Source organism: Podarcis gaigeae (genome assembly GCF_964106915.1).
Source record: "Podarcis gaigeae genome assembly, chromosome: 15".
Lineage (NCBI taxonomy): Eukaryota > Metazoa > Chordata > Lepidosauria > Squamata > Lacertidae > Podarcis > Podarcis gaigeae.
In genome coordinates, this window is record NC_139692.1 from 22,181,186 (window position 1) to 22,242,133 (window position 60,948).

At 44.4% G+C, this 60,948-nt stretch overlaps 1 protein-coding gene across 3 annotated transcripts; it reads right to left on the bottom strand.

Annotated features, from left to right (window-relative positions):
* Positions 1-12,232: 12,232 nt before the first annotated feature.
* On the bottom strand, positions 12,233-60,480 carry TRIM29 (tripartite motif containing 29). Of its 3 annotated transcripts, XM_083714041.1 has the most exons (9): positions 59,411-60,480; positions 40,117-40,212; positions 37,187-37,420; positions 35,633-35,831; positions 27,559-27,645; positions 25,356-25,448; positions 21,450-21,551; positions 21,137-21,213; positions 12,233-16,672 (listed from the first exon to the last, which is right to left on the bottom strand). In XM_083714041.1, exons 1-9 carry the CDS (start codon positions 60,251-60,253, stop codon positions 16,610-16,612), a joined length of 1,794 nt encoding a protein of 597 aa, XP_083570167.1. In that variant the 5' UTR covers positions 60,254-60,480; the 3' UTR covers positions 12,233-16,609. The 3 variants fall into 3 exon arrangements, with proteins under 3 accessions (XP_083570167.1, XP_083570168.1, XP_083570169.1); XM_083714042.1 differs by lacking the exon at positions 21,450-21,551; XM_083714043.1 differs by lacking the exons at positions 21,137-21,213; positions 21,450-21,551.
* Positions 60,481-60,948: the final 468 nt, after the last annotated feature.

Here is a 60,948-nt window from a genome sequence, read left to right on the forward strand (position 1 = left end):
GCCTGCTGGTGGGCCAACAGATGTTATGAACAGAGAATTGGCCATAGGGGTTGGCGGAATGGGATGGCCTGTATCTGGTTCTGAGAGTGCATCTGCAGAGCACATGAGATTGGGGCTGCTGTGTTCCAGTCGTTGGCCATTGCAGGTGAGCAAGGCATTGTTGTGTTCATTTCCACCTTGCAGGCTTCCCACAAGCTTCTGGTCAACCACTGTGAGAACAGGATGTTGGACTTGATGGGCATTTGGTCTGGTCCACCAGACTCATCTCATGTCCTTATGGATTGGGCCTGTACTGGACATTGTGCTGGGGCACATTTTTTAGAGAAGGCGTCGGAAAACTTTGGTCCTCCAGATGTTGCCTAGCTTCAACTCTCATCATCCCTGGCCATTGGGCAAGCTTGCTGGGGCTGATGGCAGGTGTAGCTCAGCAACATTTGGGGGGGCACAAAGGTTCCCCACTCTTGCTTTGGAGAATGGGTAGTCAACATAGTGCCCTCCAGATATTTTGGATTACAATTCCTATCAGCCCAAGCAAGCATGGCCAACAGTCAGGGATGGTGAGACTCATAGTCCACAACATCTAGAATGCTACCTCTGGAGTATAGGACTGTAGTCTTATTGCACATATATTTTAAATTTAATTTTTTCATATTTCATCAAACAAAATGTTTCATTCCTTTGCTAAGAACCAGTAGTGGTATGGTGATAGAGTGTCTGACTAGGACCTGGGAGTCCAGAGTTCAAAACTCTACTCAGCCCTGAAGCTTACTGGGTGACCTTGGGTCTGCCACTGTCTCTCTGCTTAAATGGGGAGAGGGAGTAATATCTACCTTATCCTTGAGCTCCTTGGAGGAAAGGTGGAATAGAAACACGATCAGTTGCATATTTTGAAAAGTGATTTGTCCATTCGTTTTCTATAGGTTCAGCCAGCTCTCAAGATATTGTCACTAAACTCTGAACAAGGGTTCCTGAGATGAGGGCCTATGTTGGTGTTTGGGTGCCATTTTGAAGCAAGATGGTGGACCAAAACATGACTTGGATGTGACTCCATTCATTTTTTAGCATAGGTTTGACCATCTATGGGGATATTGTTGCCATACTTGGCATGAGGGTTCCAGAGGTGAGGGTGGCAGTCTTCATCAATGTTTGGATACCAGGCATGACTTTAGCATGTCTTTGACTCTCTCTTTTTTTGCTAGAGCTTCTCAAGATATCTCCCCAAAACTCAGCATGAGGGTTTCCAAGGACAAGATGGAAGTCATAGAATCATAGAGCTGGAAGGGACCCATGGGTCATCTAGGATGCCAGGAACCATTTTGAATCAAGGTGGTAGACTAAATTGTGACTTTGCCATGACTCCACCCAATTTCAGGAGTGATGGGTCCAAACTCACAATGTACATCTTCCATTTAGAATTCACAATATTGTTTGATTTCTAGAAATTCCAGGACAGCACCAGGCATTCCCAATCGGGAATCAATTAACTGGAAACTGCTTTGTGTGTGTTTCACAGGAAAGCAACATATTGAAGAAATAATCTATAGAGCTGGAGGATCAGCTGTACTGGCCCATTGCACAAGACCTTAGGGTCATGGTGGATAGCTCCATCCAGATGTCGACCCAGCATGCAGCAGCTGTGAAAAAGGCCAAATTCCATGCTAGGGATCATTTGGAAAGGAATTGAAAATGAAACTGCTGATAACATAATGTCATTATACAAATCTATGGTGCGATTGCATTTGAAATATTGTGTACAGTTCTGGTCGTTTCACCCCAAAATAGAGATTTTAAAGTACTAGAACAATGAAGCTGAATGTTGGATGATTTAGGACAGATGACAGAAAAACAAAGGAGCTTCCTTTTTTTAAAGCAATTTTATTGGTTTTTAAACAAATACAATAACCATTAAACACTTTCCCATCAGTATGTAGTGATGTATGGAAGTGAGAGCTGAAGAATTGATGCTTTTCTTCACTGAAGAATTGATGCTTTTCTTCACTGAAGAATTGATGCTTTTCTTCACCAAAGAATTGATGCTTTTCTTCACCGAAGAATTGATGCTTTTGAATTATGGTGCTGGAGGAGACTCTTGAGAGTCCCATGGACTGCAAGAAGATCAAACCTCTCCATTCTTAAGGAAATCAGCCCTGAGTGCTCACTGGAAGGACAGATCGTGAAGCTGAGGCTCCAATACTTTGGCCACCTCATGAGAAGAGAAGACTCCCTGAAAAAGACCCTGATGTTGGGAAAGATGAAGGGCACAAGGAGAAGGGGACGACAGAGGACGAGATGGTTGGATAGTGTTCTCAAAGCTATCAGCATGAGTTTGACCAAACTGCGGGAGGCAGTGGAAGACAGGAGTGCCTGGTGTGCCCTGGTCCATGGGGTCACGAAGAGTTGAACACAACTAAACGACTAAACAACAACAACATCTAATGCTGTTTGTTTTATCCATTGTCTCTGGACACACACTTACACATTCAACCTTCAAACATATTACTTATTGGAATCCCACCCCTGAGAATATTGAGTGGTCAGTATAGGAAGGCCTTGATTTTGGTCATTAACATAGGATTTGGAAAATGGAGTTGGCCTGTAATTGTATATATAATACAGAATACTCTATTCCAAAAGTTTTTAAGTGCTTCCTAACACAGGGCATAGTTAAATGATGGAATTTGCTCCCACAAGACATAGTAATGGCCATTAGCTTGGGTGGCTTTAAAAAAGGAGTAGACAAATTCATGGAGATTAAGGCTACTAGACATGATCACTATGTTCTGCCTCTGCTGTTGGTTATAGACCTTTAGGCGCCAGGCAAATATGTTCCTCTTTAACCAGGCCTTTAGTTGATTTGATTGACATCCTATGCCCTTTTAAAATGTGGAAGTTTTTTGGAGGGGGTATTGGTTTTTTAAAAAAAGTCTTTTGTGGTTTTCTATTTTGATTTTATTCTGTGAACCGCCCTGAGACCTCCGGGTATAGGGCGGTATAATAATAATTAATCATCATCATCATTGGGGAGAGTGTTATTGCATCTGGTTAGACACTGTGAGAATATGATGCTCAACTAGATGGGCCTTTGGTCTGATCCACATGGACCTTCTGAAGTTCTTATGACCCACTTTCTTATGTCCATCTTCCAACACACTTATGCACCCCACATAAATATCTCTATTGTCACAGTTTGCCATGGTCAGGCTGACAGCCAGTTCCACTCATGCACAGCGATGCCTTCAAGCACCCATAATATCAGCCGACCGAGTGCTTCAGCAGGGGCAGCTGATGGACATAGTTTAATTAGCAGGAGAGTAAATTACACTGGGCTCCAAGAGCCCCCGACTTTTTTCTCGACAGCCTGGGAAAATGGAGAGACTCACATTTTCAATTTAAGGTTTAGTTAGATAATGCCTATTGGTGCCAATAGATTACAGAGTGGATATTAAATGCTACAGGATTTGCAAGAGGAGATGGCAGGCAGAATCCGTAAGCAGTCTGGAGAGGCCAAAGGCAGGCTAAGGAGCTAAACATCCCCTGGTATTTGTGTTTTACAGTTGAGACGGAGAGAGAGAACGGGTGATGCCCGTACATCATCGCTGCAGAGGTGACTCTGTATCAGAGGTGTTAAATCTGTTCACCTTGCGATACTTTCTGATTCTTGCAAAAATGTGGGTTGGGGAGGAAAGAGTATTTAACTAACAGGAAATCCTAATCAACACTTTGTCTTTCTTCAAGTACCACTTGTCCATCCTGCTACAAGATCAAGAAGATAGGAACATAAGGAGAGCCTGCTGGAGCAAATCAATGACCCATCTAGTCTATAGTTTAATTTGGTGCTCCATTAAGTACTTTTTCGTGGTATGTCCTGAATTTTCCAAGACAGCTTCAGGACTGCAATACCTCAAAGACTGCCTCTTCCCATATGAACCTACCCAGACCCTGAGATCAACTTCTGAGGCCCTCCTTCATGTGCCTCCTCCTCAAGAAGTCCAGAGGGTGGGAACACCAGAACGGGCCTTCTCTGCAGTGGCTCCCCATCTATGGAATGCTCTTTCCAGCAAAGTTCACCTGGCGCCTTCATTATACACCTTTAGGCACCAGGCAGAAATGTTCCTTTTTAACCAGGCCTTTGCTTGATCTGATGGGCATCCTATACCCTTTTAAAATGTGGCTCTTTTTGGGGGGGGGTTGTTACTGGGTTATTGCTCTTGTTTTGATTTTATATACTGTGATCTTTTCTGTCAACTGAGACCTCTGGGTATAGGTTGGTATATAAATCCAATAAATAAAATAAAAAACTGCACTTTAACATTCCTGCAGATAAAATGTTCTGCAGAACATGCTGAAGGTGTTGTTGTATTTTCTTTTCTTTTTCTTAATGAAAGAGGAGACTCCTTTGCACATGACCTGCATGATGGGGAGACATGTGAGTGACATGGGCAGTCGTCTATTGATCATTCAGGGTTCCTGGATCCAGGAATGCCCACTATATAAAGTATACATGATAGGCTTCTCCATCTCACACATCCATGCAATGTGACCTCGGAGAGCTGCACTAGAGCAAAGCCAGGGGACTCTTGTGACTCTTACATTATGGCAGATTTGCTAATATATTATGCTTCAGAAGCCAATGCAATGAACCAGCTATTGTACAGCAGTCAGGAAGGAGAAATGTCCCTATTTTTATCTATAACATGTTGGCTGGAATCTGTGTGTGGTTTCCTCACCACATTACTAAGTAACTAGAGGCAAAACCCACACAGCTGAAATTACTGGTGTGGTGGGAGAGTTGTATTTCCCCAGGGACTGATTTGCTCTCTGAACAGCGTTAAGCCTATGACGCTAGGAGGCAGGGGGACACTGAGGGCAGCTGTACCAACCTAGAAAAGAAGGGAAATCCCTGCTAGTGCAAGGGATATGTAAATGAGGAAGGGTTGTGTAGGGTGCTTGCTTGCTCTGGGATGGGGAGGGGAATAGCAGCTTTGAATTTTGCTTCCTAGTAGGATCCCATTGGGTGGGAGGGGCATCCTGGGTGCTTAGCAAGTAGGAATGAGCAAATCTCTCCATTCTCAGTTGGCTCAGTTTCTTATTTTTCCATTCTTCAGTTCTCCACATTTCTCAGTTTGTGATTTTTAAAAAAACAACACACAAACACCCTTGAAAATTCATCAATGATTCCATGCAAATTTCTCATCATAAACACAGTTTTGTAAGCTAGTTTTGCCAGATCTAATGCATTTTTATATGCCATTTTCCCACCATTATATACATTTTTCTACACACCTCCCCTAATCACCTATTTGCAGACATTATTTGTTGGGAAACAAAATTCAGATAAGTGTGAATTTTGAAGGATAGCCTAGCTTTGGGTCACATATTGATTTGGAAAGGGAGAATTCAATGGATTCACACCAACATCTGAAATAAACTGAATTTCTCTTACCCCTCTTACTGGCAATGAAAAACAGTTGTGTTTTGTTTTTTTGTTTTTTTAAAAGGGTACAAAAATAAAATATGGGTTCTTTTTGAATAAGGAGAGTTCAACAAGTCTTCTATTCTATTCTATTCTATTCTATTATTATTATTTTTATTAAAGTTTTTGTCTTAAAAAACAAACAGATAAACAGGGAGAGGCACATCTACTTTAATGCAAATCTGATGCTACACCAAATTAAGATACAGCAAACATTCCTGAACCATAAGCCATTTTTTAAAAAAAGCGGGGGAGAAATGCTTGCTGTATCAGTTTTCTGTTTGCTAGCGCTTCATCCCTTTCATGAACACCCGGTCCATTCCCCTCCCCCTCCAAACAAGAACGTTTCTGATATCTCTCAGTCTGTTGGTTTTTTTGGAATTAATGGGGAAAGACAGCCATCTCCCCCTTTCTCCAGCAGAAACGATGTTTGCTTGCCTCCCTGGGGTGTCAGCGCTTGCAAATTAATATTTGCGAATCATTTTGAGACACTCTGCTAGCATCTGTTTGGCGAGGGGCAGAAGAATATCAATTATTGTCCAAAAACGTATGTTGAATAATGGGCTGGCCTGTTTGTCTATGCCTAAGGACCATCTGGGGGGCAGCAGAGATGACGGATGAGGAGCTGCAAGATTACTAGTTTAATTTATAAGCGGGGGAGGGGGAATCCCATATAAATTAATTACCGCCAGTATCTGGGCATGTATTATATTTTTCAACCTCTTTTCTGAAAGGTTAGAATAAATATTAACCTCCTGCACCCTGTGCTAGAACTGTTCCTTCTGTTTATAGATATTAAGGTTAATGGAGAGCTCTTTAGAATGAATCCTGCTAGCAGATGGAGATGGAACGTAAATGAGTTTGTTCTCAGAAATGCTTCATATTCCTCGATCTTTTGCATTCAGGGGTGACGATGCCTGAAATTTTGGGGATGGATCTTACGTTTGAGCTGAATGTTGAATCCCTCACCAATTAAGAGCTCTAAGTTCAATGGAATGTGATTGATTTTATTTTCAGGATGCTAGGGAAATTCATAACGGGGAGCTGGAATAAAATACTTAGGCCACATCCGAACCATACGTTTAAAGTGCTATGATAGCGCGTTAAACAGTCGTGGCTTCTCCTCAAAAAATTCTGTGACAAAAGCATAGCAAAGGTGAGGGGAGAGAGAGTCTGTGATGGCCAGCAGGTAATGGCTTTTCCCAGCTGCCTTGTTCCAGCTCTAGGAGCCTTCATAAGGGAGCTACAGTGGTACCTCTGGTTAATAACTTAATTCGTTCTGGAGGTCCATTCTTAACCTGAAACTGTTCTTAACCTGAGGTACCACTTTAGCTAATGGGGCTTCCCACTGCCGCCACACGATTTCTGTTCTTATCCTGAAGCAAAGTTCTTAACCCAAGGTACTATTTCTGGGTTAGCAGAGTCTGTAACCTGAAGCGTCTGTAACCTGAAGTGTCTGTAACCCAAGGTACCACTGTATTTCCAAAGGGTGTTTAGTTGTTTTTTTAGTTGTTGCTTTTTTAACAGAGTTTTATAGATTGTTTCCAAGATGATTTGTTAATCATTCTATATGATTTATGCTGCATTTGTGATGTTCTATTATGTTCTATCGTGTTATTGTTCTTCATTGTTTGTCAGCCACTTTGGGATCCATTTGAATGAAAAGCAGAAGGGAAATATAATCAATCAATCCAATCCATCCTGTGAGCCAGAGGTAAATGCCTGGAGTTGTAATGCATCGAATTCCTGTACTCCCGAAACCTGAATTCTACCTTGCCATAAGCAAGGAGCTGATTCTGGATCGGTGTATCCTCTTCCACCTCCACCTTCCCCTAAGCCAGGGCAACTAAATTCTCACCACACTTCCCTGACTATCCAAGCAGATGTGTTGGCAGGTGGGGCCGTCAAACCCCCCCCCTTCCCCATAGCAAAGACAGACAAACAGCAGCACAGACCAAATGGCACAGATGAATTGCAGTGGAACAATGACCCCTGCTGGGCACATCTGTGTGTGCACCCTAGTTCCTGCTGCTTTTATGGATTAGGCTGGGTAACGAAGGCTGGTGTTGGAGGTCGGCATTGCTGGGCACCTGCTCAGGCCCACATTTCTGCAGGGCTCTGCTGCTGCACCTTGCTGTGCTGCCACTGCCTGTTCACCTGCCCTCCCTGAGCTCTCAAGCAATAACAAGTTATGAGGAGAGGTGGCAGCATCCTTCGCATGCGTCCTCTGCTCAGTTGGACGGAGGGAAGGGGTAAGTGGGGACTTCATTGAGGGGCCCCTCAGGGCACCACACCCAAGACCCACTGAAACTTGACACCAGCAATGGTTGCATGAACTGACTCCCCTGGGATATCAAGTACAGTGGTACCTTGGAAGTCAAATTGAATCCGTTCGACTTCCAAAATGTTCGGAAACCAAGCGCATCTTCTGATTGGCTGCAGGAAGCTCCTGCAGCCAATCAGAAACCACGGAAGCCCCATCGGATGTTCGGGTTCCAAAGAACGTTCTCAAACTGGAACACTTACTTCCGGGTTTGAGGCATTCGGGAGCCAAGGTACGACTGTATTCAGCGACTGACTTGACACAGTTAGGAACTGAGCTTGGATAATGTGAGTTCCTTCCTCCTTCCATTCCCTCCTTTGGAAAATACTTTCCTTTCCCAACCAATTTCAATGGAATTTTGGAATTAGGAAATGTTGCCTTATTCTCAATGATCCAATTACAGCCCCCCTACCCCACCCCCACCCTCCCATTCATAAACCCTTGAGCCTTGCCCTCTGCTCTTGACTCAAAATTTACTTGGTAGTGGTGGGGCAACAGCTAGAGTGATCAGGAGACATCTCTGTGGGATGCCCAGTCCTCCCAGGTATATGTAATACTGAAATGACAGGGTGCCAGAGACTAGAGACCTGAGACTAGTTTTCCAAGACAACCAAGTACTCAGTAGGGATTTCACTTACCCTGGGAAATAAATGTCCCAGGGCTCCTTGTGCCTGTGCTGAACTTGCTGATGGAGTCCCAGGTGTACGAGGCATTGAGATATGCAATTCCCAGGGTGGCTGTTATCCCTACAGAACTCTCTGGTGACCTAGAAAATGTTGATTCCCAGGGCATCTTCCTGACCTGCATGCACTCGTGTGTTTAATTTCATATTCTGAGTTTCAGAAACGATTTCCAGACTAATGGTGCTTGGTTTTTCTTGCAGCTGAGAATTTCCAGGCAGAAACATTCCCATTCCAACCCCAGTCAATCCAAACTTTGGCAAAACTGTTACAAATATATGCTCAGCAATCTTTTGAGCCTTCAGAGAATATCTTGGGGTTATCTGGCATTAGAAGTCTCATGGGACAATTGTTTTTGAAGCAAACCCTTTTGAAGGAAATACGTTTCCCAGTTCACCCCACCCCTCCAGGCTCAGAATGCTGAATTCTGAACATGGCAACAGACACACACAACTGTCTTGCCAGGAGCTGAAGTGTGCTAGGAGCCCACTAGGGTCCAGATTTTCCTAAGGCAGCCATCACAAGGGAAGAGCTACGGCCAGTGGCAGACTTTGGGCTTTCAAATTTCAGTGGTGCCCTGAACATAAGAAGAACCTGGCTGCTGGATCAGGCCAATGGCCCATTGAGTCCAGCATCCTGTTCTTACAGTGGCCAACTTGATACCTGTGGAAAACCGGAAAGCGGAACCTGAGCCCAAGAGCACCTTTGCCTCTTGTGGCTTCCAGCAACTGGCATTCAAAAGCATAGCTGCCTCTGACTGTGCAAGCAGACTATATCCATCATGGCCAGCAGCCATTTACAGCCTTCTCCTCAGGAGTAGGGCTTGTGTGCCAGACCAGGCAAAACTCTGCATTTCCTTTGTTACTTCCTCCCTGGAAACTGAAACACATCAGCTGCTGCCTGAAACACCCTTTGCTTGCATCTCTGAGAGCTGGAAGGAAAGCATTGGCAGCCATTTTAGAAATAGGAGAAGATTTCCTTTGATTGCCTTTTAATCACAGTAATAACGGTAATGGATGCAGCAAGCGGAGTGGATGGGGAAGAGCCAATAAGCCGACATGTGTAGGATAAATGAGGAGAATTTATAGCCATCTTCTCTCAAGCCCCTCTCTGTGAAACAGCTCTGACCCGTCAGTTCATTATAGGCAAAGTTTCAAAACAATATTTTTTTTTTAAAAAAAACAAACAAGGAACACATAAAGAAGCAGACAGGAATCAACCCCTATCTTCCTCTTATGAGATGATATTCAAGGAGGTTGTAATATTGATCATTCACAAAGTCTCCGCCCCCCCTTTCTAGTGTTTCCTTGCCTTTGATAAAGCCACTCCTCCTCACGGAGGGGAGGTTTTGTGGGCGGGACGCGATTTCTGCGTCATGCAGGGGGCATTATGCCCCCTGCCCCACTCACCTGGCTGGCGCACCACACCCACAGGTAAGCTCCCAACCGGGCGGCTTGTAGGGGGCGTGGTTTGTGGTTTAAGATACCGCTGCGCCAGCCATTCTGCCTCACTTTTCACCTTCTCCGGTGGTCGTGGATCCTGTCCGATGCCTGTGTGGCGGGGGGCCATGGCACGACCCTCGGTGACATCAGGGGAGAGCTTATAGTTGTATTAGCATCAACAGGCTCCACCTACTGGTGAATAAACCCCCTTTAGGCTCACCCCTCTCCGAGTGGGTGGAGTCAATCTGTCGTGGTCCAATGCCTAAGCCAATACTTTCTCACTTGCTGTAATCAATAAAGTTGTGGCCTTTTCTTGCCCATTAGCCTTATACACTGTGTCTGTGTGTCTTTATTCCACAAAGTGGGGATCGGGTCCTCGAACCACAATAAAATACAATATTTGAAACCTTTTATTTTTAGGATGAGCCCTGAACTTTACAAAACAAGCAAATCATTTCCAAGGGCTACAGGTGGTTCTTATTTTTAATGTTTGGCGCCATTAAGTACATAAGGAGATCAGGGCAAACACCTATGAAGCCCAGCATTCAGTTCTCATGGTGATTAAGCATATGCTTTTTCTGGGATGCCCTTAAGCAGGAAAGGAGCACAATAGCCCTCTCCTGCTCATGATCCAGTGACTAGTGACCAGAATTGATCCTGGAGGTGATGCAGCCATTGTGACCAGTCGCCATTTACAGTTATATATCTTCCAAGAATTTGTTAAATTATCTATCAGCTCCTGTGTCCTTCAGGCAGCTTGATCTGAAGAAATCAACAAAGCAAAACACCACTTTCTATACAGCATGGGAATAGATGTGGCCTCCTGCCCGTAATGTAATATTATATTATATTTAGGGAAGAGTTTGGTAGTAGACCAGCTGCTTTGCCTGCAAAAGGTTCCAGGGCCAATTGCTGGCATCTCCATGCAGAGCTAGGAGAAGAGACTGCAGTCTGAAACCCTTCAGAGCTGCTGGCAGTCAGTGGCGGGAACATTGAGCCAGATAGAGTACTGGTCTGACTCACTATGACAGCTTCCTGTGTTCCTCTGTGTAATACACCTGCAGATGAAGATGCTGTCAAAAGGGTCAACTCCAGGAACTGGTGGAAGTTGGCAACTTTTGTTCCAAAATAATGACAATTGGTGGCATGCAACTAGTATGAACTCAGAGTAGATGGATTGAAATCAACAGCGGTGTGGGTGGGTGCATGTATACTGTTGGAAGTAATCCTGAGGATCATCTAGTTCAAACCCCTGCAATGCAGCTGTCCCATACAGGGATCAAACCTGCGACCTTGGTGTTCTCAGCACCACACTCTAACCAACTGAGCTATTCGAACTTCTCATGCTCATTCATTTCAGTTGTTCTAATCTGAGTAGGCCTAGTGTCAAATTATACCCATTATTATTTTCTTGACTGGGTCTAACATTTAGATGCAGAGAAGATTAGCAACAAGATTGCACTGGAGAGGGAAGCCACAGAATGGGACTCTACAGCCCATGAATTTTCTGCTTGTACTTCTTGTGATGTTAACATATGAGAGTGTTGGAGGAGAAATAGTTAAACAGGTTACCCAATCAGGACCCAGGGGGGTGGAGTCAGTGGGACTATAAAACCAGCTCTGGGAGAGGAGTTTGTTAGGAGTTGGGTGGTTGGTTGGAGTGGGAGTGAATTGGGATAGAGTTGTGGGTAGGTTGAGTTAGTGTAGCGAAATAAGCTGAGTCAGGAACAGTTAGGGGCTAGGAAGACAAGTAAATACCTGAGAGGTGGTTTAGTGAGTGAGAGCAGCTAGTGGAAGTTATAGGGCTGGATAGGCAACCCATGATTGTAATTGACCGATACCGTTTATTAAACCACACGCTTGTTAAACTGCAATAAATAAACAGAAGTTTATGCTCCAATTTAACCCTGACTGGACTCAGTATTGTACCAGGTAGGGCCTAGGTGGTGGCAGTGATAAATAAAATGGTGGCACAGGGATCAATAGACGGTGAAACGTCCGGGGACCCTGTGTGATTTCCACACTTCTGCTCTCCCCCTTTGTTCACCAACAGGGTACGGCCTCACTGCCCCCTCCCCACAAAGAAAGCACCTCCGCCCCTTTGGCCAAGAAAGAAAAAAAGATATATTAAAACATTATAACACAACGTCACCTGTAAGAGAATTCCTGCCAAGTCCTCACTGCATACGAAGGAAAACTAAATTGTATGCACATGGGATGCCATGTGCAACATCCAAGCACAGGTTTATGCGGAAGCAGAAGTGAATTTTTGTACAAATGAAACATCTGGCAAAGGAAAATAAATCATTCCAAATGGAGAAAAACAATATTTTTTTTATTTTTTTTAAGTTCTACTGTTCCATTTTCAGGGACATTTACAAAGCAAAGTCGTCTACATAAACCTCCTTTTTGAAGTCAATTAACATTAACTTGTCACTATTAGTGTTTTAAACCAGCACCTCCGCCTCAAAAAGCCTCTAAATTGCCATATCATCCAGAACAGGGAATGTTGTAAAACAAAAGGCAGAACAGTGTGACAACACACACACACACACACACACACACACACACACACACACACCTCAAATTCAAAGGACAGAAATCTGTAAAAATAAAAAAATAAAAAAATTACAAGCCCTTCCAAGCTAGCTCCCTTGAGACGCTTGCCTCCCTCTGATAATTTGCATCTCATTTTGCAACCAGGGATGGATCCCTAAAGGGGTCCTGTTTGTTGTGGATCAGGCCTGCCTTACAGCCAGCCCTCTTCAGCCAGGACTTTATTATTACTAATTCATAATTTGTTAATTTTATTGTTATGAATTCCTTAAGTCATTTATGTACCCTTTTGGGGGGCCCTGGATGTGTGGAGTTGCCTGTCTGGTTAGCAAGACATACTTCATACAAGGCATTGTTGACTTCATCACTACTACGTCCAGTCTGAAGTTCAGCCCCAGAATCATTTTCTGGAGGGGAACAAGCGCAAATTAAGAGCTCTTTATGGAAGAGGACCATTTTGGCAGCAGTGGGTTGTTGGGTTAGTTGTTGCTTTGGATTCTTCCAATACGCAGATGACTAAGAGGGAGTTTAAAAGGAGGATCTGCAAAGCACACTCTCTTTTGGTGATCCGCTGGTTTTGATTTCCTTTCACACCACATTCATAGAATCAAATAATTGTAAGGGATCCTGGGGAACGTCAACCCCTTGCAATGCAGGAATATGCAGCTGTCCCTTATGGGAATCAAACCTGCAACCTTGCCATTATCAGCACCATACTCTAACCAATTGAGCTATCCATTCAGGTCATGTCTGCCACTTATGCTTTGCTTATTTGCTCTAGCTTCACCTGGAGTGTTGCATTTCTTTCTCTCAGTGACACCTTTAAAAAAAAAAGGCGTTTGGGAATAAGCAAAATAAGCTTTGCCAGCTGAAGGAACACTGGTCTTGCAAAAGCTCCCTCTTTCCTGCAAGCTAATCCACCATGCTTAATCGAGATCATCAACACCACGAGGAACAAATTGCAAATGCATGAGGACTTTCAGGCAGCGATTACAAGGGGAACAAGACTTCAGGTAGTCTATTTTGCCATCTTAAACTGTGCTGATGCAAATGCGTTTTGCTTGCATTATGCCTCATCCCGCAGGTTAGCAATAGATCCGTATCCCCAATTACGTGGCTTTATTTCAGTGGCGATAGCTAAGGAGGGGCAGCCTCAATTGACTTCTTTGGGACACGGAAATGTGGATAGGAATGCAAATGATAAAATTCTGCATTGTCTCTATGGAATGGGAGGGGGGATATAAGGCATGTCCCTCTTGCTCACTGGAAACCTGGACGTGATGCTCTCAGCAGCCTGTTCTCAACTGGCCTCTCTCCAGCTGTCTTCATGGATAACTTACAGGCATTCTTTCCAACATAAAAAATGATTATGTTCAATTGAGTGGGGTGGGGAGGCTTCATAGTGCACTAATAGAACAAGGCAAATCAGTCACCATCATGAGATCTAGCAACCTGCTCTGAGCTCTCTCTTTCTCTGCCTTGTTTGTTTATTTTTTAAAACACTACTGCATAATTTTTATTACCTTAAAGAACTTTCACCCTGAAATGAAAGCAACAACAAAGCAAGAACAGTCCAAAACAGTGACAAACAAAATTCAGGGTGGTTGTCAGGGAAGAACAGGTTGGGCTACAGAGAAAATTGCTTCAGCAGGTTACGAAATCTTTTTCTACAGATGGTATCAATAGGACCTTGGATGAGAGGTGCTTCCCCCTCTAAGGAACTGTTTAGAAATGAGACAAGATGGTCCTTAGGGGCTTTGTTGAACTATATACTTTAAATTCCCTTTCAGTGAAATACATCTCTATCTATACATTCCCCCACATTTCTCAGACTTCTCAAAACCTGCCTCATTTTCTGCATTTTGGAACATTTCTTCTTCAAAAAATAAGAACTCCCCAGAATATAAGGGGTCCTAGTGTCAAGATCTTTCACACCATAAACTTTTAAAAGTTTAAAGCACTGGTTTAAGAGCAGAGTGTAGTTTAAGTGGGGAGGGTCTTGCTTCTTTCTGCAGAGGGCTTAGCTACAAGGTAATTTCCAGCATGCAAAAGGTGTGACCTCTGCTAGTCAGATGCTCTGTGTGTTTGTTTGTTTGTTTGTTTGTTTGTTTGTTTGTTTGTTTGTTTGTGTGAGTGAGCGTGTATATTTCCAGGTATCAGGTGGGGGGAAAGCAAGCTGGTATAAAGAACAGGTGTGAACAATAAGTCCACTCACCTTTTTTGGTGGGCGGTGTTGTGTCCAGCCATCCAGGCCCCTGCAGTGATCCAGCGTGGGGACGGGGAGTTGATGCCGCCCTGGTGCTGTCCCAGCCACGTCACTGGCACTGGGTAGGGTCATGCCCAGTGTGGCCCAGCTGGCCAATCAGCACCAGTGGGGGCATGGCCACAGGAAATTTAACCACAGAGTGGTTGGGGACCTCTCCTCTCTCAACCTTTTGCCGGATCTCCCAAGCCACCCACCCTCTTTTCATGCTTTGCTCTGACATGACCTTGCTATGGACAAATGTCAACCGCCATATTGTTGGGGCCGGGTAGGAATTTTTTCCACTTGGCAAACTGGCACCAGCCATTGGTTTTTTGCCTGCCTTGTAGCAATTGTCACAACTTTGTGAGATTAGGCATTGAGTAAGCCTTTGTTTGGATGGAGGGGAGGTTGTAGCCTCCACCTGCCCCTCCTCGATAAGGGTATCTTGTTAAAGGGATCCAGGGGTGTGGATCCTGTCCAATGCCTGGACATGGGCTAGGGCCATGCCATGACCCCAATGGGGACCTTTCAGCGTATCCCTACTTGATGTAAGTCATAGGGCTCCCCTTATTGGTCGTTTACCCTTAGATGGACTTCCTCCAGACAGGTGAGAGTCGAGATATAGCCTGGCTTCACCCAATGCCTAAGCCAAACTGCTCACATCTGTAACCAATAAAGTTGTGGCCTATTTGAACCCATAAAGGAAGAGCCCAAGTGCTTTAAAATGTGTCCAGTTTCCACTGAAGATTGAGGCTCTTAGGACTTCGTAGGAGATGGCCAGTGACCTTCAAGCTTGGGTACCAATTCTAGGGACTGGGTGAAATGGTTCCCATGATGACTGTAGCTCTTTGGTTAGGACGGTACAAGCCACAGCAACACCCTTGCCCTGGTTGTCACCTCACACTGATTCAGTTTGCAACAGAAGGTGCACATGCACACACACACACACACACACAGAGAGAGAGAGAGAGAGAGAGAGAGAGAGAGAGAGAGTCCCGTTGTAGCATTGTAAGAATAAATCTCAGAACTTCCAGTAATAACTCTTCTTCTAGATAATAAAACAAAACAAGTGAACCAGAGCATATCAGCCAATATCATCAGAGGGTTGAGGGGAAGGGAATAGCTGAGACATCTAATCAATCTTCCATTAGCAGGATAGATTTCGCCCACTTTCTTCTATAATTTGAGAAGCTGGATGGCTGGAGGGAGGGAGTATGTATCAATGGGCCACCACGCATCCTTTCCCTATCAATTCACACCCCATGCCCGGTTAAGTAGCAACAAGGAATTGTTAGAAGTTTGTGGGTTTTTTCTTTTATTGCTGTTGTTATTAGCAAACAGGTTTTGGGGTTGCATCTACACAGCAAGAGCCTCCATTAAAAGTCAACAGGGCGTATCTGATGGGAGTGGGTGCAGTTATAACAAACAGAAAGCTGGATGAAAGCAATAGTGGTTATGCTGAGAATTCCAGCGGCGTGGCACAGACCTTCTGGTGGGAAGAAAAGTGATGCCCAGCTCAGATTTCATCTTCCCTACTAGACACCTAGCATGAGCTGAGCAGATAGGTAGGGGGAAAGGGATGCATTATAGAACTAGGTTTGCATTTGGGGTTATTTTCTCAGGGGCTGAAAAGCTGTTACCAAGAATAACATGACGGTGCCCTAATACAGCTAGGGAGATGGTCTTCATTCCCTCCTAGAATGGGGCATGCACTACTGCATCTTCTTCCTAGAGCACCATTCTCCACCTCCCATCAGTTACAAAAAAATAAGAAAGAAAAAAGATTAAAACAGCATGGTTAATACAGCAGCAGCAGTAGAGACATCCATGAAAATTTTCATATGTTCTTCCTCTCCTAGCACAACAGACTCCTCTTGTAATCGTCTACGATCAAGGTGCTTCATTAGAAGTGACTCCATTGCCCTTGTTGACATAGAAGGGCCGGTAGTGGGACTGCAAATGGAGAAAAAGAAAAAGCACAGGGTGTTTTTAGATTAAGAAGCAGATGGATAGACTTGTTGCCTTCTGCATATCTGATACCCATTGCCCTCCTCCTTGCCAAATGGAACTGCAGCTCATCAAACTCTATAAGGTCCTGTGTATGCAAATTATTATCATAGACTCATAGATTTGTAGAGTTGAAAGGTACCCCAAGGGTCATCTAGTTCAACCCCTCCAGTGCAGAAATCACAGTTGAAGCTTCCCTGACTGAGGGCCACCCAACCTTTCTTTAAAACCCTCCAGTGAAGGAGAGTCCACCACCTTCTGAAGGAGTCCATTTCATGGTCAAAGCAGAAACTTTTATAACATTCAGTCAGGATCTCTTTCCTTGTCATTTGAATCCAACGGTTCAGGTTCTACCCTCTGGAGCAGCAGAAAACAAGCTTGCTCCATTGTCCATCTGTCCCTTCAGATATTTGAGGAAGACTATCAGAGCACCTCTCAATCTTCTCTTCTCCAAGCTAAACAGACCCAGCTCCTTCAACCATTCCTCACAAGGCTTGGTTCCGAGATGCATTGTTGTAACTGTGACAGTTGTTGACAAAGATCTGTCACAGTCAGTCTTGAGCCAGATTGCGTAATGTGAAATAACTGGATCAAAATGGTAACAAGGAACGGCTCGTGAAATTTGATTCAGTCCAGGTTTAAAAGTGAATACTTTCGAAAACAATATGGAAGCAAAACACATACATCCTTTGAAAATTGCGTTTCTCTAAAAATTGCAGTGCAGTTCTCCAGCCAAGTAATGTGTACAAAAATGCATATAAATGTACATTTCTTGAAAATGACATGGAAAAATGCAGTATATGGGGAGAAAATGCTTTGCAAAAGTGCATAGATTAAGAGACATTGCATACAAATGTGTGTCTATTGGGAGATTATGTGTATGAGTCATGAGATTTTTTTGCGAATAAAGATATACATATTCACAAACTGTTGTGGCTATGTGGAGAACTAAACTTAGAACTGGAAGAATGAGAAATCAAGAGAAACTGAAAATGACGGATAAACCCATTCCTGCTCGTAACAGCAGTCTTTCATTTTTGGAATTTTTTGATCCAGTGAATTTCCTATCTTAAAGAGAGGTGGTTAGATGCAAACCCCACTGTATTAGCAGCATTCCTAATAACCCAGCTGGTTAAAAAAAGATTTATGCTGATTGTGAAGTGTTTGCAATGGGTGGTGGACAGGAACCACCTGCCCTTTCACTCGGCATCACTCTCCCTCCAAGTTCCTGCTGTTCAGCACTGCCTGGAGTATTAAAGCCATTTGCTTTATGGTGCCAATTTTGTACCTAATTAAAGAGGGGAATCAGCTACCCTTTAAATAACCCTCAATGGGCTGGTAGGACAGGCCTCCTCAAGCCGTGCCACTGGCTGCTAGGACTCATGTTTACAGGCCTTTTTCTAAGGACTGGATTACTCAAATACATATTTAAAGCAGCTTTAAAAGCAGGATTATTGGCCCAGTAGACCATAAAAGCTCCTGCCGAGTCTCAGCAGTCCAGTGGAAGTACATCTATTCTGGGACATTTAATGCTCTTTATTTATCAGCCTGATTGTTTGCTTTTGGGTATAACTGCAATTCAAGGACCAAATGGCTCTAGCTGCTGAATATACATAGAAGGCCAACTTAGCATCGTTAGTGTAGGAAGATGGTAGAGCTGGGCAGTTACTAGGGCTGTAACCTGTTTCAGCATCTCCAGATAGGACTGGGAACATCCCCAGGTGAGCTTCTGCCATTCAGCGTAGGTAAGACTGTGCTAGCTGTACAAAGGTCCTGATTCAGCATACAACAGCTTTGTATATTCTTAAAACTTGGAAGCCCGTCAGTTGAAGATGCCAGCTACTCTAGCAACAGGGGCAGCTCCAAGATCAAGCAGGATCCATCTCAGGTGGGAAACACATCCTTTGCAAGCCGATATGATTCCCAACATCACCAGGCAGAGCTGAAAGTGCTCCCCATCTGAAGCCCAGGAGAGCCATTTTCAGTCAGAAAAGAGTGAGCTAAAGGAACCAAAGGTCTGATTCAGTATAACACACTTCCAGGGCCTTTCAACTTTCAGCCACTGGGAATTGAGTCCACAACCTTCTGCATACTAGGCAGAATCTCTGCCACTGAGCTGCGGTCCTTCCTGGACTCCAGGCCCAATTGAGAACAAGCTGTAGTTCCCTCTGGAGGTGCAGGAGACTCTAGAGCATATTCCCAGTTTGGGTGGCCAAGTGAGATGAAAATGGCCCAGATAATCTAGCAAATTACACTAAGGATTGCATTCAACCCTGGCCAATCCCCAGGAAGCCAGTGGCAGGCATTGCCCAAAATATATGTGATTACTCCACATTCTTTCTTGCACACACACAGGACATACCCATGCAGATTTGTGGAGGAGGAGATTAATGCCCCCCCCACTCCAGTCATAAAATGATTGCTCTGCTAAGCAAGGATGGGCTGGTTGCCATCCCCAACAGGGTGCTTCTGCCCCACTACACAGTTCTGTGTCTAATTTATTCCCCAACACACTCCACCCAAAATCAGTGGGGTCTTGTGGTGGGTCAGAAAAAGTTACTTGGGTGATTGGATCAGGCATCTGAACCAGGGGGAAACACCTCCATCCCCTGGGAGCCATCACAAGAAGCTGCCTTATACTAAGTAAGATCAATGATCCATCTAGCTCGGTGTTTCCCAAACTTGGGTCTCCATCTGTTTTTGGACTACAACCCCCATCAACCCGAGCTGGCAAGACCAGTGGTCAGGGATGATGGGAACTGTAGTTTGAAAACGGCTGGAGACCCAAGTTTGGGAAACAGCGAGCTAGCTCAATACTGTCTTCAGTAGCTGGCAGTGGCTCTCCATGGCTTCAGGCAAGGTCTTGTCTGGCCCTGTTTGGAGATGCCAGGGGCTGAACCTGGGACTTTCTGCATGAAAATGAGATGCTCCACCACTGAGCAATGTCCCTTCCATCCCTTCTATCCATATGAACAATTAGGCATGCAAGAGGGCCAAAGGTTCCACGTCATACAGGCTGCGGATGTCAGTGTTCTCAAGTAGCTTAAGAATATATATTTTTTCTTCATAATTTTGAAAGGCATAGGCCCAACTGTCATGTTCCAAGAATGGTGAAATTTGCAAGCCTCCTGCCTTCTCTCTTGATGCCATGCAGTTAATTATTTTTATTAAAAACAACAGCTGACAATCAAGATTCTCTTCATCAACACAGCTTAGCCACTATCTCTTTCTTTGATCCTCCTTAATCACTTTCTCTAAATCCTGAGTTGTCTATGGAATCGTGCTGTCCTTTTCTCCTCTGTAGATGTGAAGCACGTGAGGAAGAGCAGGGGGGAGGTAGGATATTGTACCAGAGCTGGTGTTTTATCACTTTATAGCCCTATTTGATAACTAGTATTCTTGTGGAACCGCTTTGGGAAATCCATGACTTGAGGGCTTTGCAGCTCACAGCTGAGGACTCAGATGAAGGTCAGGCTACCTTCTTGGTGGGTAAGCACCAGTAGCTTATTCAGAGCTCTCCTGACCAGAGGACACAGACTTGTCACTCCCTTGTGGAAGCCAACATCTACAAAATAAAATGAGGGCCATTTAACCAGCCAGTCAGCTCCTCCAAAGAGGTGGAGCGTCCCATATTTCATGCTGTCAACCAATGTAAGGCTACAGTTAGCTCCAGAATTTTGAGATGCCCTCCCACCAGAGACCCGCATGACTCCATCCCTGTCATCCTCTCAGATGTAGGTGAATAATTGCTTGCTCCTTTCAAAAGCTAGAACAACTAGCACATTTGTCTCTGTTCTTGACCATTTATCTGTGTATTGTTTTGGGAACAGTTGCATTTTTTAGAGCTATAGCAACAACACTTTCTGATGGTTGATGATTGTGGTTGTCATACTGTGTGTTTCTTAGGAGATTTCATGTTGGAAAAAGGTGGCATGGAAATTCTGTAAATAATAGTAAATGGACGGGGGGAGTTCTTCCCCTGTCCTCGATTTACAGTGCAACGTATGCATGTATTTTGTCTCCATTGTTGAAGGCAGTGTGACTTTGAATACCAGTTGGTGGGAATCACAAGTGAGAAGAGTGTGGTTGTGCTCATGGGCTTCCCATTAGAGCATTTGGTTGGCCACTATATGAACGGGATGCCCAACTGCAGATAAGCCTTTGGCTTCATCCAGCAGGACTCTTCTTATGGAAACATAGCATTGTAGAGTTGGAAGGGACCGCAGAGGTCATGTCTGCTGCAATCTGCTGCAATTCAGGAATTATGATTAAAGACTCCCTAACAGATGTTCTTATGCTCTTAATCCCCCTCAGTTAAACAGAGCTTACTTTTAGGTAAGTAGGGTTAGGGTTGCAGCCCAGAAGGACTTTTGGGTGGAAGGTGTGAAAAGCGCAGGTCTAATGACTTACCAGCATGCTCTGCTTGGAGGACTTCCATGTCTGAGGTTGCACCTTAGTGGCTTGGTGCCTCACAATGGAAGGGTAAGCTGGAGGAGACACAAGGCATCTGTGGTTATTATTCCCGGAAGAACCTCCCTTGCATGCCGCTGGGTGCATTCCAGAGTTAGAGGGACACCTTGTTTAAACATAAGACTGAAAAGCACAGCAATTCCAATGCAGCCAGGTCAGACTGGGGCATTTGGAATGAATATCTCCCCAGAGAAAAGACAGAAAGAGAGGATGAAGGTAGAGGGGGAAGAACTCATAGAAGCCCTGAAAGTACCATTCTTGGTATAGAGGCTCCCGTCGGACTGCTTGCTGAAATCTCCCGGTGAACTCTGGCCAATTGGGGGGAACTGATAAGGCATCTTGGTCCCATTGCCCACTGGAAAATAGAAGAAGCAACATTACATTGAGGTGGAGTAGAAAATGCTTCTCTCCACAAATCTCTGCACATTTTGGCCAGATCCTGTGAGCCTCTGCGCCAGGACTGCAGATCGTGGAATCAGCAATAGTCCCTACCGTAGGCACAAAGACAGGATGAATCTGCTCCAATCAATGCAGGAGTAACTAAGTAGGAGGCACACACTTCTTTGAGTTAAGAAGTGGTGGGGGAGCAGAGAGCCCACAATTTGGGTGTCGCTTCTTCAGTAAAAGCAGGATTGAGAGCAAGAAGAACTCCACTGGAATCAAGAAACAATGGATAAGAAACAAATTTCTGTGGCTTTCACTGGCATGAACCTTGATGCCAAGTTCTCCTCAAATTTTCCAGTGATGCAGAATAAATGGGTCCTGGACTTCATCCTGCAAAGATTTCTGCCACTAAAAGTGCAATATTTAACTGATTAATCAGTTAGGTTAATTGCTTTTCAAAAACCGTTTTAACAACTAAAGAGGTGTCTCTGATAAATTGTCCAACAGATGACGGTTGTGATAACAGTTGTTTTAAAAACTGAAGACAAGCACTGTTTTAAAAGAAGCACCTCCCATCTTCTCTCTTTCAAAGGAAAGAAAACTTCAGAGATGATCCCTGTACTGACATACCGACATATCCGTGATTCATTTAAAAAGTGGGTAAGGATGCTTCTTCCTCAGAACTATTCTTTTTATCCATATGCAAATATATCCACTTGTTGTCAATTATTTATCAATTAATTGAGTAAAACACATGTGTGTACTTGGCTAAGATTTCTTTAATTGAGTGCTAGCTTTAATTTCTGGCATTACCATAATTAGCTTGCACATTCCTGTAAAAAATCCTTCTCAATTTGAATTTGTACCCTGTGCAGAGCTGTGCATAAGGCTTTGCTGGAACAGGGCCTCTCCATCTTGCACTCTCTGCGTATCCTGCTCTGGGCCACACTGACTTGTATTTATGGATGCGTTCACACAGTAAGGTCTGGTTTACAGTGCCCTGGAAGGATCCTTTGTGGTAATTTGTCTTTGCCACCTCCTGGTGTTGTTTCATGTAATGTTTGCTAAATGGTGATGCAGGGATTCGGTGTAGCTGCTTGCACAGAGCCGTAACAAACTGCAGTGTGCACTCACCAAGAGATGCTCCCACCAGTATTTACAGGTTCATCTGAATGCGCCTGAAGCAAGGAGCAAGTTTGCTGTAGTGAATGGCACAGGGGCATTGCATTGCTTGCCTGACCGTCCTCCCACTGAGTCACTGCTGCATACTGGGAGGGAGGGAGAGAAGGGGTCAGCATGATACAAATTCACTAGCAAGAGCACCAGATTGGCTTGACTGGCTTGTTTCCAGCCCACCAACCTCACTGCCACCTCGCCCTTCTCTATTTCCATTCCAGTATGCAGTGGCAACTCAACCGCAGGGAGGTCAGGTCAGCTGCTTCCCACTGGGGGCCACTCCAACATATAACTGACATGATAAATAACAATGATTTTATTATTTAAACCCTGTTCATCTGGCTGCGTTGCCCCAGCCACTCTGGGTGGCTTCCAGCACATATAAAAACATAATAAAATGTCAAACATTAAAAGCTTCCTGATACAGGGCTGCCTTCAGATGTCTTCTCAAAGTTCTGTAGCTCTTTGTCTCCTTGACATCTGATCGGAGGGTGTTCCACAGGGAGGGGGCCACTACCGAGAAGGCCCTCTGATAACTGATAGAGTACAACATGTACAAATTGTACATGGGCAGGCTCCATCTACAAGACTGTGGGACATGTGAATAGATCCCCAGTTGTGCAGACAGAACATATATGCTTTTATGCACTTAAATATGGCCCTGGAGGTGTGTATGGAGTAAATGAGCAGAATTCTGCTCCCTTCTCCATGCATGTTCAATTTCTGAACCATGCTACACTGACATGGGGAAACAAGAGAAATGGGGAGAGTATGCATGTTGTCTTCATAAACTGCCTTGTTCCCAATAAATAATGAATATACAGTATATATACCAGAACACGTAACAGACAGAGATTGGTTGTGTAAAAGAAATAAGAGTTGGTCCCCAAATTAAGTCGCAACTTTGGGATGGGAGGAGAGGTAGGGGTGCCAATGGGAGACCAACACAGAGAAGTGAATGGATCCTTTCATCTCACATCCATGCAAGAAACTTTTCCATAGCTCATATTCTGAGGGTTAATGATGCAGCTTTATACTGTGTCAGATCATTGCTTCCTCTTAGAACATAAGTAGAATCTTGCTGGATCAGTCCAAAAGGCCCAACTAGTCCAGCATCTCCTTATCACAGTGCCCAACCCGATGCCCATGAGAAGCCTTCAAGAAAGACCTTAGTACAGCAGCACTCTCCCCACTTGTGAGTATCAGGAACTGGTATTCAGAGGCATATTGCATCTGATAGCGGATGTAGAACATAGTTGGTGTAGCTAGTAGCCATTGATAGCCTACTCTTCCATGAATTTGTCTAAACTGCCATTACAGCCATCATTACTACACCATGTGGGAGTGAACCTCATAGTTTAACTATGTGCTGTGTGAAGAAATACTTAGTACTTCATTTTTTGTCATGAATCTTCCAATAGACATCTTTGTAGGATGATGGAGATAGTACAGTCAGTAGAGCATGAGATTCTTAACCTCAGGGTCACGGTTTGAGCCCGACGTTGGGCAGAAGATTCCTGCATTGCAGGGGATTGGACTAGATGACACTCATGGTCCCTTCCAACTCTACAATTCTATGATTCTATGACCCCAAGTTCTGGTATTATAAGAGAATGTATCCATTCTTTTCCAGTGGATAGCTGAAGAAAGAGCATGACCAAGACTGTTTTCTCCAGCCTCCCCCAACTATGGGAACTTCAGATAACTGAACTACAACTCCCATCATACCTGACCATTGGCAATGCTGCCTGCAGCTGATGGGAGTTGGTGTCTAAAAGAACTTTGGGTCACTAGGCTGGGGAAGGCTGGTCTACTCTAATGATCCAAAGTCCAGCTCTGACCTAACACAGGTACAAATTGTGAAAACCTAAAGGCACTGACTGAGGAGACATTGAGCCTTAGCTCAGCAGCCAGAGATCCTCCCCACAAGCCCAAGACCTCTAAATCTAGACCTGTAGAGAATATCAGCACCAAGCCTGATTCATTCTAGGGATGTGCATTTTCATCCCTAAAGTCCTTGCATTCCGATGGGTCTGCTTGCTAACACATGCAAAGTGTCTAGCTCAAGGTCATGGGCAGGTGAGGGTGTGCTGTGCTCCAGGCCCTTTAAGGATTTGCATTCTTCAGCAGGAGGGTGGAGCCTGAGATGAGCTGTCATGCCTAGGGAGCATCAAAGGGCTCAGTTGAGTCAGTGCTCTTGTTGGAACAACTCCTCTGCTCGTTGGGTTCTGCCTGAGGTCCTCAAAGGTCTACTACCCCTGACTGTCCTAATTTTCAGGATTCTAACTAAAGAACCCATGCTGACTTTCTACTCCACACTGCCTGCCAGACCTTCTCAGCCCTCTCAGGGGCTCTAAATCACCAGCATTGGGCAGCAGTGGTTTTTGGGAGGTCCTGCTAGCTCATGCTTTTTCTTTTTAAATGAAAGCACTGAGGGTTTGGACCCGGGACCATCAGCTTGCAAAGCAGATGCTCTCCTGCTAAGCTGCTATGGCCCCAGAGGTGAATGAAAAGATAGCAACTCTGTAAAAGGGAATTGACAGGGTAAGGTGGAGTGGTGCACCACCAGCGGCAGCATTGAAGGTGTGAAGAGTAGTACCTTTCAGGGAGTAAGCAGAGTTCCCTGCTGTAATGGACTCCTCTGCAGTCTGCAAGGCAGAAAATTCCCAGGCTCTGGTGTTGTAGTTTCCTCCTAGATGAGAGAATTCAGTTAAGGAATTAGTTGGTGTGAAAACAAATTAGGTGACTGAGGATTTGCTAGGGTGGACTTATCTGTCTATTTCAGTTTCAGTCTTCAGTTCAGTTTGGCACAATCTCTGCATCACTGCACTTATTTCTTTTTTTTGGGGGGGGGGGGAGTCCTCAATTTTCACCATCATTTTAGTTCACACACAATCTCCCCTAATGTGCACCTACATTTTTTTGTATGCTATTTTCACTAATATAGGCGCCTTATGCAAACCTCCCTCTAACATTTTCAAACTTTTGCTTATTGGTTTGGTTATTGGTTGGAGAAGACATTGCCAGACAAGAGGACATAGCCCAGGTAAAACCAGGGATGTTCCTAGGGGACCAGATTTATCGGACCATGCCAGCCCCCTACCTTGCAGAAATCCACTATGTGGAATACCGCAGACTTCTTACAGCAGCTAGATTAAATGTCCTTGACTCTGCGATATTGTGGGGAAGGTACAGGGGAGTACCATACGCCCAGAGAACCTGTCATTGTGCCATGGGTGTGGTTGAGTCCACTGAACACATTCTCTTGACTTGCCCTTCTTATGCAGAGCTTAGACAAAATTTTATAGACCCACTCCTTTGTCAATTTAGCTTCCTACCCGGAGAAAACCAGGTTTTATACTTGCTGAATAATGTCACTAGAGCTATACCTTCCTTGGTGGCCAAATTTCTTTTTTTAGCTTTTAAGCGTCGCAAGACTTTAATTGACTGTATTGATATGGGGCTATCTGTTTAGCCCATTTTAGTGTTGGCTAAGTTTTAAAATCTTCCTGGATGTTTTTAACTGTGTATTGACAAATGTCCTTTTCCTGACTGACGGTCGAATAAAAGGTTGATGATGATGATGGAGAAGAGGGAATGCAGCAGGTTCACAACATTTCCCCCCCACCAGTAGGATCTGTCCAGTGTTGCCATCTTAAAAACAATCCAATCAGCAGATTTAGAATCAGAAACAATGTACCCAGTCTTAGCAGGGGAAAGAGCCTGTGAATGAAACTGTCCATCCTTCTCCTTAGTGCACCAAAGGAGCTTTTGAGCCAAATGACCCAAAGCTCTCCCTGAGTAGCCATTAGTTACATTCATTTACTCACTCATGCTCCATCTCTCAGACTGATTGTCTTGGGGATGTCGGGACTCTGGCTTTGGAAGAGAGAGATGGAGCAGGTTAAGCTGCTCTTTGCTTGAGAGCCATCAGAAGTTCGAAATAGCCTCAAAAGAAATGATTTTCTTTATTTATCATCTCTATACACCATCTAGGCCTCCAAACGGGTTAGGAAGAGGACATTTAAGTCTCACTTGGTTCTCTACTACTGTGAAATGTTCAAAGTAAAATACACAGGGGTGAATCAAAAGAATGAATTTATACTACCTGCTCAGAATTATTCACTAATTCCAGTGGCTTGTTCTCCACTGTTACATAGAGCAGGATTGAATGTAATGGGATTAAGTTACAGGAGGGTAGGTTTTGGTTGAACAATACTAGAACCCTTCTGCTGTTAAGAGCAATTTAACAATAGAGGCAATGACCTGGCTCTCCCTCACTGGAGGTTTTTTGAGCGGAGGGTGGTCTGCTACCTGTTGCTGAGGATAGTCCTGATCTCTGGATTTCCTGCACCGCACAGTGAAATTAGACTAGATGGCCTCCCAAGGACCCCAAAGACTCTAGCATTCCATGAAAAATCATTAGATGCCAGTCAACAAATCAGATGAAATGGCACTAAGGGCAAATGAAGCCAGGGGGGGCACAGGAGAAGAAAGAAAATGGCCTTGAGGAAAAGTACATGGCAAGGGGGACAAAAGGGTGCTGAACGTTGAGACAACATAGATCCTTCCATGAGTATAAAACAGCCTTCTCCCAGCTTGTATTTCCTGGGTGTTGGAGGACTCCAACTTCCATCATTCTCCTGACCATTGACTATGCTGGTTGGGGCTGATGAGGGTTGTGGTCCATCAAGATCTGGAGATTTGGGACGGTTGATATATAAAGCTGTATCAGTTCACAACACTCACACCAACAAAACTGGTAACCAGGCAGGTAGTTTTGGCTAGCCTCTGCTTCATACCTTTTGGATTCAGGAACATGGAGAACCTCTTCATGCTGTCTGGCTGGTTCCACTCAGAGTAGTTGTTCATCATGAAACGGTGATCGCCTGAAAGTTCATAGCAGAAATGGGGGGGGGGGATAAAAACCATAAGACAAGAAGGGAAAAGCAAAGAAACAAGGAGTAGCTCCCTGGGTCTAGACTGAGAAGCTGAACCCCAGAAGACTTATCAGGTACACAAAGATATTTTTGAGATTGTGATACACATTTAGATGTTTGCTACTTGATGACAGCAGGATCAAGGGCTGAGTTGCATGTACCCGGCACATGGAGCAAAGGTTGTGGGTGGTTATTGGCTCTTGAGAGAGCTGAGGATCCTTAAGTCAGGAGCCAGGACCCTCAACCTCCTTGAGTTATTTTGCCTGGCTAAAATGTGCCTTTGAAATTGTCATAATTCCTCTTGCTTGTCTGGACGGAGGATCAAGAGGTGTAAGTTTGTGTGTGTCAGGGTAGAAGGATATGTCAGTTTTGGTTCTTTCACTTTCTTATTTTTTCAGCCTTAAATTCAGTCCTCCACATTCCTGCAGAAATTTGTGGTTATTCTGCAGCAAAATCCTCGTGAAAATTCACCAGCCTCTTAGTATGACTTTATAAAAAGTGCATTTATATATGCCAATCTGACTCATGTGCCCATTTCCCCCAAGCATTTTCCCCTACTCAAATGCATCTTTGTTAGTTATTTTCACTAATAAGTTTGTTTTGATGCCGCTGCTTAATCTAGTGCATTGTGAAGTTGGAGAACTGAACTGCAAAATCCCTACATTTCAAAGCTTCATTTTGACAAACAGGTTGATTTAGAAACTGAAAATTAGGCAGGCTCAGGTTAAAACACCAACAAACTCAAATATCACCTGCCATACAAGGGTAAGGGTCTGCAGTCCTTGAGAAGGTTGCCCACCAAGGAATGTGGCATTCAGACTCAAAAAAGAAAAGCCATTCTCTTGGCTTAGCCAAAACTATGCAGAAATGGCTAAAGAGGATGTGCAAAGCTGAGTCTGAAGGGAAACTCAGGTCTTTCTTCTAGGCTGTCATTGGGGCATCTGTCACTGGGAAGCATCAATGGTTCAAACTCAGAAGTGCATCTGATTGTGCCCTGTGTGATCTAATGAGTGTCCCCATGCAGAAATCCCACTGATCTGGAGGAAACCGTATTTCACGGAAGCTGGCATTTTGTGACCTAACCTGTACTTTACAACCACCTACTAACATCTATTATCAATCCCAGCAGAGTTCCCTTCCTTCTGCCTTCTCTCTGCTATTCCAACCCTTGATGGAGGAGGCATCCACTTATCTTCACTCTTTGCAACTCCCCACAGACTTGGCCAGCTGTGAAAATTGCATTGTAGCATCTCTGAATGAGACACCACTTACAGAACCAGGTGCTAAAGTTCCCCTTTCTTTTGTAGAACAGAAGTAGGTGGAGCAAACAGAGTTTTGTCTTGGGTGTGTGTAGGTGGATGGCAGTGGATGATGCAACCCTTCTCTCCAAAACTGGACACATGACTTCTTAAAAAGAAACCCTTCTACTTTAGTACCTTTCGGATTTGGTTTTATTATGTGAAGGGTCAATTAGGGATGAGTGATTCTGTCCATTTTGAATTCTCTTTTCCAACCCTAAGTTAAATTCTCCAGAGTTTGCCATTAGGAAAAAAAGGCCCTCGTGAACATTCACCAGCATTTTAGTGTGAATTTATCTCAATATACATATTTTTGTATGCCTTTCCCCTTTATATAGGCAATTTTGCAAAGCAATTTTCCTTAATATGATGGTGGGAGCGTTGGATGACATTTCCACAAATATACACTTTCCTATGCACATTTTACTCCAGTATACAGTAGTACCTCATGTTGCGTAACCTCCAGGTTACAGAATCTTCGGGTTATGGCCACGGCAAACCTGGAAGTGTATACTTCCGGGTTTTGCCACTCGCACATGTGCAGAAGTGCTCTGCATGACGTGCGCATGCATAGAAGTGCTCTATCACACTGCGCACATGTGCAGAAGTGGTGCCTCTAGCTACAGATTTTTTGGGGTGCACACGGCACCCCGAAACAAATTAAATCTGTAACCAGAGGTACCACTGTATGTATTTTTGTACATATTGCTTGAGTGGAGAATTACGTTGCAAAATTCAGAGAAGTGTGAATTTCAAAGGATGGGTGTGTTTTGGTTCATGCATTGCTTCAGAAAGTGTGTTCACCTTTAAATGCAAACTGAATCCCTTTTCTCCCTCATCCTGAGGCACAGTTAAAAGGGGATTGTTTTTGTTGTGGTTTTAGGGATGTGGCCCAAGTCTCTGAATACTTTGCCATCAGGGAAATAAAAAATAATCCTGGTAATTTATTTGGAAAGTATAAATTCTCTTGATGCAGAAGGCTCTACATCCATCCAAAAAGAACAGCAATTTCCATAACCTTCACTAAGAAGCAACATGGGGAGATATGTTTGGTCTAATAAAGTCTAAGCTTAATGTGATGTCGGAGATCCCTGAATACAGCTTCCAAATTCTTTTCCTTTTTTATAAAAGCCACTCATCATGCCTTGATCCAAACTGGGTTCATTTTCCTGACATAAATTTCTCACTTTCCAAAGCTACTATTAATTGCAGAGGGGGAATCATCAGTATGCTTTCCTCTTCTACAGTCAGTGGAAATGGAAATGTTTTGTGATGGGGGAACACACTGGGGCACCTCAATACTGCTTTGAGTAAAACAACAACAACCAAAAACAAACCATAGGGTTATAGACAGTCCTAGGCCTACTCAGAGTAGACCCACTGAAGTTAATAGAAATGATTTATTTTATTTATTTCTTTATTAGATTTATATATTGCTATTCATCATAATATCTCAGGGTGGTTCACAGAATAAAATACAGTACATGATTAGCATAAGTTTGCATTTCCATGGGTCAACTAAAAGTGCAACTACTATGTGTTGCGAAGATCCATGCACATGAATAGCACTATAGATATACTTATCCACAGTGGCAATGGAAAATTCATAAATGGAACTTATGTCTCATATATTAGTTTGTCCCTGGTACTAATAATATACTTATGGGGTGGGATTCCAGTGCTTTGAACACATTATCTCATCAATTGCTGCAGCAGCCTTATTAGGCAGGCCAGTAATCTTGTCACCATTTTACAGACAGGAAAGGTGAGGCTGTGTGAATATTGGCTCCTGTGGATTTGGGATGAGGTTATTGTGGGTGGTATAACTGCAAGCTCCATTAAGCCATAGGATGCTCTTTCCTCTTGACAGAGCATAAAATAAACCCATTAGGGTTGTCTACCAGGGTGGTGAACCTGTGGCCCTCCAGATGCTGTTGGACTGTTGGCCCCAGTCAGGGATCATGGAGTTGTAGTTCAGCAACATCTGTAGGGCCCCTACTTAAAAGTCCTAAACATTTGGGGGCTGGCTTAACTCAAGGACCACCTTCACTCAGATGAGCTGCACCCCATATTTTAAAATCAGCTGCAGAGGCCCACAAGTACAGTCTACTAAGTTCACAAGCACAGGACCTTGTCAGTGGTGGCCCCGCAGTTATGAAATTCCCTTCCTACACAACTGCAAAAGGTCCCTTCAGTGCAGGCCTTTGGACATGCCTTGGAGAATTTAAATGTATTTAACCATGTTTCTTGTGCTACTGATTCCAGAGGCTTAATACTTCCTTACGGTTCAAGATCCCCTTCGGCCTTTTGCTGATTTGTGTGGGATCTGTCCTGAAAACTAATGCATGGCCCTGCAGCAGTTTCTTGTTGGACTACAGCTCCCATCATCTCTGATCATTGACCTTGATGGAAGCTGGAGACCCTCGGTATCCAGAAAGCCACAGGTTTGTTGTTCCTGATACACATGTTGCCCAAATATGCCTCCTTCCCTTTCTAGCACCCTTCTTGATCTTCAGTTTTAAATTGGGGGTATTTTAAAATGCTGGCTCCGAAAGCTAGATGAGATTGTACCCATGACTGCACTCAGCCCAGTTCTATGTTTGATCTGCTTCCTCGTATCTTATTATTGCACCAGAGTGTTCCAGCATGTCTCTGGCACGTTAGATGTGTTTGAAGCCTAGAGAGATTTGTAAGACCCTTTGCCAAGGAACAAACAGAGGCACGTTTGATACAGATCTTAATGAAATGATAAAGATCTGGGGTTTCCATAGCAACCTTCATCAAGAGCCACATCAAAGACCTTTCCCTGCGATAGAAGCCTTTCTCTGATTCCTCATCTTCCCAACGCAAACGGAAAGGTGGTGAGAGTCATTACTCACACATAAATGCCAGCCCCTCTGCCCTGGGCAAAGTAGATTGTGTCTGGAGGCCCAGTGATGATCTATCTAGGCATCTATCTGGTTCTCAGGACTGGGAGCTGCCAAGAGTTAATTCATATTTTTTGGTTTCTCAACTCCTCGTGATGTGGAGAAATATTCTCTCCATTTTACAGATAAGCATCTGAGACATGAAACAGATTAAGGCCTTATATTCCCTACATTATTGGGTTGGTGTTTTTTTTTAAAAAAGTGGGTAATACATCTCGCAACTGTCAACAGTTTTCATGGGGCCAGAAATTACATGAATTATAAGCAATGATTAAAAACTACTGTGTTGCACAGCACAGTTTCACAGCATCAGCAGGGAAAGAATGTAACTGCAGCCAAAACAAAATGCCATGGATGTTTTAACACTGACATCTGAATGGACGATTTCCCTTTTGTGCTGTAAAGGATAATTTTGGATGAAATGAATTGGCAGTCAGTTCGGTTTTGAGAAAGGGAAGCAAGTCATTTACAGAGCAAAACAACTTTGTGCTTCATGAGCCCCTTATCAGCCCGTGTGTTGGATAGGAGAATTATACTTTGAGGATATATCCCCACCCTCTATGGTCTGAGGATCTCACAGACCTGGCTACTTGCAAACATATTTCATACAGGTGTCAATTTCATGTGGTTACCTATTTGGAAATCTTGGGTGCTTATATTAATTTATATGTTAGATTGAAGATCTTTGTACTGATGGTCACTGCATTGTCCATTTATTTATTTATTTATTTAATTTATATCCCACCTTCTGCTCTAAGAACCTCAAGGGGGTGTACACTGTTCTCCCACTTCTTGCTTAATTTCTCCCACATGTGAGAAGTGCCATTTTAGTAGGTTAAACTTAATTGGGGGGGGGGAATCAGTGAGGGGTCTTAACAATATGTTTTGGGGCAATGTTTTGAGGAATTCAAATCTCCTATTGTTTTTGTGACTGGACAACATTTAGCTTGGCAAGTCTCACTTTGATGAAGAAGCACATAAATTAGTTTTTGAAAACCAAATAATTTTAATTTTACCTTTTTAAAATTTTTGTCAGGTAATGCTAAATAAAAATAATTAATAAAGCTACAAGTACTTGGCAATCATTTTTAATGATTTCTATGCAATTCTCCACACTTTTTACTTAGCAAGCAAAATTAAATAATATTAATTTAAGCAAAATATATTCCAAATTCCCAAGTCATGTCACAACTTTTTAGCACACCTCAGTTTTGGAATTTGAAAGTTGAAAAATTCAACATGTCCTACATAGCCATGTGAGGTAGGTCAAGCTCAGAAACAATGACTGGTCCAAGGTCACACAGTAAGCTTCATGGTTGAGTGGGGATTTGAACTCAGTTCTCTCAGGTTTTAGTCCAACACTCTAACCACTCAGGGGTGTAGTGTTGGGGGTGTGTGTGTGCCAGGCAAACTGAGTGTTGGGGTGGGGAAAAGATTTGTATCAGTTTACACTTTAATGCTGATCCGCATGATCCTGAACCAACACAAAAACCTAAGCACAGCTGTCCTTCAAAATTGCACTTCTCTGAATTATGCGATATACTTCGTCAACCCAGAGCTGCATGTGTTAGTGGAAAGTGTGCACAACAATATATATAATAATGGAAGTAATGCACTGAAATGTGTTATGTTAGAGGGATAACTTGCAGAAATGTATACACTAGGCAAAAGGAATGTGCAGGACTATGTGTGTTGGGATATGTGTGCACAAAATATATAATTAATGTTCATGTAGATTTTTTTTAAAAAATGCAAACTGATGTAGAAGTGGGGCAAATCGAACATAAGACAGGTGAAAACAAGAAAACGAGAGAAACTGAAATTGGTAGATTCTTTCATTCCTACATGCGGCCAACCAGATGTTTTTGGACTTCAATTTCCATCATCCCTGATTATTGGCCGTGCTGACTGGGACTGATGGGAGTCGGGGTCCATCAACACCTGGAAGGCCCCAGGTACCCCACTCTTGGCTTAGACAAACTCATGAAGGTGAAATTTATTGGTGGCTATTAGCCATAATAGCCAAGTGAAATCACTACATTCCATTTATTGGATGTGATTATTCTGCTGTATTTGTTGCATTTTTATTGCTCCACCGTTACTGATTAGCTAAATTGATGCATGATTTATTAAGTATTGCACTTTGAAGTCTCAGCTGTTCACTTAAGGCATCCTGTGTCTTAAGATGTAGGGGTAAAGATAAGCAATGCTGTTTTTACAGGGAGGCTGTAAATATTTTTACACCGGCCAGGCATTTGTATAATGAGGCAAACTATTTTCTGGTGAAGCTTTTACTGATGTTATTTGCTGTTGAATTGCTGCTGCTGCAACTTTGTGGTTTACATGATGTCTTATTTCACATAATTGCTTCTCTATTGGTTGCTTGCCACCCTGAGCTCCAGATTGGAGGAAGGGTGAGATATAAGAATGAAAGAATGACTGGATAGATGATAGATAGATAGATAGATAGATAGATAGATAGATAGATAGATAGATAGATGATAGATAGATAGATAGATAGATAGATAGATAGATAGATAGATAGATAGATAGATGATAGATAGATAAATTCCATTTGTCACTAGGTGAGATAACTTAAAAAATAAAATAAAATCCCAGGCCTCTTAGAACTGTGGTTTAAGCTCTGCTTTTATGCAGCCTCACCTACATTTCATCTGCAGAACTTTTATCATTAGTTATTGTTTGGATAATATTATTGCTGGTTTTTAAAAAAAATGTATTTTGAGCTGGTTGAGGAATCTTTGTATTGAAGGGTGAAATAATAAAGACCTTTTGAAAAATAAAAAAGTGTACAGGAAGGATGCCTTTGCTCTGGGCAAATAAAGAGGAAAAGTTCTACAATTGTTTCTGCAAGTTTGAGTTCCAAGTATACTTCAAGTGATAAAAGACCAAAGATAGTGCATCACTTCTCAGTGCAATCTTGTGCATGTCTACTCAGAAGTAAGCCCAGTGAATACAAAGAGATGTTCTCAGTAAAGATGGGTATAGGAGATGGCACTGTAATCTCAGAAAGACTCTCCTCCCTGGAAGAGAGGGGAGTGGTTGTGGGCGGGAGCCCGAGCACCGCCCCTAGCAGGGGGCATTAGCCCCCTGCCTCCACCTGTCCTGGCTGGTGCCCACGCCCCTCGGCAGGCACCCAACCAGGTCCCTCCGAGGGGGCGTGCTCAGCAGCCTTTTGCTGCAGCGCCAGCCTCTCCCCAGCCTCATTCTTCACCGTCGCCTCATCACGAGTCATTAGGCATTGGAATAATGTGTTGTGGTGTGTCGAAGGGCTAGGTGTGGCCATCGCCTATGCCTTCAATTTTTGGGTATTCCGTTAAAGGAATCTGGCGGTCGTGTATTCTGTCCGATGCCTGCTTGGCGGGAGGCCATGGCACGACCCTCGGTGACATCAGGGGTGAGCCTATAGTTGGATTAGCATCAACATGCTCCACCTACTGGTGAATAAACCCACTTGTTTTAAGATCCAAAGCCTAAGCCAATACCTTTTCACTGCTGTAATCAATAAAGTTGTGGCCTTTCCTTGCCCATTAACCTTATATCACGTGTCCTTGTGTATTCATTTCACATTGCGGGGGTCGGGTCCTCGAACCACAAACAGACAGGATAGGGGCCTTCCTCAAGGGGGAGCAGCACCTTGAACCGCTTCTAAACTGAATTAAAAGGCCAAGTGGAATAAGTTCCCCTTACCGTTCTCCATGTGGTTCCTCTCGATGAAGTTCCTGCTGAGGTCTGCCTTGCAGATCTTCTCAACATGTCTCATGCACACATTCAGGAGGTCATCTCTCAGTATCCCCATAGACGGGCTCATGTTCTCTCCCTCCAGCAGGATGCTGTATGTTGGCAGGGATGGCGGAATGGTGTAGTTCCTCATCATTGCTCCAAATTCCTGCCAGGAATAATAGCAATAAACAGAAGTGGCGTACAGAAGAGGAGTGGGGTTTGGTCTGGACAAAGCCACTGGGCTGAAGCTAAGCAGGCCTAGGTCTGGTCATTAGTCTAAATATTGATGGACCACTCAGAAATCCTAGATATGACACCTTGAGTTCAATAGAAGAAAGACAGAATATAACCAGTGATGTAGTGATCCAGGGTTGCAGGGAGTCAAAGACTGATTACTATTTCTGCAGCAGGGTCCCTGTCTCCAGCGTCCTAGAGCTACTCAATCTCCATGAAAGAGGAGCTTTCTAGCCACTGTCTACTCCAAAGCTAGGGATTTAGGAACACTGAAAATACAAGGTGAATCCATTTCAAGAAAACGATGCACAGGGTCTGTTATGTACAATGGAATTTCATGGAAAGTGCAACTGCCGAATAAGATACTGGAGTGCTCCTAAACATTTGCGCACGTACATGTACAGAAAATAGTAGATCTAGCTGAATGGCAACTCATGGAGACCTGCATTGATTATGGCAATGCACCCCTAATTATTATTGTATAATTATAAGCTTATTGAATCATTATGGAAGGTATGTGCCTCTGGGGGGGTATGGCTGTGATCACCAGGAGCAGACCCTGCATTTCTGAATTTGCCACTACACTACTGAACATAACTCTATTAAAAATAAAAAGACAGTGAACATATCAAAGGTAGCCAATATGATGCATTCCAAATGTCACTGGATTGCAAGTTAGATCTCCATTTGCCATGCTAGCTGGGGCTGATGGGAGTTGAAGGAATAATAATAATAATAATAATAATAATAATAATAATAATAATAATTCCCCACTGTACAGCACTGGAGCAGTGCCGACAGCAAACCGCTATACAGTGCATGTGCAGCATTGCTACGTACAGAGCATGAGTGCGACACTGCACATGCACTGTACTTAGTGGATTGCCACTGCGCCGCTTCAGAGCCGTACGGACAGTTTGCGGTTGTAGTGGCACTGGAGGGATCCCAGCACTGTCCATACAGCGCTGGAGCTGCGCCGGCGGCAAACTGCTATACAGCGCATGTGCAGTGTCGCTACATATGGCATCATACGTAGCAACGCCACACATGCGCCTTACGTAGTGATATCTGTCCCAGGTGTCACTACGCCTTCCTTTGCCCCTGTTTCCTCCTCCTAAGTTTCAATGTTGCCCTTGTGAAACTCTGCAGTGGGGAGGAGGATGGAGACAAAATTAGCTCATTGGCTCTAGCTCCACCTAGTGTTGGTCTCCCTGCCTTCTGCCCTACCAGCCCCAATAAGCACCAGCCACCACAGACAGCATGGGAGAAAAAAATAGCCTTGCATACCTGCAGGAAGAGCACTGAGTCACTGATCTGGCCTATCTGCTCCCTGGTCTCCTTGTCTTCTTGCAAGAGTTTGGCCCTTTCTTCCAGCTCCTCCACAATCTCCTTGATGTTCTCCACAGCAACCTTCTCCCTGTGATCCAAACCAGCCTTCACTTCGTCCCGCTGCTTCTCCAGGTCACGGATCAGCTCTTTGAAATGCTGATCCACCGTGGCTTTCTCATTGGTGGTGAAGTTCTAGACGAAGAAACGGGGATGGAAATGCATTGACTCATCTACAACAAAGCTTTTTCTCCGCACGGCTGGAGCTGACATTCATCACAAAACGAAATGCCCATCACCAGTAGAGAGCAAAACCAAACCCCTTCTCCCTGGTGCCCTAGTTTTCTGTGTGCAAGGATGCTCTGAACATTGCAGACCCACACCGGGAGTGTGATGTGGGATGCTCAGCAAAAGCTGCACCAGTTCAATTTCCTGAGTGCGTGTTTTAGAAACGTTTGGTAGGGTGGGGACTGGTCATTTCCGTGTTATGTCACTGACATTTCTAGACACCTTCATGCAAAGTGTATCCTCGCAGCTGTGACTTATATTGTGTGCAGAATCCAATATAGAAACCATCCTATCAGGGGTGGGGAACCTCAAGCCAGGGCAGGAGCAAATGTGGCCCCCAAGGTCTCTCCAACTGGCCCTCTTTGGCTTTGTTTCATACCCTGAGTGTTTTTCCCCTGTCCAGGTTGTATCCTTCACCTCTGATGATGCCTTTTGCTTGTCCAGATGGAGGACAAAGAGGGGTATGTGAGCATGATTAGAAACTTGACAAAAAGTCAAATTTATATTCATTGCTTCATCCACTTTCCCTCGGGCTCCACCCACCATTGGCATGTGGCCCTCAGAAGCCTACTCAGAAGGAAATGTGGCCTTTGGACTGGAAGAAGCTTCCCCACCCTGGTCTAGATTGTTAAGAGTAGCTGAACAAGGAGAAGTCTGAAAGGGTGCTTTTGTGCACAGTACAACCTGCAGGGCGGAGGTATAACAAAGCACTTCAAGATGACATCATCATCAGTTGATAGCTTCCCAGGTTTCTTCTGATCTAACCACGTTAGCGGTTTCTACTGAGAACGTTTCCACCCACACAGAGATTCTCAGCTAAATCCTGCACTCAAAACATTCTGGTCTTTTCCCTGTGAATCAGGAGTCCTGTGAAACCCTGGGGAGACTTTTAAGTCAGACTTTTGCCAACCTGGTGTCCTCCAGATCATTTAGGCCACTAGTGGGTGTAGCAACATCTTGAAGTTCCAAGTTGGGGAAGACTGGACTAGAACTGATGCAGAACTAGGTTCAGAGCTCCACTCAGCAATGAAGCTCACTGAGTGTCCAGACAAACCTTCCCTGCCTGTCCTGCCTCGTAAGGTTATTGAAAGGATAAAATGGGTAGAGGGTACAGAACAAATAAACAGGCATGCCACCCTCAGCTCCTTTGCGGTGGGTCAGGGATTTATTTATTTTTTAAAAAATGTAATAAGTAGTAAAAGAATGAAGATTACATTAACATGGGGCACAGTGAATCCATATAATGGAAGTTCCCATGCACAGGCGTTCTCCTGCGATTTGGAAACAGAAAAAGCCGGCTTTGCATATATTGCTTGACATGATTTTTTTTTATTTTTGCAACACCCTCGGATATTCAGGGATGAGCTCTGGCAGTCGAGATAAGCAGACAACTCTGGCAGAGCCAAGGCACAGAATTTAAATGCGCTGGGTAGTCCCCGGAGTGTGAGACGAGCTTGTGTGTTCCAGGCCTTCTGCCAAGTTAGATGTATGGGCCTATTCTCTCCCCCCCCCCCCACTTCTAGCCCATGCGGTTGGTCTGGCCCTGAAGAGATACTCGAAAAGAAAAGTGAGCAAGAGGTGAGAACATGAGCGGAGGAAGCAAAATGACATCTTAGGAGAACCATATGGGGAGGAAATGGAAGTGAGGAGAAAAAAAGAACAAGGCAGAAGAAGGTGGAAGTTTCCAGCTGTATCTAATGCTGGTTCTACTCAGAGTAGACTCACTGAAATTTATTTAGTCAGGGTAAAGGGACTCCTGACCATTAGGTCCAGTTGTGACCGACTCTGGGGTTGTGGTCCTCATCTCGCTTTACTGGCCGAAGGAGCCGGCGTACAGTGGCCAGCATGACTAAGCCACTTCTGGCGAACCAGAGCAGCACATGGAAACGCCGTTTACCTTCCCACCGGAGCGGTACCTATTTATCTACTTGCACTTTGATGTCTTTCGAACTGCTAGGTTGGCAGGAGCAGGGACCGAGCAACGGGAGCTCACCCCGTCGCGGGGATTCAAACCGCCGACCTTTTGATCGGCAAGTCCTAGGCTTGCCACCCGCATCTTTTAGTTGGCTATAAAACATTGATATGCCACTATTCATAAAAATGTGTGAGAATAGTTTACAATGGTATATATTTAATAATAATGATGATGATGATGATGATGATGATGATGATATCAGAAATCATCTAGCTATTGTGGAAAGCATCTGTTTTCATTGCCTGCACAAGCCTGGTGGACTTGAAATGTTTTTAGCAAGCATTTGAAAGCTGAAGCAGAACCTCGCTGCTCAATCTCTATTGGGAGAGCATCCCACAAGATCGGGCCAATGACACTTAAGTTCCCTCTTTACAGGGAACTTTGGGAATTGGAGTTTTCTGAGGGAGTCTCCTAGCAACTCTCAGCACCCTTAACAAAACTACAGCTCCCTGAATTCTTTGAGGGAAGCCATGACTGTTTAAAGCTGCATCAAAGTGCTTTAAATGTATGGTGTGGACATGGCTTCTGTTGGAGTGCAAAAAGTTGGAGGAAGGAAATGAGCAGAGCAATGAGGGGGCAGTAGTTTTGGGAAGAAGAGGGAAGTGGGAGGATTTTGTGTGGCTCTCACCTTGATACGGTCCCTCTCTTTCTGCCACTTGTCCACTTCATCTTCCAGCTCAATGATCTTCAGCTGCAGCTGCTCTTTCTGCAGAGAGAGCTCAGTCTGTGGAGAGGAAAGAAAACCACCAATGAAATCATACTCTGCTAGGAGGCAGCTTCAAAGCCCACAGATGCTGCTCACTTTTGCCCTTGGCCCCTGGACTGCAACTCCCATGAGTTACAGGTTACTGGCAATTAGGAGTAGCTATCAGAGATAACCAAGCTCATCTAGATAATCTCACTAGTTGGGTCAGACAATCCCAATCCCCAAGCCGAACACACACAGACACAAAACTAGACTTAAAGCTTTGGGCAGATTTCTATCTACCCTCATGAATTGGTTTTTTAAGGGGGTTAGGATTATGCTCCCCCCCCATCACATTAATGTGGATTGCTGTGGGGGGTGGAGGGTGTCAAGAAGCCAAATTTCAAAATCCAGATGTGTTTGAAGCCCAGGGCCCAGCCCAGGGTGTGTCGCTACAACAATAACAGTTTTCCATGTAATTACAGGATGACGTGGCCCATGTTGCAACAGAGAGGAGGACGCCCTCGGCAGAAATTTTGTTTAGACATGACCACAGATTCATTCACTCTGCATCTAGCCCTTTGATGATGCCATGATCAAGGCAGGGTGAGGAAGACAGTGAGAGGAGAAAGAAGGACTGAAATCCACCAGCTCGCTCAGGCACTGTTGAATCACAGCCCACTTTGTCCCTTCCAAGCCTTGAGAGCAGAGGCAGAAAAGGTTAAGAGTTGGGCAGAGATGTGTTTGCATGGCTGGCTGTCCCTTGACTGGTGCATGATTCTAGGAACAATGTGCCTGTCCAAAGATCAGGTTTGTCCAGGTAGATGAAAATGTGACAGAGGCCATCTGGAAGGAAGACGTTTCTCTGCGCCTTCCCCTATTTCTCCATCATAAAGTGTGGCCCAGTGATTCAGCTGTGATTCCTGCATTGCAGGAAGCTATACTACATGGTCCTTGGGATCCAACTCTACAATTCTATGACAGACACCTGGATTTCAATGCATGAGACCCACAAATAGGCGTGCTTGCCCTAGTGCAAATCTTGGAGTTGCTGTGCACTTGGCGTGCAGTCTTTCTGTGTGGCGTGTACTAGGCACGTGGTCAGTTTCACATCAGTAGTTCATCCCACAACACACCTGGAGCCCTGCACTCACATAGCTGCTCTTTGTAAGAATCTAAGAACTGCTTTGTGGAGTAAAGGTCTGCCTAGCCCAGTCTCCAGTTTCCAACAGTGACCAGCCACAAGATCACAAGCAGGTAAGGCACATTTGTCCCCGACATCTACTATATCCAGAGATACACTGCACTTGAATGTGGAGGCACCATTTAGTCATCGTGCCAAATCAAATTACTATCATGCTAATTCATGTCTCCACATTATGAAATTTAGCCACCCAGAGAAAGATAACTTGGTCCTGAGAGATGAACAATTTTTTCTAGCCTTCCTTTGTTTATCCTGTGTGTGCTAACACAGCACCGCTAGAAAGGAACACTACAAGGCACCTAAGTGACTGTTATGTTGGTCCCAATTTTACATCAATGAGACAGGAATACTATGATGATGATGATGATGATGATGATGCTAATGATTTATTTATACCCCAGCCACTCTGGGTGGCTCCCAACAAAATATTAAAAACACAATAAAGCATCAAACACTAAAAACTTCCCTAAGAATTCCTTTCTTTCCTGGATAGCAGGTAGGGAACAAGTGACCCACAAGACAGTCATTGGGGCTTCCCAATCTGGCCAGGGGTATTCCTTCCTTGCCCCGATGCCCCTCTTACTTCACCCACCCAAAAGAAACATAGCAATCACCTGTTGACCCCGACAGAAAACCTTTTGTCCAAACCTAATTGCAGTACAAGACACCTTTTTGGAAGGAGGCCACAGTTGGGAAGGCAAGGGTTAACTTGACAAGGTACTGGAAAAAGAGCACTGTCTCTAAACATATCTGAAAGTGTTAGACACATCTTTATTCATTATTATATTCATCTAATACTCCAAATTTCATACACACACACCTCTAGTTATGGGTGTTGCTGGAATTGAACAACCTTTAATTTCCAAATCAATTAATCCAAAACATGCATGCTCTTCTCTTCATCTTACTGCTTAGCAGTCTTTGGAAATTCCCACAGGGGCTTTGGACACATTTGCACAATCCAACTAATGCAGCTTAGTTAACCTGGACATCATTCAAACATTGTGTTTTTCAGATGAACCAGAAAACAGATGGGTGACAAAAGGCGAATTATTTTCTCTCTGCCAAACTAAGAAAGTGAATCGAGGAAAAAACCTCTTACAATCCTATGTCAACACGCGGCTTTCATTAATAAAACCTGGTGCACTCTGCAATAAATCTACAATGCAGATAAATAACACCATTTCACATGCTGAATATCTAATGGAAAGGGAAGAACTCAGCCAAATTTATCAGATCTCTTGGGTGGACCCTTTTTTTAAAAAAAAAAGATAAATATTGTAATTTGTTTCACACCCAGGCCCTAAGGCTATAAGGCAAGAAAATCTTCCATCTCACTTTTGCCTTATGGTGCAATCCTGAGAAGTAAGTTAGGCTGAGAGGCAATCACTTGCCCAAGGTCAGCCCATGAGAAGCAGGAAATAAAAGAAATTTGAAAGCACTCCCTCCATTACGCCACACTACCTGTGTCATGAGATTGGGATAGTGTGGATCTGAGAACATGCCCCTCAAATCATGTGTGGTCTCACACTGCTGTTGGACTTTGCAAGCACATAGTAACCAGGAACTGTTCCGCTAAGGGCAGGCCTCAATTGCCTACCTGAACTGGTTTAACAGCCAGCTCAGCCACCCTCCAACAAACCCAATGAACTATGGCACCGTAGACATGCCAGTGATCTCTTAACAAAGCACTTTCTGCAGCTTGAGAAAACCAATGCCCATTATGCCTTTGGGTGGAAAGCCATGATGGTCAAGCCATTTTGTATGGAATCCAGTACATGTGTTTATAATGTATGTAATGGGGTGGCACATCCAATTTTGCAGCCTGAGGCAAAACAGGAAGTTGCTGCCCTGCTACCGCAGCGGTCTCCTTTGCCTGGGCTGAATGATGGTGGGTTCCAGTGGGTTCAGGCTAGAACTCACAAAGTGCATGAGATCTCATGAGATTTTGGTGAGATCTCATAAGATCTCAAGTGCTGCTGCCGGCACTGGTTCTCTGCCACCTTGTAGGCTTCCGCCACCTGAGGTAAGGTATCTCAGCCTGCCTCATGGGTGGGCCAGCTCTGGGATGTGCCATAAACATCTTTCATGCCCCATCTAGGGATGAGCGAACATGAGGCTCTTTTCTTCTTGGAAAAAAACTGAGTCCCTTCAAGCCTTCAAGTACTGCACTCAAATGCTTAAAACTCCATCTAGGAGAGTTTCAGGCTTTCAAAAGAATGCCCAGAGGGACCCAGTTTCTTGTTCCACCCGTTACTCTGTCCCCAAGGAGGTAGTGAAAGAACTTCGGGGCAGGTAGATGGAGTATAATGCAGTGAATAGGGCCGGCTCTACCATTAGGCAGAATGCAGCAGATGGGTAGAAATTGTGGCAGGAAAAGCTAGAATACCGCCCAGTCTGCCCTGCACTCCTTTGATGCTCTCATGTCCAGTGGAGGCAAGCAAAGTGGAATACAGTTTAGCTACCTGTCTAGTTAACATTTGCACATAGAATTGCGGTGGGGTGGTGGGCACCTTCCTATATTTTGCCTGGGGCAGCAATATAGTGTCTGATGGGTAGAATCATCATCATCATCATCATCATTTATTCACTCTTCAGCCTAAGGTCCTAAGGTAAATTACAACAATTAAAACACAGTATCAGAAACAGTTTAAAACAACTGGCAATCACAGAAATAAGGTCGGTCCTAAAAAAATACACCTCTGTAAAGGGTCTTCTGTAAAGGGTAAAGAGGTGTGTCTTCAGTATTTTCCAGAAACTGTATACTGAAAGTGCCAGGGGAGGGAGTTCCACAGCACAGGGGCTGCCACAAAGAAGGCCCTCTCCTGGACCACACCAAGTTTCTGAGACTGATGGTACACCCAAGAGAGTCTATAGGGAAGGAACAGATCTTTCAGGCGTTTGGGAGTATGTACCACCTGTGCTCCAAAGTGATCAGAATGTCATAGGACTTTAGGAAGTTGCCCGCGGCAGAACATAGTGCAATCTCCTAAAAGGTGGAGACATGTGAAACTAACTTAATAAAGCTTTGAAGTTGGGTATTTTAGGATGTTAAGTAATATAACATGCTCCTGCATGTTACTTAGAAAAAAAGAAGACTTCAATTATTCTAAATATGATGGTATATCTTTTTTTTAAAAAAAGGAAGAAAAATGGGGTAAATCCTAGCTAACATCCCAGGAAAAGGAGAGTGAAGCTTATTTTGTGAAGGATAAGCTACATGCCTGTTTTTGCTATCCCTGTCACTTCATGATTTTACAGTTTCTGGGGCTTTTTGTTTTAAGTGAATTATGCAGTCAGCAAAATATTCCTTTTTGAGTGTTATTTCATTTTAATATGTACGTATTGTTGCATGCCACCCCAACCTCCAAGCAGTCAGAGACTCCAGGGATGGATGCTTTCCCACAGTTTTGTTTCCTTGGAATGAAGTTCACTTGGGTCTTTCTAGAATCCTAGAATTGTAGAATTAGAAGGGACCCCAAGGGTCATGTAGTCCAACCCACAGCTATCCCAGGGTGGGCTCAAACCACCAAACTTCTGATTAACAGCCAGACACACTGACTCATTGCACCACAGAGAATCTTCAAGGAAGCCCTCCATCGCCTGCTACTCAGTTGTGGACCCAAAGGTGAGTCCATGAAAGAGAGGGACAAGGTAGTATTCGGTGGAAGTCTGAGGCTCAAGCAAGCATGATCAAAGCTGGTGCCTGATAATGCCAAGGCTGTAGGTTTGATCCCTGTATGGGACAACTGCATATTCCTGCATTGCAGGGGGTTGGACTAGATGATCCTGAGGGTCCCTTCCAACTCTATGATTCTATGAATTCAGGCACTTATGACCATCTGTACTCAGAGCTCTCACCCAGCCGCTAATCCAGTTTGCACCAGGGTTGAGGCAAAGTGAGAGCTGGACAGAGAAGACTAATGCTCCTGGCTATCAAAGAGGACCAGACCTCTCTCCTAAAGAATCCTGGGAGCTGTAGCTTACCCCCCCCCACACACACACAGAGCTATAATTCCCAACACTCTTAAGAAACTAACTTCCTGAGATTCTTGGTGGGAGCCATGTGCTTTAAATATGACGTGGATATGACCTCAGCACAGACTATGTGGCACACACAATTCTCTCCCCTCCAATAACTCACCATCCCCATTCCATCCTCCCATCTTCTGCCATCTGAGGTAGCCATCTCATGGTGCCTAATGGTAGGGCCGGCTTTATTGGAGTTCCCTGGCTGGTTACCTGTTCAGAGTTTTAATAGAGCGGTATAATACTGAGTGATTGGCAGCCCTGTCGATGTATGGGCTAGGCAGAGCTTGAAAGACAATTTCAAAGAGAGAGAAAGGGAATGGATAATTGACCTTTTATGGTGCTTGTCGTCAAGATGGATTCAAGAGGTTTTTTAAAAAAACCTTTAGTTACTAACTCATTGTATAAGCCATAATCCCTTTGATCTGCTCGCGTTCCTGATCTGGGAGATGGGAGCTGTGTCAACATCAATCTCTGCGGCACAATGAGGCACAGCTGGAGTGATGGCAAATTAAAATTTCACCGGTAATTTAGGGTAGCCCAGACCTTGGAACCACTGCCATCCACAAAGATTGCACTTTTGTCCCAAAGATTTATAGGAGAGATCGTGAGGATGCTCTCGCCTGGCGCATTCCAAACAGCCATAATGGCAAGGGGGCGGGCGGAGGAAGAAATGTGAGCAGCGAGGCAGGTAATGGAGTACACCAAAGAGAGTCTGATTTATTAAAGGGGTGGGAGAAGTGTGATTTCTCATATATTAAAGGTGCTCATGAAAGGGCCGGAGGAAGCAATTTTTTCATAATACAAAAATTGAGAAGAAAGGAGTAAATCAAGAAGAGGCTTAGACTCAAAGGACGTGTTCTGATGTCTCCACAAAGGCTGAAGTGTTCAGAGCGGGCCTCTCACTCCTGTCCTAGAGATGATGGATAGGTCATAGGTTAGCAGGGCTGGGGAAAGCTCCCTGTTTGAAGCCCTGGAAAACCAATGCTGGTCAGTGTGTAGACAGGACTGTGCTAGATGGACCAGTGATCTGACCTGCTAAAAAGGAGCATAGAGTAAGTCAGGGTTCAGCAAGGTTTATCTTGCCTGGGCCGGATCGGTCCCGCGAAGATCTCTTCTTGGGCTGAATTGCACATGTGCGTGAGCACGCTCGCCCACGATTTTTAGCGTCTGCATGCGCATAGATGTGATTTCCGGCATCTGCATGTGTGCAGATGCAATTTTCCAGTGCCTGCATCTGCACAGATGTGATTTCCAGTGCCGCAGAAGCAAGTCCCCACGCGAGTGGGCAACTTGGTTTGGTGGCAGCTCATGAGCTGGTCAAACGATCTCGATGGGCCGCTTCCAGCCCATGGGCCTTAGGTTGCTGACCCCTGGAGTAAGTGGTGGGGGAAGCATAGCTTGAGACTCTGGAGAGCAGCTGCTAGCCAGAGTAGGCAATACTGGGCTAGACCAGGATTGGGAACCCGGAAGCCACATTCACTCCTAAGCAAGCATCCATGGGTCACACATCCATGGTGGGCAGGGCCAGATGCAAAAGTGGGCAAAGGAAGGGGTGTGACTTAGCTTTGTACAGGGCACTATATTCCAGGCACATAAAACTCAGGGGTTTCTCCACAGGAACTCAACTCCTCTCATTCCATCCAACACATTCCATCCATGGACACATCCAGATGAGCAAAATCACTTGGGGAGGGTGCAGGACAAGGTTGATGAGAGATGGAAGGGTCTCAAGGGCCAAATAAATGGACTTGGGGGTATTTTCAGCCCCTGGGCTAAGGTTTCCCCACCAATGGCGTAGCGTGGGTTGCCAGTGCCCAGGGCTGCATGGAGGGGTGGGGAGGCAGGGAAACAGACAGAGTACGCATGCACATTCAACAGCCTAACAGTGTCCCCGTCACCCAGGAGATCACAGCCACAGAGACAAGAAAATAAGAGTTGTTCCATTGTCTGGAGAGGTCACTTCCTGTTTCGCATGGAGAAGCCACTTTCAACAAAGCCCAGTGACGGAAGCACATAGCTGTACTGAGGCAGCACCGGTGTTCAAATTTTGCTCCCCTAACAATTTTGCACCTCGAGCCTTCCTCTGTACTGGAATGGCATGAATGGTTTAAACCAGCCCTGATCAGTGGGACACCACAGCTAGGTGGCAAGGCAGAAAAACTAAGGGACAAATAGGGAGAAGGAGAGTGTGTGCCCACAGAGGCTTCAACTTTTTCACCAGTCATTCCTTCTTCCTAAAGAACTTTGGAGGAGGTTAAGCTTCTTGGACTAATTCCTGGTTCCATCACCAAACTACATTTCCCAGGATTCTCTGAGGGAGAGCCGAAGCAGTTAAACTAGTATATTCCCATTATATGTTGAAAGCTGATATGGCTAGAGAGAAATGGAGGAATTAAACCAAAGGAAACAAGGGAGATGGAATAGAGTCCACACCCATCATTATTTACTAAACTTTTTTATCATTAGAGAGAGGCACGATTTTGCCAATTTTGACTAGAAAAATTATCAGACCAAAGGGAGCTGATGAAATGATGGATGGGCAGTTGAGAGGCAGCACCATCCCATTGTGCTCAGTGGCAGAAGGGACAGGCGGCAGCTCATCTGCAGAGCATTTACTGACACACAGAAGGTTCCGGGTTCAATCCCTGGAATCTCCAGGTAGAGCTTGGAATGTCTTCTATTGAAAACCTGGGAAAGCAGCTTCCAGTCCGTGTGGAGACAGTACTGAACTAGAAGAAGCAATCCTCCGACTTGCTTCCTCTCTTCCTATTATATTCCTGCAACTTAGGAGCACAGGTAGTACATCCAGTCAGACCCACTTAAAGTAGGGGGAGTACATTTTTTAAGAAAACACCTCAATTTGGGGTTTCTGCAATGCACAGGGGTCCCTCCAGGTAACCTCAATCCCACATGTCTCCTTGTAGGATATTGCTGTTAAGAACATGGGGAGAGCCTGCTGGATCAGGCCAGTGGCCCATCAAGGCCAGCACCCTGTTCCCACAGTGACCAACCAGATGCCTGTGGGAAAACTGCAGGCAGGATCTGAGCACAAGAACCCACTCTCCCTTTCTGAGGTTTCCAGAAACTGGCATTCAGAAGCATGACTGCATCTGACCAGGGAGGCAGAGCATAGAGATCATGGCTAATAGCCATTGAAAGCCTTCTCCTCTATGAATTTGTCTAATCCTTTTAAAGGCATTTCAGCAAGTGGCCATCACTGCCTCCTTTCTCTATGCAGAAAATGGAGGGAGACAGGACAACTTTTGAGCTGCACACATCCACCCCCCCCAAAAAAATCCCTGCTGAATTAATTTAGATAATCAAAACCAATCCATCTTGATCAGATGGATGCCCCAGCTGAGGCATGAGATAATCAGGATGGTCATTTGGTAACCATTGCACACAAACACACAACCACTGCTTTGTCCCACCCCACCTAAAATCTGTGGCATTGGGAATCAATTTCCATCTCCTTAACCAAAGAAGACTCTATGCTCTGAATAGCTGCATGACAGGGAGAGTGGGAGCAATGCAGACAGACAGGTGTGCTTCCTTTTGTCAGAATGCCACCCCATGGGAGATGCTGTGCTTTCAGAACTTCTCTCGGTAGTGCAGCTCTTAAGGATGTTAGAGTCCCCTTCAGGTCAGCTCTTGGCAACCCACACTTCACATGCAATACACGGAGCACAATGTGATCCCTTTTGAAGATCACCCTCTTCAGAACCGCCTAGTGTTTGTTTCTGTGCTGAACATGTTCTTGGGCTGAGCAAAAGCAGCATTTGAAAAGGATTTGTCCGGCCAGTTTGAGCCAGAAGAGGCAATCCTGACCAGTGAGTGTAGGTTACTCCTTATTGTGTTTACATTATTTGATATTTATGCAAAATCTACAGTACCATGGAAATGATGTGGCTCTTGGGATCATACCACTTCAATTTGGGAGGGGGGCAAATTACATGCACAAAAGGCGTGTGTCAGGTAGAAACCTTGGGAATGTGAGGGCCAACCACATCGCCAGCACATGTGCTTCAATGATCCCGTTACCATTCAATGAGTGCATTCCACCTTTTTGTGACATTTGCATAGATACTTCCCCTGCTGGCTCTTAGAAGATGAGGGTGGGATGGAATACCCTGGGTAAGGCACCTTCAATGGGTTTTCTTAACCTGGAAGGTGCAAGACATGTAAGCAGAAACATCTCCTGTGTTGGCTGTGAGCTTCATGAGTGCAATATCAGAAGCTGCCAGGTTAGAACCAGGAACCCCATGGCTTTAGGTATGGTTCAGGATCAACATTGGGACTTGTAATGGTTGGTGGTGGACCTGGAACTCAGAAGGGTCCATATCTACCCCTGACACCCACCTACCAGGACTCCTATTCAGCATTGCTGCTGCCCCTGCCCTTGCATTGAGAGACCTCAGTTGGTACTACTGCACACTACTGCTGCCCGAACAAAACACTCCCCTCATTCAGATGCACTGCTAATTGGCTACAGCAGGCATAGGCAAACTCCGGTCCTCCAGATGTTTGGGACTACAATTCCCTTCATCCCTAGCTAATAGGACCAGGGGTCATGGATGATAGGAATTGTAGTCCCAAACATCTGGAGAGCCAGAGTTTGCCTATGCCTGGGCTACAGCACTCAGGAATGGGAGCTAAACCAGCATTTGGCTTCAACGCATGACGGACAGACATCATCTTAGATTACCCAAAATTCAGGGTTCAACTTTGATGTCGTGCATTGCAATGTAAGGTGATGAGCAGCATTTATGCATTGGGGCCTGGCTTGCTTTACAAAGCACCACTGCAGCTTGTCTGCCTGCCTGCCTGCCTACCTGCCTGAGAGAGAAATCCAGGTCCAGAAGGGGAAGATGAGGGATTGGTAGTGGCATCTCCTGGCACAACAGCAATAACATTGGAGGGGAGACTGATAGGGCAGCAGTACAGTGCAGGGGGCCATGTTTGCATGGATCCATCAACGTCTTAAGGAAATCTGGCTCTCATCCTGGCCTGGCTGACTCTTGCAAGAAACCACCTGAGCTGCAAGTTGATGTAACTGCTTAAGCCAGCCTTTCCCAATCAGATGTTGACTAGATGTTTTGAGCTACAGCTGCCATTAGCACTAGCCAGTAAGGCCAAAAGCCAGAGTTGATTGGAGTTATAGTTCAACAATATATGAAGGACACCACATTGGGGAAGTCTGGCTTAAGCAGAAAAAGGTTCCCAAGTCCTGAATGGTCTCTGCTCATCTGGACTTTGAACATTGACTCTCTTCAACAGAAAGAGCTATAAAGGGCTTCCTATTCAGACCATTGCTTGATCAATGGTTGTCTTCCCTGGCTCTTGGCTTGTTCTCTGGTTCTGAATTGCTGGCTCTGATTCCTACCTTGCCCTCCTGGCTCCCACCTGACAGCTATATCTGACTTCCCTCTGAAATGCAAAGTGAGAATGGAAATGCTGTTCAGACAGTGGGTTCTTTCTCAGTCTTGAGACTTCAGCAAATGGCCAACTTCCCCACCCGCAGGAACTGGTTGTAGACATTAGTAGGATAACAGAATAAGAATAAAGCTAGCCACCCGCATGTGAGCTGGGATGTGACATGCATGGGAAGGTGAAAAGTAAGCCAGAGTTTGAATATGCTAAACACATATATCTGATCTGTGTGCACCATGAGGCAATGATGATCTCAAATCAATATGGTGATGAAAGAGGAAACTCAAGCAACCTCTTGTCATTCCTCAGTGAAAGTTCTGGGTGTTCACCCAAATCTCCTCCCACTACTCATTTGCAAGAGCCCTGACCAAACCCAACCACAGTGGTGAGAATGGCTGAATGTGACTCTTGTATAATGAATTATGATGTGCTTCTATTCCCAAACGGCCCTTGACCTCTGTTTGGAATCCATGCAGCTGACCCCATCACAGTCATTCTGAAAGTCACTTATTTTATTGTATCACAGACTCCCCAACACCTAGCTATGTCCAGTAACTTACTGATTAAGTCTGTCTGATTAACTCCAGTGGTTGACTCTTTAGTTTCTGGTTTCTTAATTTTCTTAACTTTCAATCTTGCTCTCCAACAATGATCTCACGTAATGTTACAACACTGATAAGATCAATGTGCCAATAAAGACTTACAATACTAGGTCATTGGGGTGGACTAAAACAACATTTTTTATTCCCTCCCCCCCCCAAAAAAATCTTGAAAATCACAAGCTTAAAACTCAGAATAAGTCAAGTTCTTTGCTTCTTTTATGGCAAATGAAGAACTTATGTGTTTAACATTTTGCAGTGGAATAAAAGAGACCCCTCCTATCACTAGTGCAGAAGTCCCCTTTATGATAGACACAAGCATTAGACTTTCACACCAGCTCAGTTGTAACAGTAGATGAAATTTGCCAAGCACACACAAAGTCCCTTATACCTCCACTGAGCAATGGGTCTTTCCAACTCAGCATTCCATCTGGTCAACCAGATGCCACAGGAATGTTCACAAACTAGTCATGTTTTTAAAACTACTGATTTTATACTTATTTTGAGAATGTTATCATTTCAAGTGTAAGTCAACAAACCATGGGGTTTTTTTCTGCTTTTCCAGAAATCAGACCATGGTTTGTCTGGTGGGCTGAGCTCTTGTGTTCAAACAAGCCACACTGTGACTAAACAAACCATGTTTTAGCCTTATCTGTGAACCCAGGCCACTGGGTCTCACCTTCTTTGGTTGTGGTACCAAGAGCAGCGGCAGACATTTTGCAAAACTAAGAAGCCAGCCAGATCTTCTAGCAGTCAGCTTGGGAGAAAGGAGGGGCAGGTACACCACCATTTCAGCGTGTGAGAGAGATTCTTCTCTTTCCACTGTTATCTGGTCTTACAAACCCCACCTCTAATTCAGCCTAATTCAGAACTGCCAAGACTGAGCCCCATCCATAAATCACAGCCTCTGCATTGGGAGCCAACTCAGGGACATATACAGAAGGCCTATAGCTCAGTAGCAGAGGTCTGAAGTTCAATCCCTGGCATCTCCAAGTAGGGCTGGGAGATAACCCTATCTGAACCCCTGGAGAGCTTCTGCCATTCAGTGTAGACAATACTGAGCCAGATGGGCCAATGTGTGGTGTGGCAGAGCCACAGAGCTGCTCTCCTGACACCAGCATCACTACAACTTACCTGGATGGTGGTTGGGCAGGGTGGGGCTCTAGGGCTTTATGGAAGCACCAGCAAAACCACTCTGAGTACAATGGTACCTCAAGTTAAGTAATTAATTAGTTCTGGAGGTCCGTTCTTAACCTGAAACTGTTCTTAACCTGAAGCAACACTTTAGCTAATGGGGCCTCCTGCTGCCGCTGCACCGCCAGAGCACAATTTCTGTTCTCATCCTGAAGCAAAGTTCTTAACCCGAGATACTATTTCTGTGTTAGCATAGTCTGTAACCTGAAGCGTATGTAACCCGAGGTACCACTGTACTGTCCTGCAGAAGCACCAGTCCTGAACTCGCCACCTCCCTTCCTTGCCCCAGCTCAGCTAAGCAACAGAAATTCAGTGTGTCAGAAGGGGGGCTGTCTCTCTTTACACTGGTCCCTACTGGCAGCTTCTTATCTTCCTATGAGAAGCCAGATTTGTGTGTCGTGTTTTTGCACCTCTCCTAATAGCAACAGTCCTTTCATCAATAAGGGATAACAAAGAACTGGATTCAATGCATATACTTCGGAAGGCTTGTTTGTTCTCTGAGAGGAAACTTGTTACAAAACACAAACCTCTCTCAAAGCTATGGGAAGTCTCCAAGCCCCCTTCTCCAGTGAGCACGGAAGTATCAAAGGCTGGCTAAGAACTTTGAACAGATTTTCATCTGCACACCACTTTGTTTAAATTAGAAACACCCAGTTCCAGTCACTGACAGTGCTTCTAAAGAGCTTCATTAAGCCCACAAAAGGAAACAAGGAGGAAGAAAATAAATTTTAAAAGGCAGGGGGGAAATCAAAGCCTTCTCACTCAGATGAGATTTGACACAAGATGAGGGCTGGGCCCACAGTTCTTTGTTATTTCCAGACCTGTGGTTGTCAGATATTTCTTATGCTTTATCAGGTTTTTGTGGGTGGAGGGAGAAAAATAACCTTCAGAAAAAGAGTACTGGAAATAAAAATATTTATAAATATAAAAAATGTATCTAGCTCCCTGGAAGCACTTCCAGATTCTGTTTGTAAAACTCTCTTTTGCTAACAGAGAATGTTTGCTGCAATGCTTTGTGTGTGAAAAAGATCTTTATTCAGTAATCTTTTTTTCCACCCTGTTTTGTACTTAGGGTATTTTTGTAAACTTTTCCTTCACTCTTTCTTCAACTCTGTGAGCCTGAAGGCTTGGCAGCTTTGACAGGAAGTTTTTGTAAAAAAAAGGGGGGGGGAACCTCGGCAAGAAAATGAAAGAAAGAGAAAGAAAAAGGAACAGAATCCAAGGAGCTTTAAGGATAATACAGTTGGTAACATGACACCTCACACAGTCTTAGCATCTGCTCTGACATTCAAATAGAAAGACAGAGCTGGAAAAAAATCATATAATCCTGCTGGAATCTCACATATTGGGCTTAACTTTGGAAAGCAGTAAATTCTGAGAGGCATTTGCCTCTGACTGCTAAAGGCTAGAGCATGCTCTGCTGAAAATAGAGAAAGGAAGGGGTGTTGCCACATTTCTGACTCTCGTGGGTTTATCGCAGATCTTAGATATAAAGACAAGTCATCAAGGAGACATTTGCTGTTTTGCTTTTTCAAGTTCCATAATGGAGGGGAGGCTACCATTTCCACACAGTTTCCTCAAATGGACGTACAACGGGTGGGCAGAAGTTGCAATTAAAAAAAACACACCCAGGTATCCTTTGGATTTTACATCATCAGCACTTGCAATCTGCATAAATGCATAGCGATTAGCAAGCAAGCGAGACTCATAAACGGCTCCTCAGCTTTGCATATATCCCACATAAGCCATTGCGGTGACTTACGGCAGGTGTGGCTAATCTGTGGTCCTTCAGATGTTGTTGGACTCCAGTTCCCATCAGCCCCAGTGACCATGACCAATGGACAGGGTTGATAGAAGTCGTAATCCAGCCATTTCTGGATAGTGCAAGCTTAGCCACCTCTCACTTAGAACCACTGTGAACCAAGTTTAATCCCCACTCACACATGATACTAACGGAACAATCTTGGGACAGTCACTTTCTCTTAGCCTGTTCTACCTCACATGGATGTTGTGAGTATAAATTGGAGGGAGAGGCATACACACCATCCTGAGCTGCTTTTAAAGGGGGGATGGAATAAAAAAAGCAGTAAAAAAGAGGCTGCCCTCGATGTGGTGTTGTGGTTAAGAGCAATCTGGTGAATTGGGTTTGCTTCCCCGCTCCTCCACATGCAGCTGCTGGGTGACCTTGGGCTAGTCACACTTCTCTGAAGTCTCTCAGCCTCACTCACCTCACAGAGTGTTTGTTGTGGGGGAGGAAGGGAAAGGAGATTGTTAGCTGCTTTGAGACTCCGTAGAGTAGTGATAAAGTGGGATATCAAATCCAAACTCTTATTTTTATTTTATTTTATAAAAAGCCAGTTTGTAACTCTCAGAGCATTACACCTGGCTGGATTTAAATTGGGTCAACTATTTTTTCTGTGTTTGGGCTCTTGGCTTTGACTCAAAAAGACATTAACTCCCTTGGCATTGGCAGGGTGACAGAGTCCCCATTTCCAAAGTGTTTCATACCAAGCCTCTCTCACCCCAGCCTCATATGCAGACCAGAGTGAGCGAGCAATGCTCAAAACCAAGTTCCAGTTTTTATCTACATGAGCAGCAAGAATCAGGTCAGGAGATTTCCAGTTAATTTCAGCTCCCCTCAAGTCCTGGCATGCCTTGTGAATCACAGCCTACAGGCAAGGCTTTGGAATGAAGCTAGGGAGGCCAGCAGATGGGGAAAAGAAACAACAAGTTTCTAATCCCTTACTAAATGACGAACACTCATTGAAATGTCATCTTCTGAAATTCTTGCTCATGACCTCCATTTTATTTTATTTTTGAAAGTTACTATCCCAGGGGTATAATAATAATAAAAAGAGGTTTGTTACTTTTCCCAGTGTACAGGCAAACAAAATTGTAGCTAAGGACATAGGAAGCTGTCTTACACCAGGTCAAATTATTTGTCCACTTAGCCCAGTCTTATTGACACTCATATAACTGTTGAATTGGAAGGGGTCCTGAGGGTCATCTAGTCCAGCCCCTCTGCTATGCAGGAATCTCAGCTAAAGCATCCATGACAGGTGACCATCCAACCTCTGCCTAAAAACCTCCCATGAAAGAGAATCCACCACATTCCAAGGGAGTCTGTTCCACTGCCCATCAGCTCTTATTGTCAGAAAGTTCTTCTTGATGGAATCTCCTTTCTTGAAACTTGGACTCTCCTTTCTTGTAACTTGAAGCCATTGAGTTGGGTCTTATGCTCCAGAGCAGGAGAAAACAAGCTTACTCCACCCTCCATGTGACAGCCCTTCAGATATTTGAAGATGGCTATCACATCTTCTCTCAGTCTCCTCTTTTCTAGGCTAAGCATACCAAATTCCCTCAACTGTTCCTCATACGGCTTGGTTTCCAGACCCTTTATCCTCTTTGTTACCCTCCTCTGCACACCTTCCAGATCACTCCAGGTGTGATCTGAAGAAGGCAGAATAGTGTGGTACTATTACTTCCCTTGACTGGGACACTATACTTCTGTTTACGCAGTGTGGAACAGCTTTTTTGCTGCTGCATCACACTGTTGGCTCATGTTTAGCTTATGGTCTACTAAGACCTCTAGATCCTTTTCCCATATAATACTGGTAAGCTAGGTGTCTACCATATTATATTTGTGCAGCTGGTTATTCCTGCCTAAGTGTGGAACCTGACATTTATCCCAGCTGAAATTCATTTTGTTTGCTTTGTCAATCTGTTCAGTTCATCTTGAATCCTATTCTGTCTTCTGCAGCATTAGCTACCTCTCCCAGTTTGGTGTTATCTGCAAATTTGATGAGCAGTCCCTCAACTCCTTCATCCAAGCCATTTTAATAGATGTTGAACAACAACAGGCCCAGGGCATAACTCTGACTGGCAGCAGCTCTCCAGGGTCTTGTGCAGAGGTTTTCCACATCACTTGCCACCTGAACCTTTGGCGATGGGCGGGATTGAGCCCAGGAGCTTCTGCGTCCAAAGCAGTGAGCTATGTGCCTTCCCTGATACATCAGCACATGTTTAAGGGTTACCCAGATCCCTAGTTAGTCCCACATGTTCGTCATCTCTTTAACCCTCTCAGTAGTTTGTCCCATGAGACGTGATGCTCTGCTCTTGGGGATGGGGAGAAATTTAGTTCAGTTCACCTTGAAGGCTGAATCTATCAAATCCTCCCTTTTCAAAACTAAACGAGAACCGAAACACAGCCATCCATCGAAATTCACACTTCTCGAATTTTGCAGTGCATCATTCTAATAATGTGCACAAAAATGCATACATCGGGGAAAAGCATGCAGCAAAATGCATGCATTAGTGACAATAGCATATACAAATGCATTATGTTGGGGGAAATTGCATACAAAAGTGAGTGTTAAGAGAAGTGAGCACTTAAAATGCTGATGAATTTTCATGAGGACTTAAAAAAAAAATCACAAACTTTTGCAGAAATGTGAACAACTGAACTTAAAAGTGGAAACAAATGAGGAACCAAGAGAAAGTGATATTGACAGATTAGTCCATCCCTATGTGCATATCTGTTTTGCTGTGTCCAATCTCTGGGCTCCCAGGTATCCTTCCATTACCTATCAGGGTTGACAATACTGAACTTTATAGACTACTTGCTTGACCTCCATTAGGACTATCATTGCCTCTAATAACAAACTCAGGGAACAAGTGCCAATCTGGGAGCCAGTGGGCTCCTTCGGGAGGATGCGCAAGATTTAAATTGAATCATCAGCAACAACTGGATTGTATTCAAAATGGGGTCACTGGGAAACAAGATGGAGGTGTCAGCCTGCTTCTGGGAGAAACTCCAAGGATAATTCAGCAACACTCACTGGCCGTGAAATGTTGGGTGTCAGCAAGAAAAGGAAAAATGGAAGACACAGTGGTGTGGATAGATTGGAGAAGCCTAGAGTGCATTGCTGGCTGAAATGCTGGATAGGATTTAGAGGTGAGAATACATTGATTTTTGTTGCTGCTGCGAATCCTAAAATTATACACTTCCTGTTGAGGGTGCCTCTGACCAATATTTTGACTGGCCTGACTGTTTTTATAATGCCATCTATTTATTTCCAATGGCCTATTCTTTAGCAGTTACATGTAGGAAATTATTACCTCATGAACTGCTGCTTAGTTGAGAAAACACATCAGATAGAGTTTTCAATGGGTGCCACAGCCATTAGCTTCCCCTAATTCTCCACCTCTTCTTAGGTAATAAATAAATAAATTGAAAATCCTTTCATTAAAAAAAAAGTCTTCTCAGCTGTTTCTGAGAGAAATTTTTTTTGTTATGATTATTCAGATGTCTTTAAAACCATTTTGTGAGGCTCCCTGTATAAAACATGACTATACCTTTTTAAGCCACTAGGCACCTTCAGTGTCGAGGGTGTTGTACCCAAAACAGAAAGAAAAGGAAAAGAAAATCGTTTGAGAAAATAAACACCTCTCAAAGAAAAGTAGGGAGACAGAGGAAAAAGAGAAGACAGGTTGATGTTAAGTATTTGGGGGGCAGAATCTTGAGGGGTGGACACTGGAAACGTCTAGCCAGGGTCTTCATCCTCTTATATCATTCAAGGAATAAAAAGTCCAAAAATATTTGGGTTTATCTATATTATCCCCTTCCTTCCAGGTGTTTTCTGAGGTAAAAATCCCCCTTCTACAGAAACGGAAAGGTGTTAAAATCCTCCTATGTGGTGTAAGTCCCCCTCAGATGAGTACATCCTTATTCACCCTGCAGCGCTCTGTCATGACAAGTTGTACCTGCTAAAACTATTCTTTCCAGAAATATGAGGGCTAAGCCATAGAAGTTTCCAGCAGTCTCTCTTTTTCTTACTCTCTCTCTCCTGCACGAAACCCATCAAGCTTTAACCCATCAATCACCCATGCCTTGTAAACTGTTCACTGTAATTGTCACTCAGCTACTTTACAGCGCCAGAAACACCCTTACAACAATGACCCTCAATTCAGTTCACGAGCACAGTATATCCTGTCTTCCATTCTCTCTCTCTACCATCCATGCCTGACACACACCCCAGGTCCCACAGACATATGTCCTGACAGCTGCCATGAGCACACATCCAGATTATACCAACAACCCAGCTTCTGACTTCCAAATGTCAGAACGGTCCCCAGAGCCTAACCTTTTTATATAGCCTAACTTCTTTGAGGATGGCACTTGGGGCCTCCCCTTAAAGGTATGAAGACCCAGGTTGTCCTTCATCTTGACAATCAATAATTAGTCTGCACATGCATGCTCCTTGTTTGCAAACTCCAGCATCAAGCAGCAACTGGAATGCGTGAATCTGCCAACACCAGAGAGTTTCATAACATTTTGCCTCAAAATACTTCTAAGGCAAAAGGTTTTAGCTCAGTATTTGAACATCTGCTTTGCATGCAGAAGGAAGGTTCCAGGTTCAATCCCTGGCATCTGCAAGTAGGTCTGGATAAAACCCCTGGCTGAAAGAGCTTCTGTCAATCAATGCAGACAATATTGAGCCAGATGGACCAAATGATCTGACTCAGTGTCAGGCAGCTCTTCCTATATCCTATATCAATGCACACATAGCAGGGTGCAAACCATCACATGTTGGGATATCAAGTGATAGGCATGCATGTGTGAACCAGCCGGACAGGCCCACTGTATCACATTTATGTCATTAGACATAAGAATGTTTGCTGGGTTGGAAATGGGGTACTTGAGACTGAATCAAGATGTTTCCCTTCCTGATATGGAAAGAGTAAAGATCCAGTATAATATGTAGGAAAGGAACAATACCTCTTTGCCGGATTTCTCAATCTCTACCGTCACCGTGGTGTGGTTCTTGTGCTCCTGGAACATGCAGAGGTAACAGATGCAGACCTGGTCCGTCTGGCAGAAAAGCTCCATCGTCTTGCCATGCACAGGGCATTTCCTGGCTTCAAAGTCCTTGATGGGGTCAAGGAGCTGGTGATCCCGGAAGGCAGCCCCTTCAAAGTGAGGCTTCAGATGGAGCTCACAAAAGCTGGCTTGGCACACAAGGCAAGACTTCACAGCCTTCTGCTTGTTGTCAATGCAGGAGTCGCAGAGGACCTCTTCGAGGACCCGGGGCCTTGAACTGGACCCTCTGCTCACCCGGTTGAAGTTGGATCTCTTGGTGTCTCCTGATTCCCCAAGGGAGACAGTGGGTTTCCTCAGATCTGCAATCTGCCCACTGGAATACAGTGGCTTCTTCACATCCCCTTCGCTGGCGAAGGTTTTCTTTGTTTCCATGTTGTATATAGACTTCCTCAGGTCCCCTCTTTCTGGGAAGGACATCTGGGACCTCCGAGGCTCCCCTAGAGGCATGGAGGGGAACACTGGCTTCTTGCCCTCCCCAGACTCCATGTTGAAATAGGTTGACCTCTTCTCATCGGATTCAACAAACTGGATGATTGGCCTCTTCCAGTCGCCCCCAGAATATATCGATTTTTTGAGCTGTTCTATCTCCAGGGCAGGGCTGGTGTTATTCTTGTTGGCATCTTTCTCCCCTTTGCTTGGGCTAGTTGGTTTCTTCCCTTCTTCTGCCTCTCTTGGTGGAGAGGCTGGGGTCTTCACGTCTTCTGACTTACTTGTGGTCCCATTTGCTCTTGCTGCCTCCATCCCGTAGTTTTTCCTCCTGGCCTCAACACTTTCTTTTCTCTCTCTCTCCTGCAACTGTCAGGAAACGGCAGAAGTCTTGGACTACCTTACCCTTTCACAAAAGCCGGCAACCTCACTGGCTGCTGTCCCGGCAAGGAATGGAAGAACAATACGTCAAAAGCTTTACCTAAATGCCACACCTGAAAGATGGGGAGGAGAAGTGAGATACCTGAATTACACTGGGCAGAGCCAGAGAGAGAGAGAGAGAGAGAGAGAGAGAGAGAGAGAGAGAGAGATGTTACAAAAGGCATCAAGAGAGCCAGCTGCATAGTTAATTATACAAGCCAGCCCACACCCAAGAACATTCTTGTCTAACCAGGTTTGGGAATGAAGGGTTGTTTATGTGTCACTTTTTTCTTTCAAAAATAATTTTCATTAAGAGGCAGCAACCAGTTCTGCTACCTACTTCGAAAATAGTTGCTTCTGTTGACAGCAGGAGTGGAGTGACCTTCTCTGCTGCATGAGCAGGATTATATGTAGAGTGTAAGGTACAAGAAAGGGGGGGGGAGTGGACTGCTTGTGTGTACATGCAACTAGGCTTGCCATTGGAATTGATGCAAAGAGTCATAATCAGATAATAAACTAAGGATATTAGAGTTTCCATGAGAACTAGAAGCAGAAAATGTCTGAAGCTGAGAATCTCAGCTTCTGACATT

Coding starts and splice junctions, on each gene's coding strand:
- TRIM29 (XM_083714041.1), bottom strand. CDS start 60,253: ATGGAGGCAGCAAGAGCAAATGGGACCACAAGTAAGTCAGAAGACGTG. Junction 27,646..35,632: donor GAGGAACCACATGGAGAACG/GTAAGGGGAACT, acceptor ATGAACTTTCAG/GCGATCACCGTTTCATGATG. Junction 21,214..21,449: donor GAGCCTCTATACCAAGAATG/GTACTTTCAGGG, acceptor TGTCTCCTCCAG/CTTACCCTTCCATTGTGAGG.